General features: G+C 71.4%; 15 protein-coding genes across 15 annotated transcripts in view; 9 read left to right on the top strand and 6 right to left on the bottom strand.

Annotated features, from left to right (window-relative positions):
• AURANDRAFT_71705 (hypothetical protein) overlaps positions 1-2,738 on the top strand; it is a gene marked incomplete at both ends in the record, with an annotated part of 7,557 nt that extends 4,819 nt beyond the window's left edge. Inside the window, 2 exons of the mRNA XM_009039159.1 lie at positions 1-570; positions 782-2,738. The exon at positions 1-570 is cut by the window's left edge and continues 4,657 nt beyond it. Coding sequence (XP_009037407.1) covers positions 1-570; positions 782-2,642 — 2,431 coding nt within the window. The remainder of the gene's footprint in view (positions 571-781) is intronic.
• Positions 2,739-4,040: 1,302 nt separating this feature from the next.
• On the top strand, positions 4,041-4,340 carry AURANDRAFT_26694 (hypothetical protein; the record flags this gene model as incomplete). Its single annotated transcript, XM_009039160.1, has 1 exon — positions 4,041-4,340. A coding segment is annotated over one exon (300 nt), but the record flags the coding sequence as incomplete, so codon positions are not given.
• Positions 4,341-7,072: 2,732 nt separating this feature from the next.
• On the top strand, positions 7,073-8,425 carry AURANDRAFT_64455 (hypothetical protein; the record flags this gene model as incomplete). The annotated part of the gene is made up of 1 exon (XM_009039161.1): positions 7,073-8,425. The coding sequence occupies one exon, from the start codon at positions 7,073-7,075 to the stop codon at positions 8,423-8,425; it is 1,353 nt and encodes a 450-aa protein (XP_009037409.1).
• Positions 8,426-10,883: 2,458 nt separating this feature from the next.
• Positions 10,884-11,540, top strand: AURANDRAFT_11603 (hypothetical protein; the record flags this gene model as incomplete). Its single annotated transcript, XM_009039162.1, has 1 exon — positions 10,884-11,540. A coding segment is annotated over one exon (657 nt), but the record flags the coding sequence as incomplete, so codon positions are not given.
• A 2,045-nt stretch (positions 11,541-13,585) lies between these two features.
• On the bottom strand, positions 13,586-14,533 carry AURANDRAFT_26969 (hypothetical protein; the record flags this gene model as incomplete). Its single annotated transcript, XM_009039012.1, has 1 exon — positions 13,586-14,533. The coding sequence occupies one exon, from the start codon at positions 14,531-14,533 to the stop codon at positions 13,586-13,588; it is 948 nt and encodes a 315-aa protein (XP_009037260.1).
• A 1,972-nt stretch (positions 14,534-16,505) lies between these two features.
• On the top strand, positions 16,506-17,048 carry AURANDRAFT_6668 (hypothetical protein; the record flags this gene model as incomplete). Its single annotated transcript, XM_009038945.1, has 1 exon — positions 16,506-17,048. A coding segment is annotated over one exon (543 nt), but the record flags the coding sequence as incomplete, so codon positions are not given.
• A 1,008-nt stretch (positions 17,049-18,056) lies between these two features.
• AURANDRAFT_26716 (hypothetical protein) lies at positions 18,057-18,689 on the bottom strand (the record flags this gene model as incomplete). The annotated part of the gene is made up of 1 exon (XM_009039011.1): positions 18,057-18,689. A coding segment is annotated over one exon (633 nt), but the record flags the coding sequence as incomplete, so codon positions are not given.
• A 1,313-nt stretch (positions 18,690-20,002) lies between these two features.
• Positions 20,003-20,614, bottom strand: AURANDRAFT_64451 (hypothetical protein; the record flags this gene model as incomplete). Its single annotated transcript, XM_009039010.1, has 1 exon — positions 20,003-20,614. The coding sequence occupies one exon, from the start codon at positions 20,612-20,614 to the stop codon at positions 20,003-20,005; it is 612 nt and encodes a 203-aa protein (XP_009037258.1).
• A 4,352-nt stretch (positions 20,615-24,966) lies between these two features.
• Positions 24,967-25,747, bottom strand: LHC45 (putative plastid light harvesting protein; the record flags this gene model as incomplete). Its single annotated transcript, XM_009039009.1, has 1 exon — positions 24,967-25,747. The coding sequence occupies one exon, from the start codon at positions 25,732-25,734 to the stop codon at positions 24,967-24,969; it is 768 nt and encodes a 255-aa protein (XP_009037257.1).
• Positions 25,748-34,892: 9,145 nt separating this feature from the next.
• On the top strand, positions 34,893-36,579 carry AURANDRAFT_71703 (hypothetical protein; the record flags this gene model as incomplete). Its single annotated transcript, XM_009039163.1, has 2 exons — positions 34,893-35,496; positions 35,804-36,579. 2 exons carry the CDS (start codon positions 34,944-34,946, stop codon positions 36,343-36,345), a joined length of 1,095 nt encoding a protein of 364 aa, XP_009037411.1.
• A 4,607-nt stretch (positions 36,580-41,186) lies between these two features.
• ABC16 (hypothetical protein) lies at positions 41,187-43,277 on the bottom strand (the record flags this gene model as incomplete). The annotated part of the gene is made up of 1 exon (XM_009039008.1): positions 41,187-43,277. One exon carries the CDS (start codon positions 43,275-43,277, stop codon positions 41,187-41,189), a length of 2,091 nt encoding a protein of 696 aa, XP_009037256.1.
• Positions 43,278-44,387: 1,110 nt separating this feature from the next.
• Positions 44,388-47,191, top strand: AURANDRAFT_53761 (hypothetical protein; the record flags this gene model as incomplete). Its single annotated transcript, XM_009039164.1, has 1 exon — positions 44,388-47,191. One exon carries the CDS (start codon positions 44,428-44,430, stop codon positions 47,173-47,175), a length of 2,748 nt encoding a protein of 915 aa, XP_009037412.1.
• A 696-nt stretch (positions 47,192-47,887) lies between these two features.
• Positions 47,888-54,135, bottom strand: ARS19 (putative arylsulfatase; the record flags this gene model as incomplete). The annotated part of the gene is made up of 4 exons (XM_009039007.1): positions 47,888-48,239; positions 48,770-52,522; positions 52,585-53,416; positions 53,616-54,135. 4 exons carry the CDS (start codon positions 54,133-54,135, stop codon positions 47,888-47,890), a joined length of 5,457 nt encoding a protein of 1,818 aa, XP_009037255.1.
• A 2,212-nt stretch (positions 54,136-56,347) lies between these two features.
• Positions 56,348-57,121, top strand: AURANDRAFT_4008 (hypothetical protein; the record flags this gene model as incomplete). Its single annotated transcript, XM_009038931.1, has 1 exon — positions 56,348-57,121. A coding segment is annotated over one exon (774 nt), but the record flags the coding sequence as incomplete, so codon positions are not given.
• Positions 57,122-62,703: 5,582 nt separating this feature from the next.
• On the top strand, positions 62,704-63,681 carry AURANDRAFT_27083 (hypothetical protein; the record flags this gene model as incomplete). The annotated part of the gene is made up of 1 exon (XM_009039165.1): positions 62,704-63,681. One exon carries the CDS (start codon positions 62,704-62,706, stop codon positions 63,679-63,681), a length of 978 nt encoding a protein of 325 aa, XP_009037413.1.
• Between the last annotated feature and the right edge of the window lie 2,023 nt (positions 63,682-65,704).

Here is a 65,704-nt window from a genome sequence, read left to right as displayed (position 1 = left end):
CTCGTGCCAGGTCTACGGCAAGCAGCGGAAGAACGACGACGTCAAGGCCAAGGACATCGAGCTGCTCCTGCGGCGCTTCCCGCTGTTGCGCGTGGCCTACATCGACGAGCAGCGCGTGGGCCGCAGCGGCGCCGTGGCCTTCTACTCCTGCCTCGTCAAGGCCGGCGAAGACGGTAACCCCGCGGAGGTCTACCGGGTGCGGCTCCCGGGGAACCCGGTCATCGGCGAGGGCAAGCCCGAGAACCAGAACCACGCCATCGTCTTCACGCGGGGCGAGTGCCTCCAGACCATCGACATGAACCAGGACGGCTTCTTCGAGGAGGCGTTGAAGATGCGGAACCTGCTCCAGGAGTTCAAGGCGGGCGCGCCGGGCGTGCCCGAGGTCCCGGGCGCGCCGCCGACGACGATCGTCGGCTTCCGCGAGCACATCTTCACGGGCTCCGTCAGCTCGCTGGCGAACTACATGGCGTTGCAGGAGCTCAGCTTCGTCACGCTGGGGCAACGGGTTTTGGCGGACCCGCTGCACATGCGGTTGCACTACGGCCACCCGGACGTCTTCGACAAGCTCTGGTTCGCGACTGTGTGGAAATCAAATCTTCAACCCGACTTCAATGTGCGCGTAATCGAACGATTTGGACCAGAATCTTTCGCTGTGCTTCGAGAACTCGACGAGAGCGATCGATTCGTCCAAAAGTCAGCCGAATCGACTTCGATTTGATTGAGATAGAGAGTTCTGAAGTTTGGTGGGGACCCCCCAAACCAGTGGTTGATTTCCACACAGGTTCGCGACGCGCGGCGGCGTCTCCAAGGCGTCCAAGGGCATCAATTTGTCCGAGGACATCTTCGCGGGCTACACGGCCATGATCCGCGGCGGCGGCGTGACCATGAAGGAGTACGCGCAGGTCGGCAAGGGCCGCGACGTCGGCATGCAGCAGATCTACAAATTCGAGGCCAAGTTGTCCCAGGGCAACGCGGAGCAGTGTTTGAGTCGGGACGTGTCGCGCATCGCGAGCCGCCTGGACTTCCCGCGGCTGCTGTCCTACTACTTTGGCGGCATCGGCCACTACATCAATTCGGCTTTGACGATCATCACGATCCAGGTCGCGACGTATCTCGCGCTGCTGCTGGCGGTCTACGGCGCGGAATCCATCGGCCACCGCTTAGTCGTGCCTCTGGGGTCCGTGCAGATCCTGTTGGCTGGTTTAGGATTACTGAACACGCTGCCGCTGTTGGCGACTTTAGCGGTGGAGCGCGGCCTGTGGGCGGCGGCGAAAGACGTCGCGCAGGTCTTCGCGTCGGGCGGCCCGCTCTACTTCATCTTCCACATCCAGACGCGGGCCCACTACTTCACGCAGACCATCCTCGCCGGTGGCGCGACCTACCGGGCCACGGGCCGCGGCTTCGTCACGCGGCACTCGACCTTCGACGAGCAGTACCGCTTCTTCGCCGCGTCCCACCTCCACCTCGGCGTCGAGCTCTCGGCCGCGCTCGTGCTCATGGGGTTGCACACGGGGGCGGGCCAGTACGCCGGGCGCACCTGGAGCTTGTGGTTGGCCGTGGGGTCCTTCCTGTTGGCGCCCTTCTGGTTCAATCCTTTGGGCTTCTCGTGGCCGCACGTCGCGGACGACTTCAACCGCTGGAGCCGCTGGATCTCCTACGGCACGCGCGGCGGCACGGCGGCCGACTCCTGGGACGTCTGGTACAAGGAGGAGACGGCGCCGGTTAGGCGCCTGAGCGGCCGGTCCAAGGCGCTCTTAGCGTCCAAGGCGCTGCTCTACGTCGCGCTGGCCAAGGGGTTGGCGGACTTCACGGGCCGCGCGGCCTACAAGCGCCTCATGTCCTTCACCTACTGCGCGGGTGCCGTCGTGATCCTCGCCGTGCTGGGCTGGGTCGCCGATCTGCTGGCGCCGTCGCTCCACTACGCGTGCCACCGGCTGCTGAAGATGGCGCTCGGCGTCGCGTCCGTCGCCGTCGTCGCCTTCGAGCTCGCGACGAAGCCGAGCTCCCTGAAGTTCGCCGTGAGCCTCTACTACGTGGGCGCGGCGGCGGCGCTCCTGGGCACGCTCTACGGCGGGCCGGGCCCGGCGTCCTACGGCCGGCGGCGGTCGTCGGGCGTCTTCGACGTCGTCCCCGTCGTCGTCCGCCACCTCGCGCGCGCGCACGACCTCGCCGTGGGCTACTGCTACTTCGCCATCTTCATCCCCTTGAGCGCCATCCGCATCTGCGACGTCGTCCAGACCTGGCTCCTCTTCCACAACGCGCTGTCCGAGGGGGTGGTGGTCGACGACATCCTCAAGCAGGCGCGCCAGTCGCAGGAGGTCGGCGCCAAGGACACGGAGCTCGAGCTCCGCAACCTGCGGCGCCAGGTCGAGACCCAGCAGAAGGCCATCGCGCGGCTCCTCGCGCGCGCGGGCGTCGACGACGACGGCCTCGAGGCCGGCGAGGTCCTCAACCCCGTCCGCGACGTCACGTCCGAGGGCGAGATCGCCGCCGCCGCGCCGCCGCAGCCGGACAAGCCGCCCGTGCGCTCCAAGAGCATCACGTCGCTCCGGCCCGCGGCCTACAACACGGCGCCGCCGCCCTCCGGCGAGCGCTTCACCTTCCAGAGCCCCGACGCGATGCCGCCCCGCGAGCTCTCCTAGGGAGCGCGCGCGCGCGGCCTCCGCGCTCTATCCCCCCCCCCCCGATCCCCGTCCTCCCCCCCACGACCCCCATCATTCTAATTTGCATGCGCCGGTCTTTAGACCGAGTCGCCCCGGAGGCGCAGGTCCGCGCGGTCGATGTCGTCCTCGACGGGGAAGGACGCGGCGCGCGGCGACGGCGCGCCGTCGCTCTCCTCGTAGTCGCCGGCGACGACGACATCGCCGAGGTCGCCGAGGTCCCGGTTGTCGCGGAGCAGCGCGCGCATGCGCGCGTCGACGGCGTCGAGGTCGTCGTCGGGCGCGCCGTCGCCGTCGGCCGACGGGTAGCCGCCGCCGTCGTCGCCGCCGCCGAAGTCGAAGCCGCCGTCGAAGTGGTCGCCGTCGTCGAAGCCCCGGTCGTCGCGCGCGGTCTCGAGCTGGCGCCGCAGGCGCAGGACCTCGGCGTAGTACTCCTCCTTGGCCGCCTCGACCTCGAGGAGCGCCGTGCCGCGCTGCGACCTGTGTGGATTCCAACCACTGGTTTGGGGGGTCCGACGTCCCCACCAAACTTCAGAACTCTCTATCTCGGTCAAAATTTAATCGAAGTCGATTCGGCTGATTTTTGGACGAATCGATTGCTCTCGTGGAGTTCTCGAAGCACGGCAGAAAGCCTCGCGTCGAAACCGTCGAATACGCTCACATTGAAGTCGGGTTGAAGATTTGATTTCCACACAGGCTGCGACCGCGCGAGGCGCGCGACCTCGTCGTCGCGGTCCGCCAAATCCTCGCGCAGCCGGTCGAGCTGCTCGCGCAGGCGCCGCACGATCATGGACCGCTCGTGCTGGGACCGCACGGTGCGCACGGCGACGGTCTCCGGCGCGCGCCGCGCGCCCTCGGGCGAGGCCGCGCCCCGGTCGGCGCGGCCGCGGCTCGCGAGCAACGTTTCGATCTGCTTGGCCTGCGCGACGACCTGGCCGTCGAGGCGCGCGGCCCGCGCCCGGGCGCTCAGGAGCTGGGACGTGAGGTCGTTGACCTTGACCTTGAGCTCGCCGATCTCCTGGCGCTGGCGCTCGGGCGACGCGTGGGGCTCCCGGGGCTGCGGGGCCCGCCGCCGGTGCGCGTGGCTCCGCCGCGGCGCGCGCTCGAGGGGCGCCGCGCTCGGCCGGTTCGCGGGCGCGGACTGGGGCCGCCGCGGCCTCGCCGCCGGGGCCGACGCCGGCCGGGGCGGGTGCCCGGGGTTGACGCCCATCGTGTGCGAGACGGTTTTATGAACGTCGACGGCACGGCAAGGCGCAAGAATCAGGGGCAGCCTCAGGGTGCAAATCTCACCGTAGTTGTGGTTGTGGTGGCTGGAATTCAGCCGTGGTACACGCCCCGCCCCGACGCGTCGAGAAAAGCAGCCCCCCCCCGTTCCGCGCCATGCGCGGGGCTTTGCTCGCCGGGGCCGCGGGCCTCGCGCAGGCCATGCCGTCCTTCCGCGAGCGGCTGCCCAACGCCTACGGCGTCGAGTGCCCCGGGGACCACTGGGAGGGCTGCACGTCCACGGGCCTCTGCATGGGCCTGGGCCACACCCAGTGCGCCGGCGGCGGGGCCCTCGGCGCCTTCGGCGTGTCCTTCCTCCAGCACGGCTACGAGTGGACGACGGCCATGTGCGAGGACGACGCCGACGGCGACGGCCAGTCGAACGGCGTCGAGCTCGGCGACCCGTGCTGCCTCTGGGAGCCGCGCGCGACGCTCCCCGCGGCCTACGAGGCGCTCATGGCCTCCTGGCACAAGACGCACCCCGGCGACCCCGCGCACACGTCGCGGTCCGACGTCGCGGACGCGCTCTGCGACGCCTACGGGCCCGACGACGTCGTCCGCGACTACCCCGGCTTCTTCACGCCGAACGAGACCGCGCGCGCGGTCAACTACAGCTACGAGCTGACCGTCGCGAACTACGAGATCCCCGCCTGGCGCACGATCTACGCGGACTTCATCTGGGACGCCCCGCGGGAGCACGTGGACCGCTGCGCGGGCGAGAACTCGTGCTACTTGGTGGGATTGGAGGCCATCATCGACGAGTCGAGGCACGTGCACCACTACATCCTCAACGGCTGCAAGGAGCCCTGGGCCGCCGCGCGGGACGACTACAGCCCGGGCATGGCGCGCGAGGTCGGCTTCGGCGTCGGCTGCCGCTGGCAGTTCGGCGGCTGGGCGCCGGGCAAGAACCCGTTCTACGAGCCGCCGAAGACGGCGTCGCGGGACATGAGCGGCCTGACGGGCTTCTCCATGCAGGTGCACTACGACAACCCCGACGAGGTCGCGGGCGTCGTCGACGCGTCCGGGTTCCGGGTCCACTACGCGACGGAGCCCCGCGAGCACGTGCTCGGATCGATCCGGGGCTTGCGGTTGAGCGTCGACTTCGGCATGCTCATCCCGCCGAAGCGGAAGCGCTGGTTCCTGACGCGGACGTGCTACGTGTCCGGCGTCGAGGAGGACACGATCATCCAGGGCGTCGGCTTCCACGCGCACCTCCTCGGGCGCGAGATGTACTCGGAGCTCTGGAGGGATGGAACACAGGTCGACCTCCAGAGCGAGGAGTCGTGGTACTTCGACGACCAGTACGATAAAGATATTTCAAGCCGCGGCCTACGATTACAAAACGGCGACATGCTCCAGAGCACGTGCGTCTACGACTCGAGCGAGCGCGACAAGGACACCTACTTTGGCCCGGAGACGTCCGACGAGATGTGCTGGGTGACGCTTGTGTATCTGCCGTATCAAAAGTCCATCGCGTGCGACGGCGCGTCCTGGAACGGCGTTTTACGCGAAAACGACGACCCGCGGCTCATCCCCCTGACGCACCCGCACCCGGACCAGCCGCCGCTCGAGGTCGCCTGCGACACGTCCCACTTCGCCACGCACGGCACGGACGCCGCGGCCGTCGACGCGGTCAACGAGGCCTGCGCGGGGTCGCTGGGCACGGGGCAGGAGTGCGTCGTTTTGCTGACCCACGTGGAGCGGTGCTACGCGGAACGCGACGACCAGAGCCCGCGGCTCGCCGCGCGGCTCGCCGTGCTCCACGGCATTCTAGATGATTTGAAGGCGGGCGTCGGCGTCGCGCCGGGCGGCTGCGAGGACGACGGTAGCTGGCACAAGCGGAACGTTCCAGGAAAGGACTGCGCGTGGGTCGCGCTGGCCGCCGCGTCGCGCTGCGGCCTCGTGAGCGAAAACGACGTCGCGGCGCGCGACGCCTGCCCCTGCGCCTGCGACCCGGAGGGCCCGACGGCGATGCCCGCGCCGCGGCCGACGCGCGCCTACGCGCCTCCGACCGCGCCGGTCGCGGCGCCGACGCCGCGGCCGTCGCGGCCGACGGTCTACAAGCGGCCCTCGACGGACCCGGCCCTGTCCGCGAACGGCGAGACGACGGTGACCTACAACGGCAAGCGGAACCGGTCGAAGAGCGGCGACGACATGCGCGACGGCCTCTTCGTCTTCGCGTTCGTGCTCGTGCTGCTCCTCGTGCTCCTGTCGGTCTGGGCGCTGGGCTGCCAGTCCCAGACGCGCTTCGCGAACAAGGAGTGGACCATGTCGCCGCTCCGGAAGAAGGCCGACGGCGACGAGGAGGAGGACGACGACGAGGAGGCGCACGTCGTCATCCACGACCGGGTCCTCGCGCCGTCGACGTACGCGCTCGTCGAGCCGGCCAAGTCGCCGAGCGAGAAGAACCCGCTCGCGACCTACGAGGTCGGGTCCTACGCGCGGGCCGCGCCGCCGCCGACGCGCCCGTCGGCTTCGCCGCCGCCGCCGGCCGAGGACGCGCCGCTCGCGCCGGAAGCTGCGGACGACGACGCGCCCATCGGCTTCGCCTTCGCGGGCGGGGAGGACGCCGCCCACGGCGGCGTGCTGTCGACGCTGGACGACAGCTTCCACTCGTCGGGGTCGTTCACGGACGCGGAGCCCGCCGACGCCGCGGACGACCTCCCCCGCGCGGACTCCTACGAGGCGCTCGGGCCCGTCGCCGTCGACGACGTCCCCGGCGACCCGCGGCGCCGCGCGGACAGCTACGACGACGCGCCCATCCGGGCCTCGGAGTTCGACGACGACGACGCGCCCGTTGACGGCGAGGAGACCCACCACGCGATCTAGGTCCGCCCGCTTTTCTTTCGTGCTCTCGCCCCCGCTTTTTTCCCGGCCCGGTATATGGCCACTCTGACTGTATGTCTTTCCAAGCGGGATTTTTATGGCGCGTCTGCTGCGGGCGTTCCAAACGGGTTTTAGCCTGGTTTTTGATGGCGCGTCTGCGGATGACATCGCGGATGGCGTCCCAGGCGCCGCGGGCGGTTCGCGAGAGCGCTCCGCCGCGCCGCGGCCACGATGGTTGCTTAAAAACATCGACACGATATAGCGCTCGTCGCGGCTCACGATCGACGCAGTCGCACAGTCGAACACGGACATCGCCGCTCCCGATGGCGCCGCCGGCTCCCGCCGAGAGACCGGCGGCGCCGGCCGCGCCGCCGGCTCCCGTCCCGGCCGTCGCGGCCGCGCCGCCGCCGGCTCAGAAGCCGGCCGCGCCGCCGCCGGCTCCGAAGCCGGCCGCGCCGCTCCGCGGGCCGCCGACGGCCGGAGACTCGTCGGACGAGGAGTCGTCGTCGGACGAGGAGTCGGAGGACGCCGCCGAGGACGAGGACGCGTCGGAGGACGCCGCCGCCGCCGCCGAGGACGAGGACGAGTCGGAGGACGCCGCCGCCGCCGCCGAGGACGAGGAGGAGTCGGAGGACGCCGACGCCGCCGCGCCGCCCGCGGCGACCGCCACCGCCGCGGAGCCCGAGTGGCGGACGGAGGGCCCCCACGTGGGCCAGTGGATCACGCGGTCGATCCTCGACGACGAGTCCCAGGTCGCGTCGTTCTCCGTCGGCCAGGTCGTGGGCTACCTGAGCGCGGCCGAGTCCGACTACGTCGACCCGAGCGGCATGGACGCGGCGCTCTGGCACGTGGCCTACGCGTCCGGCGAGCTCGCGGGCGACGCGGAGGACCTCGAGGAGTGGGAGCTCCTCGAGTCGGCGCCGCGACTCACGCGGCCCGAGGAGCCGCGCGCCGCGCGCGCCGCGGCGCCGGCCGCCGAACCGGCGGCGCGGCCGCGCGCGCGGGACCCGCCGGCCAGCGACGCGCGCATGGAGGCCTGGGTCCGGGACCACGCGCGGGCCGGCGACAGCGACACGGTCAAGGAGGTCTACGACGCCTTCGCCGGCCGCTTCGGCGTCGAGCTGACGAAGGCGCGGCGGAAGTGGGTGAAGCGCGTCGTCACCGACACCCTGCTGGCCATGGACAGCCAGAGCCAGAGCCAGAGCCAGCGCCTCAGCCAGAGCCTGGGCCACAGCGACGACGAGGAGGAGGACGACGAGGAGGAGGACGAGGATGAGGACGAGGAGGACTCGCCGGCGTCGCCGCCGAAGCGCGCGCGCGCGGCGCCGCCGAAGCCGCCGCCGCCGAAGCCGTCGCCGCCGCCGAAGCCGCGCCGCGCGGCCGCGGCCGCCGCGCCGGCCTCGCCGCCGAAGCGCGCGCGGTCGCCGCGCGCGGCCGCGGCGTCGCCGGCGCCGGCGTCGCCGCCGAAGCGCGCGCGCCTGCCGCGCGCGCTCGCGAACATCTCGGACCACCTCGCGTCGGGCGGTCGCGACCCGGCGCCCGCGCCCGTCGCCGTCGCCGGCGCGCGGCCCCACTACGAGTGCGCGCGCTGCACCTTCGTCAACAAGACGACGGCGGCGAGGTGCGCCATGTGCGACGGCGCGCTCCCGAAGCGCCGGCGGCAGGGCCGGGGCTAAGACGCGCGTTAGATGCGCTGGTCCGCGCCGGCGACCTTCTTGTTCCGCATGGGGAGGTCGGCGTTGCGGACGTGGGACTTGAGCGCGCCGGCGACGTTGAGGCCGCCGCCGTCGTCGGGCTCGTCGTCGCCCGGCGGCAGCGCGGTGTCGATGGGCAGCTCGACGCCGTGGAAGGCCTCGATGAAGGGCTCCAGGGCGCGGAGCATGAGCTCCTTCGCCGGCTCGACCTTCTTCCGCCCGGCCTTGAGCGCGTTGTGGCCTACCAAGCATGACGGTAACGATGTATTTCATCGTTTTCCCCAGCCGACATCTCTCGAAAATCGCCACGGCCACGGGACGCTGGTTGTGGCCCGTGTTCTCGACGCCGACGACGGTGATGCCTTCCGCGCAGGGCAGGTCCGCGGCGACGGCCCGCAGCGCCGCGACGCCCCGGGGCATGTGCTCCTTGCGCCAGGCCGTGCCGCCGGACGTCCGATCGAGGAACTCGTCCTTCTCGCCGCTCACGAAGAGGCACTTGGCGGTCGCTCGTATCTTGTTCAACACGTGCGCGCGGTCGCCCTTGGCGTCGCGCGGCGCCGACGGCCCGTAGAGCGGGTACGAAACAAAGACCGCGCCGTCCAGGATCACGTTCGGGTGCAGCGGCTTCTTCGCGTTCCGCGCGGCGAGCGCCGGGTCGCCGCGCCGCGCGAGCAACTCGGCGACGACGCGGCACCCGAAGCTGTTGCCGACGAGCAGCACGGACGCGTCCTCGGAGACCTTGGCGGCGTCGTTCGCGCAGTCCTCGAGGAGCTGCACGTTCGCGTTGAGGTGGGCCTCGTAGTGGCCCTTCCACTTGGCGACCTCGGTCGCGTGGCCGAGGCGGCCCAGCGCCTCCTTGAGCTCGAAGCAGAACCCCGCGCCGGACGAGCCGCCGGCGATGACGAAGGTCGTCGGGTGGTCGAGGCGGTGCTTCTTGATGGGGCCCGCGGGGCCCGCGGGCACGTCCTCGGGCCGCACGCGCTTGTGCTCGCGCCGCTCCGGGTAGAAGGATTGCTGCTGCTGCGCGTAGCCGTACTGCGGCGCGAAGTTCGACTGCTGGCTGTTGTAGTAGCGCTGCTGCTCGTAGCTCGTCGCGGGCACGGGGTAGTAGCCCGGGGCGTAGTAGGCGTTGCTCGGCGGCGGGCCGGGCGGCGGCGGGGGCAAAGCGCAGGTCGCGGGCCGCTCGCAGCCGGGCGGCAGCGGCTCGTCGGGCGGCTCGACGCCGGGCGGCAGCGGCTCCATGTGTTCAGACCTTTCCGGTGCCCGTGCGGCGCGGCGGAATGGGCTGCGCCGGCGCTGGCGCTGGCGTTCGGGGCGGCGCAGACGGTGCCGTGGAGGAGCACAACACAAGCTCCTTGTGGTAAAAATAGCTAGTTAGGCGAGGCCGGGACTGCGCGCGCGCCTTATTTGTGCCGATGGTGGTTGCGCATAGACGGTGGGGACGGAGTCGATGTCGATCGGCTTCGCCCGGAGGCATGATTGGCGCGCCGATGCCGACGCGGTGCGATCATCCGTCGGCGATCTCGCCACCGTCGATGCCAACGTCCGTGGACGCGCCGCGAGGCCTCGGCGTGCGCGGACGACGTAGCGAGGGCCCAGGCGTTGCAGAATCCTGGCCAGGACCAGCGATGTCGCTGCGCTAGAGCGGTCGGCGCCCGACGGGCCCCTGCACGACGGTCCGGCCCCGGGACGGGGGCCGGGGACGGCGGGCACGGGGGTTCCGGCACGGTAAATGCGCTCCGGGCACGCGGCCCGGCACGGGCCCGGCACGCGGCACGGCACTCGGCACGGGCCCCCGGGCACGGGCCGGGCACGGGCCACGCGGCCCGGCACGGGCCCGGCACTCGGCACGGGCCCCGGGCACGGGCCGGGCACGGGCCGGGGAGGCCCGGCACGGGCCCGGCACGGGGCCCCGGGCACGGGCCGGGGACGTGGCCGGGGACCGCGGCACGCATCGTCGCGCAAAGGCCCCTCGCCCGCAAAGCAGCCGCGCTCTGGCCGGGGAGGCCTCCGGGGTGGCGCCGCCGCTCCGAGGTGGTCGATTGAGCTTTGCGCAGTGCGACCTGCGGTGGCCGACTGTCGTTCTCGCACTCGCGCCGCACCGACGCTCGTCCCCATGGCGCGCCTCGCACTCGCCCTGGTCGCCGCGAGCCATGCCTTCACGGCGCCGGCGCGCCGCGTCGTCGCGCCCGCGCGGCGGCGGTCGCCGGCGGCTCTCCGCGCGGCGCCGGCGATGGTCGCCGAGCCCCTGGTGTCGCAGCTCGCGTCGAGCTCCGTGCTCCTTTCCGAGCTCGTCGAGTCGACGCCCGTGGACAAGAGCGGCTGGTTCGGCGCCATCGTTCAGGCCCTGGAGTCGCGCGTCGGCCGGCGCCCTTTTTTTTCGAGCGCGGACCGCGGGCCCCGAGCGACGAACTCCCGTAGGTGCATCACGCTGATCCACGGCGTCGTCGGGAGCTACGGCGTCGCCATCGTGCTCTTCACGCTGCTCCTCAAGGCCGTGACCTTCCCCCTCAACTACCAGCAGATCGAGTCGACGACGAAGATGCAAGCTTTGCAGCCGGCGATCAAGCGCATCCAGGCCAAGTACGCGGCGGACCCGCAGCAGATGAACATCATGATGGCCGAGCTCTACCAGGAGAACGAGCTCAACCCGCTGGCCGGGTGCCTGCCCGCCTTGGTGCAGATTCCCATCTTCATCGCGCTCTACCGGTCGTTGCTGTCCCTGGCCAAGGAGGACCTCCTCGAGGAGTCCTTCCTCTGGATCCCGAACCTCGAGGGCCCCGTCTACGGCGCCCAGAACGCGGACTGGCTCTTCAAGTTCGACCAGTGGAACGGCGCGATTCCGCCGCTGGGCTGGCACGACACGGTCGCGTACCTCGCGCTCCCCTGCCTGCTCGTCGTCGCCCAGAGCGCGTCGACGACGCTCCTCCAGCCGCCGGCGGACCCGAACAACGAGGCGGCGCAGACGTCGAACCAGGTGCTCAAGTACCTGCCGCTCATGGTCGGCTTCTTCAGCCTCAACGTGCCCGCGGGCCTGACCATCTACTGGTTCTGCAACAACATCATCACGACGGCGTCGACGCTCTACATCCGCCAGACGGTCATGGCCGAGCAGCCCGTGACCATGGGCGGCGCGTCGGTCGCCGCCGCGACGGCGGCGGCGCCGAAGAAGCCAAAGAAGAAGAAGAAGGAGGCCGCGTCCTTCGACGACATGGTCGCCGCCGTGCCCAAGCCCAAGGCGGCGCCCGACGTCATGCAGGCCGCGCCCGTCGTCGACGCGGAGATCGTCGACGTCGTCGCCGAGCCCGTCGCCGTCGCCGACGCATCGCCGGAGGGCGAGTCCAAGGCCGCGTCGAAAAAGAAGGCCAAGGCCGCCAAGTCGCGACGGACGAAGAAGTCGCGCAAGTAGGCGCCGGGCCCACGCCGGCGCGCGCCGCGACGCCCGCCCCGCAGGGGCCGGCCGCGCGGCGCCCGCCGAACAAACACACCCCTAAAACACACGGAAACGAGCATGGTCGTGGGAAGGGCGTGATCGGGCTGGGTTTGTGCGTCGAGGCGCGACGTCTCGGCGCGGTCGGGCTCGGGCGCGTCGGGACGCGTACGGAGCCGTGCGCGCGCCAACTTTGTGCTTCGGAGAGCCTGTTCAAGCTCTGCGACGTCGCCTCCGTGCGCGCCGCTGAGCCATGCCTTTAACGGACCTGCCGCGCGGCAGCGACGCGCAAACGGCGCGCAAGACGCCGGCGAACCTGCGCACGCCCGGCGCGCGGTCGTCCGCCGCGGCGCTGCGCGACGGCCAGTCGCTGCTGGCGACCTACCGCGCGTCGCGGCGGCGCGCGCGCGCGGCGGCGACGCCCGTGGGCGACGCGCAGGCGTCGACGCGCCTCTTCGCGGACCCGCGCACGCCGCCGGGCGCCGCGGAGACGCGCGAGCTCGAACGGCTCTGCGCGCTGGCGCAGTCCATCTCTCGCCGGTTGCGCGTCGTCATCGGCCAGACGCCCCAGTCCTCGGCGACGCCCCGGCCGCGGGCGCGCGTCATCTCGCCGCGGTCCGCCGGGAGCGCCGCGCCGTCGGCGGCGCGCGCGGCGGCCGACGCGGACCCCGCGGCGGCCGACGCGGACCCCGCGGCGCCGCCGCCGACGCCGTCGCCGCGCGCGGGCCCGCCGCCGACGCCGTCGCCGGCCGCCGTGCCGCCGACGCCGTCGCCGAGCAACTCCGCCGGCGGCGCCGCCGAGGACGCCTTCGCCGACGCTGCGCGGCCCGCGCCGGCGCGGCCGGCCCGATCGGAGCCCGAGCTCGCGGCCGCGCTGCGAGACATGTCCGCGGGCCTCGTGCGCGCGGCGACGGTGCGCGACGCGACGGTGGCGTCCCTCGAGGCGGAGAACGAGCGCCTGCGGCGCCAGTGCGGCGACCTCGAGCGGCGGCTCCGCGAGCTGTCGATCTCGTTCGACGGGCTCCTGCTCTGCGTCGACCGCGACCCCATATTCCACGCGCGCGAGGTCGACGGCGACGACGGCGCGCCGGCGTCGCCGCGGTCCTCGGCGGGCCCCGCGTTCGTGCCGGCGGCGGCGCCGTTCCAGGCGCGCGAGGTCGAGGACGAGGTCGAGGACGAGGTCGCGTCGCCGCTCTCCGAGGACAGCCGGCGCGTCGCGGCGCGCCTGGCCGAGGAGCGCGCGCTCCGCGCGCGCGAGGTCGAGGACGAGGCCGCCGCGCCGATCTTCCGCGCGCGCGAGGTCGAGGACGAGGTCGCCGCGTCGTCCGACGACGACGCGACGGTCTCGCCGAAGGACGTCGACCGCCTCCTCGGGCGCGAGCGGCCCGAGGAGACGACGCGGTGGGCCGCCGTGCCGGAGACGTACCTGCGGCCGGGCATCTCCATCTCGCCCCTGCCCGTGTGACTAAGGGCCTTATTCGCCGCGCGGCTTCCCGCGTGACTCGGGTTCGACGTGGGCGATCACGCGGCGCCGCGGTCTCCGAGTAAGGTTCGACGTATTATTCACAGACGGCGAGTGGTGGTGCGGCGGGGACGGCGCGCGGTCCTGGGGTTCTTGGGCGGACCGGCGGCGCGCCCCGCGCGGTTTCTGGGCGGGCGAGCGCGCGGAGGCGGCGCGGGATCGTGGGCAAACGGGCCGGGAGAGCCGGCCTTTAGTCGATGGAGATGTCGTTCTCCGCGAGCCAGTCCTCGTTGAAGATCTTCGAGAGGTACTTGACGCCCGAGTCGCAGAGCATCGTCACGATCGTCAGGGGCTCGTCGGACTGCTCCGCGAGGCGCGCGCAGGCCTCGACGTTGAGGCCCGACGACCCGCCGACGCAGAGGCCCGTCGACCGGGCGATCTTCGCGCACATCTTGAGCGCGTCCTTGTCGCCGACCTCGACGAGCGCGTCGACGACGGCGAAGTCCATGGCCCCGGGGATGTTGTTCTTGCCGACGCCCTCCACGAGAAAAGGCTTGGGCGCGCAGAGCGTGCCCGTCTTGAAGTAGTTCTTGAAGACGGAGCCCGTTGGGTCCGCGAGGACGATGGTGACGTCGTCGCCCTTCTTCTCCTTGAGGTACGTGCCGATGCCGCTGATCGTGCCGCCCGTGGACCCCGCGGCCACGAAATGGGTCACCTCGCCGTCGGTCTGCTCGTAGATCTCGGGCCCCGTGGACCGGTAGTGGCCGTTGGGGTTGTCGAGGTTGTTGTACTGGTCCACGGAGAACCAGTCGGGGTTCTCGTCCGCGAGGTCCGTCTCCATCTGCATGTAGCACGCGCCCGGCGGCGAGATGAGCAGGTCGGCGCCGTAGGCGCGGATGGCCGCCTTCTTCTCCTCGGAGCACTTGTCGTTGGTGATGACCACGGCCTTGTAGCCGCGGATCGCGCACATCATCGCCACGGAGCAGCCCGTGTTGCCGGAGGAAGCGGCGACGACGGTCATGCCCGGCCGGAGCTTGCCCTCCTCCTCGGCCTTGTTGAAGATGTTCGCCATGATGCGGTCCTTCATGGAGTAGCCCGGGTTGAAGAACTCGACCTTGCCGAGCACGACCGTGTCCGGGTGCTTGGGCTTGCACACGGACGTGATGTCGACGAGGGGCGTGTTGCCGATGAGGTCCATGGACTGGGCGTACTTGCGCGTGCCGCCGGCGTACTCGCGGCTGACGTGCGCCTGGTGGATGGACCCGGGCTCGTAGGACCGGAGCGGCCGCTTGAGCGTCGAGAACTTTCGCCGGTCGAGGACCGGCGCCGCGTCCTGCTGGAAGCCGAAGGTGGCCCTAGGGGGAACGTGGCCGTGAGTCTTTTGGGGGGGGCGGGGGGGGGGTTCGGGCGCGCGCGGGGCGGGGGCTCGTCGGCGAACGCGCGCGGAAGCGCGAGACGCGTTCGAACGGATCCGGCGCCCGGACGCGGGCGCGCGCCACTTCTTCTCGGCCGCGTCCTTGAAGGGCGCCTCGACGGCCGGGGCGGCGGCCTCGGCGGAGGCCGCGACCTTCCGTCGCACCTCGTCCTCCTCGGCCTCGCTGACCTCCGCGATGGCCTTCTTCGGCGGAAGCGGGCTCTCCGCGGGTGACCTCTGCGTCGACGGCGCCTGGGACACGTCGGCGACGACCTTCCCGGCGCCGAGCGGCTTCCCGGCGGGGCCCGCCGTGCTCGGCACGAGGGCGAGGGCCGCCGTGGCCAGACAACAGGCTAGAATGCGCGGCATCGCTGTCCCGAGGCGCTCACCAGCTCGAGCTGCTCGTGGCCATTGGCCGCAGGTCTCTCTCTCTCCCCATGGCCGGGGGTCCCCTGTCCGCGGAAGGCGCGCGCCGCGATCAGTCCCGGCTCCGCGGCGCGACCGCCGGCGCCACCCACCTCCAAAACAACACGTACGCACCGTCCTTCGCCGTCCGCGTCCGCCGCCGCGACCGCCCCGGGACGTTTGCGGCGTGCTGCCCCGCGAGAACGATCTTTCGTCGCGGAAACTTCGGTGACTGCGCTTCGGCTAACGCCGGCATTGTCCTGGAACGAAGAAGGCAATGCCCAATGCTCGATGGGCTAACTAAGCATAGGCGAACGGAGAAAGTGAGCCGAAGCTGAAAAACAAAGGTCCAGCGGGGCAGCCGACCGAGACTCGGCCTGGACGCGCGTCGCGGGCAGCGCGCGGGGCGCGACACTGTCATGCGCCGCCTCCTGGCCCTCGCCGCCCTCGCCCGCGTCGTCTCCAAGGAGACGCCGCCGAACGGCGCCCCCTGGCGCCACAGCGAGGTCAACGGGCAGAGGACGTTGGAGGTCTACCGGGACGGCTGGGGCGTCGCCCACTACGCCGCCTGGGACAACGACGTCGCGACGCTGGAAGCCGTCGACGGCGCGACGCTCGCCGCGCGCGACGCCCACGGCCAGGCCGCCGTCCACGTCGCGGCCATGGCCGGCCACGTGGCCGCGCTCGAGATGCTCGCGGCCAGGGGCGCCGCGGGCGAGGTCAACGGCCGGGGCGAGACGGCGGTCGCCGTCGCGGCGCAGCTCGGCCGCGCGACGTGGCTGAAACGGGCGGGCGAGCTCGGCGGTACAGAGCTGCTCGACGCGGGCAGCCCGCCGCCCGCGTACCTCGCCGCGCGCCACGGCCACGGAAGAGCCGTCGACGCGCTGGGCCGCGGCGGCGCGGATTTAGGGGCCGTCTTCCGGGGCTGGACGCCCGCCTGCGCGGCGGCGGCCGAGGGCCACGCCGCGGCCATCGCGGCGCTCGCGAGCCACGGGGGGGAACGCGTCGTCGCGACGGCGTTCGAGGCGGGGCGGCACAAGAGAGCGACATGCCCAACTTCAAAGGCTCCGATCTCGGCCGTTTTCCACGCGTTTTGGCTGATTTTTGGACGAGCGATCATCTCTCGGAACGGCCTCGAAGCGTGGATGCTGTTTCCGGAACGCGCGCGCGCGGAACGCTCACGTTGAAGCGACGTTGAATCACTCTTGTGCCGCCCAGGTTCGAGGGCGAGCGGGGCTTCGCGTCGCCCGCGTGGCTCGCGGCGCTGGGAAACCACGCGGCCGTCGTCGAGGAGCTCGCCAAGTTCGTCGATTTGAAGGACGTGGCCCACCCCCAGAACGGCTGGAGCCCGCTCCACGTCGCCGTCGAGAAGGGCCACCTGGAGGTCTTGGAAGCGCTCGCGTCCGCGGGCCAGGACCTGAACCGCCGCACGCACGACTCCTACGCGCCCATCCACCGGGCGGCGTACCTGGGGCGGGCCGACGTCGCGGGCGTCCTCGCCGACTACGGCGCGGACCTGGACGCGTCGACGCGCGACGGCGCGTCCGCGGTCTTCGTCGCCGCGCAGTACGGCCACGCGGGCGTCATCGAGGTGCTGGCCTCCTACGGCGCCGACGTCGACGCGGCGAAGAGGGACGCGGCGACGCCCGCGTCCGTCGCGGCGCAGAACGGCCACGCGGCGTGCGTCGACGTCTTGGCGGACGCGGCCGCGGATCTGGACCGCCCCAAGGACGACTCCTACGCGCCGCTCCACCTCGCGGCCTACTACGGCCACGCCGACGTCGTCGAGGTGCTCGCGAGGCGCGGCGCGGACGTCGACGCGCGGAACCCGGAGGGCTACGCGGCCGCGCACGTCGCCGCGCAGCGGGGCCACGGCGCCGTGCTCCGGGCGTTGAAGGCCGCGGGCGCGGACCTGGGGCGGCGCAACGCCAAGGGTCTGACCCCGGCCTTCATGGCGGCCCAGTACGGCATGGCCGACGCGCTCGTGGAGCTCGCGCGCGCGGGCGCGGACTTGGACGCCGCGGACGATAGCGGGTGGACGCCCGAGATGGTGTCCATCCACCAGGGCCACGTCGACACGCTGGCCATCTTCACGGAGGCGCGGACGAAGAAGCTCGAGAACCGGACGTCGGCGCCCGACGACGTCGGCGAGGAGGACGAGGCCGGGTGCGGCGGGTGGACGTGGAAGACGCGGCTCGGCTGGGTCGCGCTGTCCGTCGCCGCGTCCCTCTCCACGGTGCTCGTCGCCGACGCCGCCGAGGGCAAGCGGCGGCGCGCGCCGCCGGACGACGGCCGAAGCGCCGAGCTCCAGCGGGCGCTCGACGCCGCGAACTCGGAGCTCCGGGAGTTGGGGGTGGAGATCGACGCGGAGCGCATCGCGCGCGACGCCGCGGAGGCGCGCGCCAAGGACGCCGAGGCGTCGCGCGCCGCCGCGGCGGCCGTCGCGAGGACGCGGGAGGCCAAGGCCAAGGAGCGCGAGGCGAAGCTCGCCGGCGATTTGCGGGATTTGAGGAAAAGGCGGGATCGGGACGCGCGCGCGAAGGACGTGGACCAGCTCCTCGGCCTCGACGTGTCGCGGCTCCACGTGTCCGTGCTGACGAAGCTCACGCAGAAAATCCCGGCCCTGCTCCACAAGGTCACGCGCGAGCACCTGCGGCGCGAGATGGCCGCCGCGAACCCCGCGGCGACGTCGCCGCGCGCGCACGCGGAGCCGGACCAGGCGTCGGAGTGCATCGTCTGCCTCGAGGCGTCGCGCGAGGTCGCCTTCGGCTGCGGCCACCTCTGCGTCTGCGACGGCTGCTCCACCGTCGTCGGCGAGTGCCCCATCTGCCGCGCGCCCATCACGGAGCGCCGCCGCATCTTTAGCAGCTAACGGCCCGTTTTTTTTGGCACCCTCGCGTCTTTACGCCGTCGCCTGGACGATGTACATGGGGTCCCGCGCGCCGCGGCCCTTGGCGGAGATGTCGTAGGCCTTCGGCGGCGTGGAGAAGCCCGCGTACTTGAGGTACTGGCCGATGAGCTCGAGGTGCGCCTCGTCGCCCATGGACACCCACATGCCGACGGCCTTGGTCATGAACATGCGGTTCGACTGGGAGAAGATGACCTTGCCGCCCGGCCGGAGCACGCGGCGCACCTCCGCTAAAACGGCCAGGGGCTGCGTCAGGTAGTCCACGGAGACGACGCACGTGACGACGTCGAAGGACCTGTCGGCGAAGGGCAGCGTCGGCTCCTTGTTGAGGTCGCGCTGCACGTAGTCCGTCAGCTGCGTGTTCGCCGCGAGCTCCTTCGCGTTCATGCCCGTGCCGACGACCTTGCCGTACTTGGTGTTGATGGGGTAGTGCGAGACCCAGGAGCTGCAGATGTCCAAGACGTCCGCGCCGGCGGGGATCTCGGCCTTGTAGTAGTTCGTGAGCGCCGCCACGGCGCCCTCGTCGATGTGGTACACGAAGCGCGGCTCGCTCGCGGCGTAGAACGCGGCGTCGTCGCTCTCGTCGAGGCGGCGGAAGTCGCGGGGCTTCCACGGCGGCGCATCGGGCCTACCAAGCACGACGGTGACGATGTTTCATTGGTTTCCCACCCCAAATCTCTCGAGAATCGTCGCGGCCGCAGGACGCCGCCGCGGGCCAGTCGGCGCGGATCGCGTCGCCGAAGACGCGCTCCGTGATGTCCCGGCGGTTGCTGAGGTCGAGGCCCGTGAGCTCGCCCGTGAGCCGCGTCGCCGTCGTCGTCGACGTCGTGCCGTCGACGTTGACCACGGCGATCTTCTGCTCGACGCTGCGCGCCAGGGCCTGGGCCGACGCCGCGGGCGCGCGCGCGAGCGCCAGCGCCGCGGTGCTCAGGAGCGCGGTGCGCCGCGTCGGCGCCGCGACGGAGCGGGTCGCCAGCTTCATCGCCGACGCGCACGCTGCGAGTGCGAGTGCGATTGCTGCGCTGGCCCTCATAGCCTCTTCTTGAGAGAGCTGTGCAACTACACTTCACCTTAGGCGCTCGGGTCGTACACCGCGCTGGTCATTGCCCTCGGCGACCGCCCTCACACCTTCTTCGAGAGTCGAACGTTCGTGCAAGTTACGCAGCACGCTGCTATATTATTGAACGGCAACGGTGCCAACGTTATTTTCGCGACCCTCGACACCCATCCTCACTCTCTTGCTTACTTCGATCAAGATGGCCATGCGTCGATGAGCGACGTCCACTTGAACCCGGGCGCGTACCACAACGGATCTTCTGCGGGTGCCGCCTTTGCAGCGGCCTTGATGGGGAATGGTGGCCTGCTCCCGACCTCCGTTCCCATCATCATCGTTCCACTCGGCCTCCAAGCGAACCATGCGGCTCCGAACGTCGCAAACCAACTTCACTCCGCGCTTGGGAATGACGTTATCATTGCGCCGAGCATCGGCCATACCACCTCCATGAGCTACGTTGCTGGATCGACGATTGCGATCATGGCTGGTTCCTTCGCTCACTCCATTGCTGTCGGACACGGCGTCCCCGGGCCCATCGCTGCTGCGGCCTCGGCCGCCGCCGAGGCGGGCCTCCATGGCACCACCCCCATCACCCTCAGGGCCGCCGGCGGCGGAACCTCGCGACGCTTCGCCAGGACGACCTGCTGGCCATCTGCTGCCGCATCCCCTACGCGAGCCACGACGCCCTGCGCTGCGTCTGCCGGCGGCTCCGGGACATCGGCGGCGGCGCCGTCTACCGGCGCGAGCGCGCGGACAGCGGCTGCGAGGGGCTGGCGGGACAGAGCCGCCCTAGGATTTCCTTCCCTTCCTTGACTTACGGAGGAGCTCCCCTACCCATGGGCACCAACGGCCCGCCTTCGTCGAACCTGGCCGCACCGCCGCTCCCTCATCGTCGCGTCGGGCCCGGCGGCTGCTTGACCCTCGCGGGGCTGCACTTGAGCGCGCTCTTCTTCGCCGCGGACGACGCGGACAGCGCCTCGTCGAAGCAGGCGCCCGCCGCGGGCCCGCGGCGCGGCGGCGACGCGTTGATGGGCTCGGGGAACGCCGGCGCCGCCCGCGGCGCCGCGCGCGGCGCCGCCGCGGCGGGCTTGGGCCGCGGCGGCCACGGCTCGGACCGCTGCGGGCTGCCGTAGTAGGTCGTCTTCACGGGCGGGAACATCTTCGTCGACGTCGTCAGCGAGAGCTGCGCGTTGAGCATGGACTGGTTGACGGGATCCACGAAGACCACGGCCTCGTCGTCGCCGCCGCCGGGCGTCGCGGGCATCTTGAGGCCCGGGTTTTGGGCCGAGATCCAGTCGCAGACGAGCCGGTCGTCGTAGCCGTCGTCGCGCGCCGCGGCCGGGGCCCTCCGCCGCCGCTCCTTGCGCCGCGCCGCCGCCGCCGGCGCGTGCTGCGGGGCCGCCGCCGTGACGGCGTGGCGGTGCTCGGCGAACTCGTCGAGGTCCGGGTCCTCGACGAAGGACACGTTGTCCCAGTCCGCGGGGCGCTGGGAATACATCTCGGCGCTCGTTCTCTTGTCGCTGCTCGGCGTGCCCTCGGTGGCAGGCTTCTCTGTCTCGGGCAGCCTCTAATGCCTCATAATAGCGTTGTGGAGGGGCAACGAACGGTCCTTGACGTTCTCGTTGACGTTTGAGCATGGGCTGCCCATAAAACCACCATGGGCGCCGCGTCCTCGCTCGCGAACGCTGCCGTCGAGCAGCTCTCGGGCGAGGAGCTCGTCGCGGCGCGGGCGCAGGTCCAGGACCACGTCGGCCGCCTGGAAGCGGACAATGCGGCCCTCAAGGCGCGCGTCGCCCTGCTCGAGGGCGACGCGGCCGCCGCGCGCGCCCGGCAGGCGTGCGCCGCGACGGACGCCGCCCCGCGGGCCGTGACGCCGGAGGACCGCGAGCAGCTGCCGCCCGGGCTCGAGGGCCTCGCGCCGTGGTCCGCGGCCGTCGAGGAGCCCGACGCGCTCGAGGCCCTCGCCGCGGCGCTCGCGGCGCACCCGGAGGACGAGCGCTGCGCCGCGGCGCTCGAGGCCCGCGCCCTGGCCGCGGCGCGCGCCGTGACCGGCGAGTTCGAGCGGCGCGCGGCGGCGGACGGCGTCGTCGCGCGCTGCGACGCGGCCGTCGAATCGGGCGACGGCGACTTCCGCGACGTCTACGGCGTCATGTGGGACCGCGTCGCGCGGCGCTCCGACGACCTCGCGGCCTACGTCGCCGCGGCGGCGCCCTGCGCGGCCCTGGACGGCGCCGGCGCGGCCCAGCGCGCGGCGGGCGTCGCGGAGCTCGTGAGCGGCGCCGCGCGGACGAAGGAGCGCTTCGACGCCCACTTCCGCGCGCTCGGCGACGTCGCGGGCGTGGCCTGCGACCCGCCGGCGGCCCTGAAGAAGGTCGCGCGCATCGTCGAGAAGGTCGTCGCCCTCGGGTCGCCCGCGCGCGTCTTCGACGTGCTCCGCTGTGCCGAAATCAACCACCGTCTAGCTCGGTCAAACCGAAGTCGATTCGGCTGATTTTTGGACGGATCGATTGCTCTCTGTCGAGTTCTCGAAGCAAAGCAGGAAAAACTGCATCAAAACCGTCGCATACGCTCACATTGGAGTCGGGTTGAAGATTTGATTTCCACACAGGTGCTCCGCTGCCTCGTCGTCGTCGACGACATGGCGCTCGCGGCGGCCGCGCTCGGCCGCGTCGTCGGCGACGCCGCGCTCGACGTCGTGCGCGTCAAGGAGCGCTTCGTCGCGCGCCCGGCGGCCGGCGGCTGGCGCGACGCGCTCGTCAACGCGCGCTTCGCGGACGACGACGTCGTCTTCGAGGTCCAGATCGTGCACCGCGAGCTGCTCGTCGCGCGGCGCGGGTTGCCGGGCCACGCGATCTACAACAAGGTGCGCACGGCGCGCGAGACCCTCGAGAAGATGGGCCTCTCCCGCGACGACCGGCCGCGGCGCGTCCGCGAGCTCCGGACCGGGGCCGGCGCCACGGCGGCGCGGCTGCGCGCGCTCGGCGTGTCGCTCGACGACCTCGTCGCGGCGCGGTGCTTCGACGCGTCCGAGCTCCGAGCGGGCGGCGCGTCGGCGCAGGAGCTGCGGGACCGCGGCGTGCCCCTCGCGGACATCCTGCGAGCGGGCTACGCCCCCGAGGAGCTCAGGGTCGCGGACGCGGCGGACCCCGGCGCGCTCCTCGACGCGGGCTACGCCTGGGACGACGTCGCGGAGGCCTTCGACCTCAAGCGGCCGGACAAGCTCGCGCTGTTGCACCTCATGCACGCGCTGAAAACGGTCGCGTTCCTGAAGGAGAAGCGCTGGGGGTCCCAGCGGCCGCTCGGCGAGTGGTACGGCGTCGAGACGGACGACCGGGGCCGCGTCGACGGGTTGGGCCTGTCGAACTTCAACTTTCCCGAGGGCGCGACGCTCCCGGCGTCCATCGGCAAGCTCGACGGCCTCGCGAGTTTGGCGTTGAGCGGGGGCGAGTCGCTCGCCGGCCCGCTGCCCCGGGAGCTCGCGGACCTCGACAAGTTGGAGCACTTAAACGTGTCCGGGACGAACCTCGTTCTACCGACGCCGCCGGGCTGCCCGCCGCGGCCGACGGTGCGGCGGGCGGGCTTCGACGCGAAGCGCGAGGGCCGCAAGAAGGTCGAGCAGCTCCTCGACGCGCTCCACCACGTCGCCCTCGGCGCCGCGACGTTCGAGCAGCCCAAGGGCGACCTGGGCCTGCGCTGGTGCGGCACCATGGTCATGTCCGCCGCGGGCCACGCGAAGAAGCTCGGCGTCCGCGCGGGCTTCCACGCGGTCGCCGTCGACGGCGCGGCGCTCGCGGACGCGGACGCGAAGGCGGCCGTCGCCCGGGCCGTCGCCGCCGGCGGGCCCGTGGTCGTCGACTTCGTCGGGCGGCCGCCCTGGGCCTGGGACGCGGGCGCGCGCGGCGCGACGCGGGAGCCCGAGTGGCGGCTGTTGGACCCGAAGACGGGCTACGCGCTCGAGATGGCGAAGCGCGACGGCCGCGCGTCCGTGCGGCTCCGCGTCGCGGGCCCGTCGAAGACCCTGGCCCGCCGCTCCTACGACATCGAGTTCGACCTCGAGCGCATGATCCAGCGCAACCACACGGCGACCTACGCCTCGTCGAAGGGCCCGCCGGAGCGGCGGATCGCGCGCTTCGGCCTCGGGGAGGCGCCGAAGAACCTCCGCGGCCTAATTTGAGAAGTGAAACATCAGCCGCAACTTGTGAGCAGAAGACTCTTCAGGAAGGCAGCCCAATGGGCATGCGGCTCGTCGCACTGTGGTGCGTCGCGTCGGCGTCGGCCAAGAGACTGAAGTGGACATTCCGCCCGAACGCTACCTTGCCGTGCGAGAGCTCGGTCGCCGTCCGGGGCCGCGACGTCTTCGTCGCCGACGCCGCGAGCGTCTACCGGCTCGACGGGGCCAGCGGCGGCCTCGTGTGGCGCGCGGCGGCGCCCAACGACGCGGACGGCAGCTTCTCGCCGAGCGTGGCCGCGCGCCGCGGCGGTGCGGTCGTCGTCGTGCCTTTTTTAAGCCGACGGTGTCGTCGCTCCGCGCGTTCGACGCCGACAGCGGCGCGGAGCTCTGGAGCGTCCCGGCGCCCGAGGGCCTCCCCTTGGACGGGTGTGTGTCCTTCCTCTCCGACGGCTCCGTGGCCTTCGCGACGGGCTCCTGGGGCGACGACGCGAACGGCGGCGTCGTGGCCGTCGACGCGGGGACCGGCGCGGCGCGCTGGCGCTTCGACGTGCCGCGGTCGGAGCCGACGCGGAGCACGCGCGGCATCTGGGCGAAGCCGCTCGTCTTCAACGACACGACGGTCGTCGTCGGCGACTTCGGCGGCCGCCTCTGGGCCCTGGACGCGGCCACGGGCCGCGCGCGCTGGACGTTCCAGGAGAAACGCGACGCCACGGGGCTCTACGGCGACGAGATCTGGGCGCCGGTCGCCGTGACGCCGCGGAACGAGTTTGTGTTCACGTCGAACCTCGGCTGGATCCGCAAGCTCGACCCGGCGTCCGGCGCCGAGCTCGTCGCGGACGCGTGGCCCGTCGCGCCGTCGCGCCGCGCGAACGACTCCGCGTCGCCGCTCGCGGGCGACCCGATCGTCTTCTCCGCGCCGCTCGTCGACGCGGCGGGCACGGTCTACGTCGCCGCGGAGAACTGGTGCGTCTACGCCTTCGCCGCGGACGGGACCGCGGCGTGGCGGAACTGCGACTTTTGCAGCTGGGGCTCCGCGCAGGGCAGGACAAGGGTGATTCAACGTCGCTTCAACGTGAGTGTTCCGCGCGCGCGCGTTCTGGAAAAAGCATCCACGCTTCGAGACCGTTCCGATAGATGATCGCTCGTCCAAAAATCAGCCGAAACGAGTGGAAAACGGCCGAGCTAGGAGCCTTTGAAGTTGGGAATTTCGCTCTCTTGTCCTGCCCAGGCTCCGCGGGCATGGTCCTTTTAGCGGACGGCACGCTGCTGCTGGGGGCGGACCTCCCCTCGCCGGGCCGGACGACGTGCCCCGACTGGCGCGCGGGCTGCCAGCCGCCGGGCGGCCTCGCCGGCAAGGAGGGCCACGTCGTGTCGCTCAATCGGTCGACGGGCGCGCGGCTCTGGGCCGCGGACATCCCGGGGATGAACACGTTCGTCTGCGACGAGCAGATGCTCAACGTGCTCGACGACGGCACGATCCTCATCTCCGGCGGCACCCACGGCGGCGGCGTCTTCGCCTTCGCGGGCGCGAGCGGCGTCGACGCGGCCGCGCCCGCGGCCAAGTACGGCGTCGACGCCATGCTCACGGGCGCTAGGCTCGCGAGGTAGAGGGGTCGCGCGGAACGGCGCGGCGCGTCGAGGCTAAGGGACACGCGTTACTCGACCGACCTCGCCGCGCCCTAGGAGAGGATGTGGAAGTTGGACTCGAAGGGCGCCATGACGTCGCCGGAGTAGGCGGGGATGCCGATCTTCGTGAGGGCGGGCACGGAGCCGGGCACCTTGGCCTCGGCGAGGAAGCCGAAGAGGCCGATCATCGCGAGGCGGCCGTTGTTGATCTCGACGAGGCGGCCGCGCGCCTTCTTCTCCTCGCTCGCGTTGCGGAGGCCGCCCGTGGGGTCGTAGAGGTCCGGGATGCCGAGCTTCAGCGACTTGAAGGAGCGCATGCCGCCGACCTTGCCGCCGCGCATGTAGTGGGGCTCGCCGTCGCCGACGCCCTGGATCTCGGACCAGAACTCGAGCGCGCCGACGAAGAGGATGATCTGCCACTTGCTGATCTCCGGCAGGGCGTCCCAGAGCGCGGGCACGCCGCCCTCGCCGAGCTTCGGCCAGGGGTCGCCGGACAGGGTCATGGGAAACGGCCACGTCTTGCCCGTCGCGTGGACCAAATAGCCGACGAAGCCGAACATCGCGACGCGGCCGTGCTTGATCTCCGCGTGGCGGAACCAGGCGATGGTCGCCTCGTTGCCCTGCGACCAGTAGCTGAGGTCCGTGTCCTCGGCGAAGCAGCCCAGGGGGTCCCAGTAGCCGACGACGGGGTTCAGGGACGTCGCGAGCTCCTTGAGGTCCGCCTTGCTCTCGGCGACGGCCGTCGCCGGCGCGGGCTTCGCGAGCGGGGCGACGAAGGCCGACGCGGAGCCGGCGACGAGCGCGAGGAGGAGCTTCTGCATGGCTGCGATTAGCGTCGAGCAAAAGGCAGGGGTCGGAGAGACTGGTTGAGCAAGCACGTGGATTCGGATTGCGATCTCTCGGCGGCACACATGCCGGCAGCTTTAGCCAAACTGGCACGCCGCCGGGAAGCGCGCAACGATGGGCAGCCTCGGCGCCTCCCCCTCGTCGTCATCCCTCGCGGACCTGCGGGACGCGCGGAAGCTCACGGCGGAGCTCCAGCAGGACCAGCACGCCGAGCGCATGGAGCAGATCCGCCTCGAGGCGAAGCGCGGCATCGCCGTGCTCAAGCAGCGCCGCGAGCGCGAGATGGACGCGCTCCGCGCCGAGCGGCAGAAGAAGCGCGAGGCCTTCGAGCGCGAGGAGCTCGCGCTCCAGACGGCCTTCGCGGCGCGCCACATGGCGAGCCAGGAGGCGCTCAAGGAGCTCCAGCGGGAGCGCGAGCGCTGCTACGCCGAGGCCGAGCGGGCCGAGCGCCGCGTGCGGTCGACGGCCTTCACGGCGCCCCTCGTCGTCGAGGAGCTCGACTAGCCGTTTTTCGTACATGTCTTCGTTCGTTACCCGTTTAGCTCGCGACGAAGGCGCCGTCCGTCGCCGTGAGCGCGTCGTGGAGCTTCCGGCTCGCCGCGGGGCCGACGCGCGCGCGCTGGGCCGTGTTCGTCTCGAGGTCCGCGACGGCGCCGGGCCCGCGGTCGCGGAAGGCGCGGGCGAGGGCGTCGTAGGACGGGTAGGCCGCGGCGACGGCCTCTGCGGCGTTCGGCGGCGCGAAGACCTTGAGCGCCGCGGGCCAGGCCTTGGCGGCGTGCGTCGGCTTGGCGCCGTCCCACTTCTTGACGTCGTCGACGCCCAACCCGTGGAGGAAGCCGAGGGTCGGCGCCGCGGCCGAGCCGCCGGCCAGCACGCCGGCGATCGCCTCGCGCTGCCCGTTCACCAAGTTGAGGAGCTCCGCGACGGCCTTGGTCTCCTTGCCCGCGCCCGACCGGGGCACGCGGACGATGCGCGCCAGCAGCCGCCGCGGGAGCCGCCGCTCGAGGTCGACGACCCAGCGCTGCTCCGGCGGCCGGTCCGACGCGACCAGGACCGCCACCACACAAACCGTCCGCGCCCGCGGCGCGCCGAAGAAGTCGAAGGGCGCCTCGTCCTCGAGGCGGCGCGCCAACGCCTCGCAGGCCGCCGCGGCGCCCTCCAGGGACCCCTTGATGAGGTCCGCGACGACGAGGCAGTGCCGCGCGGGCGCCCACGGCCGCTCGCCGAGCTTGTCGCGCGCGTACCACTCGAGGCAGGCGCAGCTGTCCCGGAGGAAGCGCCGGCAGGGCCCCGCCGGCGGCGCGTCGACGGCCGCGTAGCCCGCCTCCTCGAGGAGCGCCGCGGCCAAGGCGGGCTGCCGCTCGCGGAACCGCGGCGACAGCCGGAGCCCGAGGTCGCTCGCGCCGCCGCGGCCCGCGGCGCAGCGCGCCGCGGCCTCGCGCGCCGTCTTCCGCGCCTTCTCCGCCGCCCGCTCCTCGGCCTTCTTCTGCTTTTTTTGTCGCTTGGCCTCCTCGGGGTCGTCCGCCACGTCGTCGAAGAAGTCCGGCGGCGGCGGCGGCGGCCGCTTCAGGCGCTCCTTGGCGGCGCCGCCGTTGTTGACGGGCGCGCGCGCGGGGCTCGCGCCCGTGAGGTCCACGACGTCCGAGTCCGCCTCGCTCCGCCGCGCGGCGCGCGCCTTCCAGGCTAATCCCGACGAGAAGCCCAGGAGGCTGTCGTCGCTGTCCGAGTCGTGCGCCGCCTGTTGCGGCGCGGGTTGTGGCGGTGGCGGTGGCGGTGGCGCCGCGGACGGCGGCGCGGCGGGCGACGGCCGACAATCCTCGTCGCTATCGGAGCACAGATCGACGATGTCCATCGTGTTTGAGCCGCGGGCGCCAAAAGCCAATCTTTCAGGTGGCTTGCAGGGCATGTTGCTTCTAGCTGTTAACCTCTCCTAGCCTAGCTTCTCGAACTTTTGGGCTGCCCATTGCGAGGTGGAACAGCCACCAACCCATGCGAGCCGTCGCGCTGGCCCTCGCGGGCGTCGCGTCCGCCTCGGGCGGCAGCGTCGTGTTCCTGGGTGCCTATCCGGGCTACGCCGGCAACCTGAGCGTCACGGGCACGCTCAAGGTCTCGTCGACGGCCGGCGGCATCGCCCTGGCGGGCATCGTCGCGGGCCTCGAGCCGTCGGCGACGGGCGGCATGCACGTCCACGCCGGCTTCACCTGCGACGACGCGGAGAGCGTCGGCGGCCACTACTACGACGGCCTCGCGGCGGACCCCTGGGGCGCCAACACCACGTACGCGTCGGACGGCGCCGGCGTCGCTTTCCCGTCGATGGCCGTCGCGGCCTTCTCGCTCTCCGGGCCGACGCGGCCCGTCGACGGCCGCGCCATCGTCGTCCACGCCGCCGACGGCACGCGCGTCGCCTGCGGGCTGCTGACGCCGACGAGTGGCGAGTTCGCGGAGTTCGGGGCCTACCCCGGCTATAGCAACGGCACCGCGTCGGGCCTCGTGCTCGTCGAGGACTCGCCGACGGGCGTCGCGCTGCGGGGCACCCTGGCGGGCCTCGCGCCGGGCACGGGCGGCTTCCACGTCCACGGCGGCTACACCTGCGACGACGCGGCCGGCGTCTTCGGCCACTACTACGAGGGCGACGACGACCCCTGGGCGGCGACGACGGCCACGGCGGACGCGAGCGGCGCCGCGACGGTGGCGCTGGACGTCGCCGGGTATTCCCTGCGCGGCGTCATGCCCGTGGCCTACCGGGCCCTCGTCGCGCACGATTCCGAAGGGACCCGGGTCGGCTGCGGCGTCCTCGGGACCGCGCCGCTCGCCGTCGCGACGCTGGGGGCCTACCCGGGCTACGCGGGGCGCTTCGCGATCGCGGGCACCATCTTGGCGACGGACGGGCTCGCGCTCGCGGGCGCGCTCGCGGGCCTGGAAACGTCCGTGACGGCGGGCGTCCACGTCCACTCGGGCTACTCGTGCGACGACGCGGACGCCGTCGGCGGCCACTACTACGGCGACAACGCCGACGACCCCTTCCTGGACACGACCTACGATTCGGACGCCAACGGCGCGGCGGCCGTGGACCTCGAGGTCGCGGCGGTGAGCCTCCAATCGACGAACCCCGTCGCGGGCCGCGCGGTCGTCGTCCACCTGGCCAACGGCACGCGCGCGGGTTGCGGCCTGCTGGAGCCGTCCGTCGGCGCGGCCCTGGAGCTCGGCGCCTACCCGGACTACGCCGGCGCGGCGCCCTACGGCGCGCTCGTCGTCACCGATACGTCGAGCGGCCTGAACGTCAAGGGCACGGTCGCGTCCCTGGAAACGAACGCGACGGGCGGCTTCCACGTCCACGCCGGCTCGACGTGCAAGGTCGCCGACGGCGTCGGCGGCCACTACGACGAGGGCCTCGCGGCCGACCCGTGGACGACGACGTACGCGAGCGACGCCGCGGGAATCGCGTCCGTCGACCTGACGATGGCCGGCTTCTCCCTCGCCGACGCCATGCCCGTGCTCGGGAGATCGACGGTCACCCACCGCGCCGACGGCGCGCGCGCGGGCTGCGGCCTCGTCGGGTCTCCCGGCGCGGGCGTCGTCGAGCTCGGCGCGTACCCCGGCTCGAACGACACGGCCATCTCGGGCACGCTGCGCGTCGCCGAGACGGATTCCGGCGGCCTCGCCATCGTCGGCACCGTCGCGGGCCTCGAGCCCTGCGCCGACGGCGGCGTCCACGTCCACGAGGGCGCGACGTGCGACGACGCGGATGCCGTCGGCGGCCACTACTACGCGGGCCTGACCCACGACCCCTGGGGTGCGGCCGCGATCTGGGTCTCGGACCAGCGCGGCGACGCCTTCGTGAACGTCGAGCTCTCCCAGGCGTTCACCGTCGCGTCCATGCCGCGGCCCGTGGGGTCTCGCGCCGTCGTTTTGCACGCGCCCGACGGGACGCGCGTCGCCTGCGGCACGGTGGCGCCGACGGCGGGGGCCTTTTCGTTCCTCGCGGCCTACCCCGGCGTCGAGTCGAACGTCACGGGCACGCTGCTGCTCACCGAGAGCAACGGGACGGTCTCGCTGACGGGAACGCTCGCGGGCGTCGAAGCGAGCGTGTCCGGCGCGGGCGTCCACGTCCACTCGGGCTACTCCTGCGACGACGCGTCCGCCGTCGGCGGCCACTACTACGGCGACAACGCCGACGACCCCTGGCTGGAGACGACCTACGACAGCGACGCGGACGGCGCCGCCGCGGTGTCCGTGGCCGCGCGGGGCCTCTCGGTCGCCGGCGCGAACCCCTGCGCGGGCCGCGCCGTCGTCGTCCACGACGCCGCCGGCGCCCGCGTCGCCTGCGGCGTCCTCGCGGCGTCCGAGGCGCCGGCCGCGGGCGCCGCGTGCCCGACGGAGATGCCGACGCCGAGGCCGACGTCGTCGCCGACGCGCAAGTCGAAGATGCACGTGAGCTCGTCGAAGCGCGCGGGCCTGAACTTCGCCGGCATCCTGCTCATCGCGGCCTTCGCGCTCGGGCCCATCACGTTCGGCGTCCTGTGCTACCCGGCGAAGCCGCGCGGCGGGCCGGGCTCCCTCTTCCAGAAGGGCTTCACGTGGGACGGCGACAAGGCCAAGGACCCGGACCGATGGAGCGAGCGGCTCTAGCCCGTATGTTGCGCTAAGACCCCTGGTAGACTCGCCCGTGTGTTGCGCTAAGACTAGCCCGTGTGTTACGCTAAGACCCCTGGTAGATGAGGTAGCCGAAGAGCGCGGCGATGATCGCGCACGCCTTGATCGTGTTCTCCCGCTCGAACTTGGTGATCCGCTCCTCGACCTCGGCGCCGCCCTCGTCGATGTAGGCCTGCAGCAGGGGGCTCCGCCGCTGGCCCATCTCCGCGGGCTTGACGTTCTTCGGCGCGGCCTGTTGTTTGCTCTTCGACGAGAACTTCGAGTCGGCCATGGACTCCAGGACGAAGCCGTCGGGGTCGATCAAGTATCTCGCGTACTCGAGCTCCGCCTCCCGGATCGACAGGCGCTTCTGCTTCGCGTAGGCTTCGACCGTCTCCTCGAACTTCGCCTTGTTGCTGAACTTTTGGATGGACACCATGGCCTCCGGCGAAATGATCATCGCCGGGGCGGCGGCGCGCGCGCGGCGGCGCACGGTCGGCAGCGCATTGCGCGAGATCGTGAACGAAGCGGCGATGCTCAGGCAGGCCGCGACGAGGCAAATGGATCTGGCCATAACTCGCTGCACACTCGCTGCTCGACAAGGGCACGACTGGCTTTTGCCACAAGGCCTGTCAGGGTTGGCGTGCGCGCGCACAGCCGGCCCACGACCGTCGACGCGCGCGCAGCAGCCGGGCCCACGACGATGGTCGCCTCCTTCGTCAAGATCATGGGCCTCGTCGGCTCCACCAATGACGCCTGCGACGTCGCGCGCTGGCCCGGCGTCCAACCGAGCTGGCATCACGGCGGCGCGAGCGAGCAGTGCTTCTGCGCCTACGCCATGACCGCGCCGGGCGCCACGCCCGACGACGACCTCTGCCCGAGCTGGAAGACGTACGTCTCCACGGACAACAACACGGCGAACAAACTGAGCCGAAGCGGCGCCGCGCTCGTCCAGGGCAACTACTCCCTGGAGAGCGCCGAGAAGTACGGCAGCATGACGGACTGGGCCGTCGACCTCGGCTCGGGCTACGGCGCGGACTGCGACGTGGCGAAATCCCCCGGCTGCGACTCCGTCGGCGCCCACGCGCTGTCGATCCCGAAGGACGCGTACTACGACCGGTGCTGCGACGCGGCCGCTCCGTATTCGCTGGCCTTCGCGCTGGAGAGCGACGACCCGGCGGCGGCGTGCGGCGTGCTACGAGATCTCGTGCGCGGCGGCCTCGACGCCGTGGCGCCGCTGTCCGGGAAACACTGCGACGAGGCGAGCGAGGAGCCGACGAAGGCGAACGGGTGCGTGGCGCAGTGCTTCCACTACACGCCGGACGTTTATTGGTTGCATCTGCACACGACGGTGGGCGCGCTCGACGTGCGCGAATCGCCCGTCGACAGCGGCCTCGGCCCGGCGTTCAACGGGACGGAGGCCGAGTCCTCGGCGACGCACGGCTACTACAACGTCTGCGTCTGCGAGCCCGCGGCGGCCAGGGCCTTCGGCCGCGGCCACTGCCCGGACGAGGCGCCGGCCGCGACGGACGCCTATGCGCGACTCGCGGCCCTGGCCCTCTGCCGCAACGTCGCCGGCGCCGCGGGCATCCCGGCGAGCCGCTGCGATGCGTGTGGGTAACTTTAGATTCAATCAACGATGGTTCTGCGCAAAAATAATATGGGCTGCCGCAGATGAGGCTCTCTTTCGTCTTGGCGGTAGCGGCGGCAGCCAACAACAACGGCACGATCGAGGCCGCGCGGCGCGCCGCCATCGTCGGCGAGTCGGCGGCGACCATCGCGACGCTCCGCGCCATGCTCTGCGGCAAGGTGAGCAACGCGTCGGCGCCGCTGCTCGTCGCCGCCGTCGGCCGCGACGCTTCGCAACTGACGCAGCGCGTCGAGGCGAAGCTCGCGCAGAGCATGCGCGTCGCCGGCGCCGCCGCGGCGCGGAAGGCGCTGCGGCGCGCGGCCGAGACCACAAACTTCGACTTCCGACGCTTCGACGACTACGACGCGGTCGTCGGCCCCGCAGTTCTAGCCCACTGGCAGGAACTGTTGGCGACCTACCCGCGGGCGCGCCTCGCCGTCGTGCTGGGCGCGGCGCACGTGCCGCCGTCCAAGGTCGCGTCGCGGGCTCGGCTGTCGAGGTGCGCGCGCGCCGACGCCGCGGAAGCCGGCGAGCTCCTCGCGGCCTACGGGTCCGCCTGCCCGTCGACGTGGCAGCGCGCCAAGGTCGAGGACGCCGCCGTCGCGGAGATGCTCGAGAACGGCCGCGCGGAGCCCTGGGCGCCGCGCGGTCTGGAGAAGATCGAGGCCAGGTCGTGGCGCGCGTTCGACGCCGCGGACTTCTTTGCGCGGACCTCGAAGCATCCCCTGCTCGTCTGCCCCGGCCAGGGCGGCACGGCGACGAAGACGCTCGCCGGCGCGCTCGTGGCCGCGAAGCTGGCGCGCGACCACGACGCAATCGCGCACTACAATGGAAGAGTGCTCCAGGAGACGGCCGCCGCCGCCGAGGACGACCGCTTCGACTGGATCGGCGCGCACCACCGCGGGAGCCCAGCGTCCTGTGCGAGAGATGTCGGCTGAAAACCGATCGGTAGGCTACGCGGCGCTGCTCGACACGCCGACGCCGGCCTTCTGGCGCGAGCTGCTCCTGGCGTGCGCCGCCGGCGTCCCGACGGGCTTTTGGGCGGTTTCGATCGACGCGCGCGGAGAGGTTGCGGTAGGTTCCCGCAGTCGAAGGTCGTCCTGACGGTTCGCGGCGTCTACGACCGCCACTACCCGAGCCGCTTCTCCGCCGGCGGCGAGCTGTTTCCGAGCGACCGGAGGCTCGCGACCTCGACGTGCGCCGCGCTCGACGCGTGCGCCGCGCGCTGCGGCGGGCGCCAGAGCCCGAAGCTCGTCGCCGCCGCGGGCGCGGCGTCCTGCGGCGCGTCGGACCTGGCGGCCGTGGAGCCCCAGCTCTACGCGCGGCGCGCGGCGGACGCGCTCCTCGGCGGCCGCGCGCCGAAGCCCATGGAGCACAAGGATCGGCTGCCCGTGTACCACACGCCGTGCCCGAGCCGCCTGACGGCGCTCAAGGTCGCGCGGAACACGAACCGGCACGTGCTCCGCCGCGCGCCGAGCGACCGGCTGCTCGTGCTCGACATCGTCGACGCCGGCGACGGCTACGACCGGCTCTGCCCCTTCGTCGGCGCGACGTCGGGCGTCTGCCGCCACGCGTCGGGCGCGTTCCCCCGGTCCAAGGGCGACCGCCGGCGGCTCGGGACGACGTGCCCGTGTGGTTAAGCTTTATCGCTAGGCGGCCCGCCTCGACCGATCCAAGAGTATCCTCGTTGGCAAGCCGCGCAATGGCGCCCTTGTGCCCCTTGGCGGCCGCGCGGCCGTACCAGCGTTTGGCTTCTTCGACTCCAGATTGGATTCCCCTGCTGATTTCGTATTCGGCATTAGCTCCCATGGCAACCTCCGCTACGGTAAGCCCTTGATTCGCGGCGAGTCTGTAGTAGTGCATATGCTCCTGGAAGTTGAGGGGATCTCTGCGACGCATCTCTACCGCAAGGGTATATTGCCCACTTGCGTTACCTTTGTCCGCGGCCATGCGATAATAATGCATCGCTTTGTTCGGGTCCTTCTTGGTCCCGCCGTCTCCGGTTAGCGTAGCAGGGTCCCGAGACACACGATCGCGTTCACGTTCCCGAGCTCCGCGGCGCGTTTGTAAATTTTCGCAGCCTTCTTCATATTTTGGGGGACGTCTTGGCCTACGCGGTACATGTGACCCAACTGAAGAATCGCACTTGGCACATCGTTCTCCACGTGGCGACGAAGCGCTGCCAGCCTCGCCTCACGGTCCTTCATGAACGGCGTCCGACAGAGAGGACACGTGGGAGCTTGGAGCTTTTTCTGACACGAGTAGCAGATCTCCCCGCAGCAACAGGTCATGAACACAAATGGCTCATTCACGTCGACGCTCAGACAAATCGGGCACCGCGGCCCGTGGCGCGCCGGCTCCGGGTTCGCCTCGCGCCGCGCGCGGGCGGCCTCGTGCTCCGCGGCGATGCGCGCGCGGACCTCGTCGGCGTGCGAGCGAGGCGCGGGCCCGTAGACGATCTCCTCTGGCGGCGACGGCGGGGGCGTCGGCGCCTCGGCCCGCGCCGCCTCCGCCGCCCGCTCCGCCCGGATCTTTTTGCACGCCTTCCGGTGGCCGCGATCGCGCCAGTCGATTCTTTGGCATTCCGTCGAACAATACTGCGTGGTCTCGCAGGGACAACAGAGTAATGTTCTCGGGGTCGCGCCGCAAATCGTACATGTCAGGCGGAGTTTTAAAGCCTTCGCACGGGCCTTCTTCTCTTCGTATTCGCGCTGCTTCTTCTGCCACTCGAGGAGCGGGGGGGTCATCGCGATGTGGCTTCGGGGCGGCGTCAAAGTGCACGGGGGTAGTCACGGGGGCTCGCGGGCGCGTGTCGCGGGAGGGCGTCGCGTCCACTGACCAGAACAAGGCCTTTGCTCGCTGTTTTTGCAGATTTTGCGGCGAAATCTCGCACGTAGGCCCGGCCCTGGCGCGACACCGACGATGCGAACCGCCCTCTTACTAGCGCTCGGCGTCGTAGTCCTCGGCGACGAGTGCCCAGTTTCGATCCCCAACGCCAAGGTCGCTCCCGGCTTCTGCGCCGAGGAGCTCGTCGACGGCCTGAGCAAGCCCCGGGGCCTCGCCTACGACCCCCGGGACGGCGGCATCCTCGTCGTCGAGCGGAACAAGGAACAAATCACGCTCCTGACCTTCGACGAGGAAGGAAACGTCGCGAGCGCGGCCGCGGTCGCGTCCGCGCCGGATCTCAACCACGGCGTCGCGCTCCGGGACGATTTGCTCTACGCGTCGTCGGACACGACGGTGTACCGCTGGCGCTACGCCCCGGGCGCCGAGGCGACGGACCGCACGGCGGTGGTCACGGGCATCTCCGCGGACGGCCGGGGCGGCGCGCCGGGCGGCCACACGACGCGGACGCTCGTCCTCGACGGCGCGGGACACATGTACGTCTCCGTGGGGTCCGCGGGCAACGTGGACGCCGACTCGTACCGCGCGCGCGTGCGCGCCTGCGGCGACCTCTCCGCCGTCGTCGGACGCGGTAGACTTTGATGCCTGCGCCGTCTTCGCGGACGGCCTGCGGAACGAGGTCGGCCTCGCGTTCGACGCCGCGGGCCGTCTGTGGGGCGTCGAGAACAGCGCCGACAACCTGCGACGGAGCGACCTCGGCGGCGACATCCACAACGAGAACCCGGCGGAGGAGCTCAACCTCCTCGTCGACGGCGGCTTTTATGGGTATCCCTGGTGCTGGACGGGCGGGCCGAACACGGCGTTCGCGGGTTCGCAGTGGGCCTGGCCGTCGACGATGGAAACAAAAGACGACGGCTGGTGCGCGGACAACGCCGTAGCGCCGGCCCTCGCCATGCAGGCCCACAGCGCGCCCCTCGGCCTCGCGTTCTACGAAACCGTTGGCGGCGATGGCGCGTTCCCGGCGGACGCGGACGGCGACTGCTTCGTCGCTTTTCACGGCAGCTGGAACAGGGATATTCCCACGGGCTACAAGGTCGTGCGCGTGCGCTTCGCGGACGGCGCGCCGGCGAGCATCGAGGACCTGCTCGCGCACGACGGCGACGCCGCGAAGTGGCCCAACGGCCTGCGCCCCGTCGACGCGGTCTTCGACGGCCGCGGCCGTCTCGTGGTCTCCGACGACGGCGCGAACACGGTGTTCCGCATCTCGGCGGCGCCCGCGACGGCCCGAGAAACGCCGGCGCCGACGACGACGACCGCGGCGACGGCGCGGGAGACGCCGGCGCCGACGACGACGATACCCGACGACTGCGACATCTGCGCCCCTCTGCCTCCGCCGCCCGGTGAGTCGGATGCGACGCGTCGCGGCGCCGCGTGGGAATCGGCCGCGAGTTTCGTCGCGGCGACGCTCCTTCTCGCGTAGGCTGCGCCAAGGTCGGCAAGAGGAAGAGCCGCAAGGAGAAGAAGCGGGCCTGCAAGGCCGCCACGTTTTGCAAGTGGGCGAAGAAAAAGTGCGTCCCGAGGCCGGGCGCGAAGGACTACTGCTCGCACGTCGCCAAGAAGAAGAAGAACGAGAAGCGCGCGTGCAAACGCAAGCCCGCCCACTGCCGCTGGAAGAGGAAGTCCAAACGCTGCGTAAATCGCTAGCCCACGTTGGATGGCATGTCGTCGTCGAAGATGGGGGAAGTCGCCGATGGGGACGCGTGCGACCGCCGCGGGTCGGGGGGGGGAGAAGCCGACGGTGCCGATGATGCCTGTTAGGAATGTGTGAGAGGACCAGTAGAGCCGGTAGAGGCTCGGTAAGGGCGGCTGCCCACGATGGCCGCTGGGCCAGCCCCCAAATTTGAGCACTGGGTTGCTCGCGGCTGAGCGCTAGGTCGCACACCGATGCGCGCGCGCCTGCGCTGGGTCGTCGCCGCCGCCGCCGCGCGGGGGCTCGAGGTCCACATGGGCGACGGCGGTATCGTCTACTACGGCGGCGGCGACGACGACGCCGCGGCGCGCGACTTCTGCGCGGCCCACCGCGTCGTCGAGGCGTCCTGCGCCGCGGAGCTCCGGCGCATGAGCCGCGAGGCCGACGCGCCGTTCGAGGCCTACGAGAACGCGACGGGCGATCCCCGCGCCGACTACGCGGCGTCGGCGTGCGACGATAGCGACATATACGTGAGCGTGACGAACCGCGCCATCGTCGAGTCGTTGAGCGACGTCGACGACTGGTTCGAGGCGGAGCCCTGGCGGCCCCGGGGCGCCGCCCTCGCGGACGCCGTCGAGAAGCGCATCGTCGACGAGCGGCGCAGCTACGTCGTCTTCCCGCGCTTCTACGACGCCGCGGCGACGCAGGAGCTCCGGGACGAGCTCGACCGCATGTTCCACGGCGACGCCTGCGCGCGCAACCGCGCCTACGACGCGGGCGTGGGCAACGTCTGGTCCGCGGACGCGTTCAGCGCCGTCGTACGCGACCACCTCCGCGTCGCAGGCCTGCAGGACGCCGCGGAGCGCGTCATCCGGAGCACGGCCCAGGGGCGCCGGGGGCTCGAGGCGGGCTACGTCGAGCCGTCGAGCCACGCGCTCCACCAGGACATGTCCGTCTGCGCCGCGGGCGACCCGCGCCGGAGCCCGCTCTGCGGCGCGGTGTCCGTGAGCCCGGCCGCGGGCTACCACTGCGACCACCTGCAGACGGCGGTGAAGGCGCTGCTCTACCTCGACGACGTCCGCGCGGACAACGGGCCCTTCTCCGTGCTCGAAAATTATCCCGTCGTGACGAACGCGCACGGCTTCGAGCAGCCCGACCCACGGGTCTTGCCGGTCTGCGACGGCGACCTGGAGGCGACGGGGAAGCGCGTGCTCCGCTTCTCCGAGGGCCACGTCGTCGAGTTGCTGGAGCGGGGCCTCGCGCGGAGCGTCGAGATCCACGCGCCCGCGGGCACGCTCATCGTCTTCGACGTCTCCGCGGTCCACACGGGCAAGGTCGTCCTCAACGGCTCCCGCGTGTCGCTGACGAACATCTACGGGCTCCAGTCGCGCGACGGGTTACGCGACTTCCCCGCGGACACGGTCAAGGACCACCTCCACCGCGTCTACCACGGCTTCACGGCCGGCGACTCGCCCGCGGTCTCCGCGGAGCGCGCGGCGCTCGCGGGCGGCTACACGCCGCGCTGCGACCAGATGTCCGCCTGGTGGGGGCCCCAGCTCCGCGTCTAAAGAATGTGTGTTGTTAGCGACCGAGGTCACAGCGCGGCAACGACCTGGATCTCGACGAGGATCGACGGCCGCGCCATCTCCGACTCGACGCACGCGCGGACGCCCTTGCAGTCGGGGATCTCGGCGACGTAGGCGTTCCAGACCTCGTTCATGGGCGCGAAGTGCTCGCCCATGGTCTTGACCCAGATCTGCGTGCTCAGGAGCTTCGCCTTGGACGTGCCGCACTGCGCCAGGAGCTTGTCGATCTTCGCGAGCGTCTCGCGCGTCTGCTGCTTGACGTCGCCCTTGAGCGTGCCGTCCTTGTCGACGATGCCCACCTGGCCGGACAGGTAGACCGTGCCGTTGTGGACGACGGCGGCGGCGGCGCGCGGGTTCGGCATGCCGAAGCGCGCGATCGTCGACTCCCTGCGCAGCAGCTTCTGCGCCGCGAGCGCGACGAGGCCGCCGGCGACGCCGGCGCCCAGAGCGAGCAAGCCGTCGCGCGAAGACATGGCTGCTGGAGAGGCTGACGGCGACCGCAGAGAGCCTCACTGCGATGAGCGGAGAGGCTGACGGCGACCGGAGCCTCGACTGCGATGAGCGCTCGGCGCTGGTAAACATTGGCTAGATTGCCGTAGCAGTGCAGCCATCGTGCACTTTTATTCTGCGGGCAGCCCGTCTGCCATCCCCCGCGCGCCGCAGCCCGGCAGCGACGCAAGACGTTCCTGGCTAGTGCCATCGAAGCGATGCGTTCTCTGATGACGCCGGCGCTTCTCCTGACCGCAATTAGCGCCCTCGCGCCGCACAACGACCGGAGCATCGCCGCGCCGCGCGCCTCGGCCATGCCGGCGCGCTGGGCCAGGGTGCACGACTGCGAGCGCCCGACGCGCTGGCGCGAGGCCCTCGACGACCACGACTGCCAGCTCCTGAAAGAGGAAGAAACGGCGACGAGGACCGGGCGGCCCGCCCCGGCCGCCACGAACTACACGGAGCTCATCCCGCCCCTGAGCTCCCTCGACGGCTTCCTCGCCGCCGCCGCAGCGAGCGAGCGCCGCGACCGCCTCGTCGTCGTGAAATTCTACAGCCGCCAGTGCCGCGCGTGCCGCCGCATCGCCGCGCGGTACCGGCGGCTCGCGTTGGACCTCGCGGAGGACATCGACTGCTACGAGGTCGAGTCGCTCGCGTCGCGGCCCCTCGTGGAGGCGCTCGGCGTCACGACCGTGCCCTGCGTGCAGATCTACGACCCGCGCGACGTCACGCGCCTCGCGAACGCGCGGTGCCTGCCGACGGACTTCGCCAAGGTCGAGCAGCACGTGCGCACGGCCATGGCGTCCATGGCGAGGCGCCGCACCCTGCACGCCGTCGTCGGCACGCCCTGCCTCGCGGCGCTCCGCGACGCGCCGACGACGGCCGGCGGGAAGGCACACTAATGTACACAAATTAGGGCTGCTGGTCCTCGGACCGGGCGCGCCACGACCGCGTCCGCGGGCGGTCGTCGCGCAGGAGCGGCAGCGTCGGCGCCATGTAGAGGATCTCGTCGAGGTTGACCGTGCCGTAGCGGAAGCCGCCGTCGGGCTTGATCGTCCGCGCCAGCTTCTGCAGCGACAGCAGCAGCGCGTCCTCCTCGAAGAGCCACAGGCTCCGGATCATCTTCGCTAAACGCACGTCCCACCAGGACCAGGTCTGGTCGTCGTGCTTGGCGCCGAGGGGCTCCGCGGCCTTGGCGTCCCAGCCCCAGGCCCGGCACACGAGCTCGACGCCCTCGACGTAGCCCGCGCGCCACGCGAGGTCCGCGCCGAGCTCCGCGGCGTCGGCCTCGAGCACGTTGAAGCCCGCCCGGCGGCCGTCCTCGATGGGGAACATCCACCAGTCGAAGTGGAGCGCGTGGATCTCGCGCCACGCGTCCCTCGAAGCGCGCTCCCGCAGGGCTTCCAGCGTCCGCCGCTGCTCCCGCTTGAAGTCGTCTAACGGCGACCGCTTCGGGTTCCTTTGCTCGCCGCGCGTCGCGGGGAACCACTTGGGCCGCACGTGCGCCTCGACGAGGAGCGCGGGCGACGAGTTCGTGCGGAGGATCGGCGACGCGAGCGTGCCGCGCGCCGAGAGGCGCCGCTTGCCGAACTCGGAGCTCGACGTCGACACGCTCTTCCGATCGCCCGCGGCGCGCTGGCGCGTGGGTTGCAGCCGCGGCAAATCGCGCTCGCCGTCGGCGGCCTCCGGCGGCGGCCGCGAGCAAAAACACGACTGCTGGGCGCCCATCGGCGCGCGCCCGACGCCGCCGCCGCCCGCGACGCGCCTGACCTGCGCAACCTCGAGGATGACGAGTGGCCCCGGGATCGTCCGCGACTGCCGTCGCCGCCGCAGCCGTCGCCGGCGGCGGCGCCACTCGCAGGACGTCGCCGGCACCCTTCCCTACGAGACTCACCGACCACACGTACCGACGTTTCCCTTACACGATCCCGGCGCGCCTGGGGCGCGCGGGGCGATGATTCACACGAGCTTGACCCTGGAGCTCAGGTACGCGTAGGCCGTCGCCGTCCACGCGGCGCCGACGGCGACGACCACGAGCCACTCCGACAGCCCGTACTGGTTGTGCGCGCCGTCCTTGCGCTCGAGCACCTGCTCCGTCTGCACGCCGCAGCCTCGGAGCGCCGCGACGCAGTCGCTCACGGCGAGCTCGTAGCTCGCGCACGCGCCCAAATCGATGACGGCCGTCGCCGTGCGCAGCGCCGCGTCGACGTCGGCGCTGACGACGAAGCGCAGGTTCTCGAGGGCCTGCTTCGCGTTGGCCTCGTTTACGCCGGACTCCACCAGCGCCAGCGACACCGGCCGAAGCCCGGGCAAGGGCATGAGATCGATCAAATTCTCGCAACTCTTCGACGCCATGGGCATGATTGCTGGAACGCGTTGCGAGAGCACGCAGCGCAGACTAGACGAGGCTCACGCAGCGCAGACGAAACGAGGCTCAAGCACCGATGCTCTGCGCAAAACGAGGCTCAACCACCGATGCTCTGCGCTTGGCTCCGACTTGTCAGCGTTAAGAATCAAGATCGCGTCAAATTCGGGTCAACGTCGGCCCGTCCCTCTTTATTTCGACGGCGCGTCGATGAACGACGGCGAGGCCCGGTCCGCCGAGGAGAAGTTGCAGAGGAGGACGTCGGAGTAGGACGCGTCCTCGGCCTCGCCGACGTGGACGAAGCCGCCGGGCGTCGCGGCCCAGGACGACGCGCGCGCGTCCCGCGGCGGCTCCGCCGGCTCCTCGAGGTCCTCGGGCCCGTCCTCGGGCGCCGGCGCCGCCGGCTCCGGCGCCGGCTCCGGCGGCAGGTCGTCGGGGATGGGCTTCGGCGCGAACAAGGGATGGTCCTGGAAGAAGTACTTGAAGGCGAGGAAGCCGAGGAAGCGCATGACGACGCAGATGAGCGCGAGCGCCGCGAGCGCCTCCCGGACGGTCTGGTGGTAGCCGTAGTAGTCCGCGGCGTCGTCGCCCCGCTGGAAGACGCACTTCTGCGACGCCGGGTCCCGGCAGCCGTGCATCTCGCCCAGCCCCTTGAGCTCGGACCGCGCCGCGGCCGAGATGCCCCAGTTGAAGAAATTCAGCTGCTTGATCCAGCGCGCGCCCTCGGGGATGGACTTGTTGTTGATGTAGTGGCCGTCGAACATCATGAAGAGGCAGTAGGCGACCGTCGCGATGTTGTTCGCGCCCTCGAAGTCCTTCGCGAGGCACCCGCACGCGATGAGGAGCGACGTGCCGCTCAGCACCAAGGCTTCGCAGAGCGCCACGTAGGACAGGAACTTGCCGAGATCCTGCTGGAAGCCCATCATCCAGTAGGTCACCGTCGCGTAGCAGCCGCCGGCGACGAGGTGGCCCGGCAGCTCCGCGACGCAGCGCGCGTGGAAGAACGCCGACGGGCAGTACAGCCCCGCGGCGTGCTCGCGCTTGTAGAGGTCCCGCTCCTTCGGGAAGAGCAAGACGACGTCGAAGGCGATGAAGGACATGAGCAGCATGGAGAAGGACACGGCGCCGACGCGGTTCTGCACCGACTCCTGGCCTAGACCCAAATCGTAGTAGATCGCCCCGAGGAGCACGGCCATGATGAGCGCCATGGACACCTGCGTCACCACGACCATCTCGTCGCGGAACTTGTAGGTGAACGCGCGCCGCGCCAGCACGTCGAACTGGTAGAGCCACGACGACGGCGCGGGCTCGCGCCGCTCCCGCGCTTCTCCCGCGGCGGCCGCCGCGGCCGCGCCGTAGCGCCGCGCCGCGTCCGCGGCGCCGCGCGACGCGCCGTAGGCGTCCAAAACGCGCGTCCGGTCCCGCTTCCGCAGGTCGAGCGCCGCGACGGACTCGGCGTCCGTCTCGAAGATCTCGTCGGGCACGGCGACGAGGTCCATCACGAAGTCCGCCGGGTTGTCGTGCGCGGGCGGCTCCAGCCCCAACGTCGAGAAGTGCCGCAGCAGCTCGTCGCCCGGGTGGCCGCTGTAGGCCGGCCGGCCCTCGCTCAGCACGAGGGCCATGTCGAAGAGGAGCATGAGGGCGGCCCGCGGCTGGTGGACGACGGCGACGACGGCCTTGGCGCCGTCGTTGGCGATGCGCGACACCGATCTTACAGTTAACAGCGCCGTCGCCGCGTCGAGGCCGCTCGTCGGCTCGTCGAGCACCAGCATGTTCGGGTCCGACACGAGCTCCGCGGCGATCTGCAGCCGCTTCTTCTCGCCGCCGGAGATGCCCTTGAGGCGCTCGTCTCCGACGTACGTGTCGCCGCAGCGTCCCAGGTCGAGATCGTTGAGCACGCGCTCCACCGTCGCCCGGACGCCCTTGGCGCCGACCGTCGGGAGCCGCAGCCGGCCCGTGTAGGTCAGCGACTCGCGCACCGTGAGCGTGCTGAAGAAGAGGGGCTGCTGGTCGACGAAGCCCGTGGACCGCCGCGGGCCCCGGCCCGCGGGCGCGCCCTCGGCGAGGAGCGCGCCGCTCCAGGAGCCCGTGGCGTTGCGGCCCGCGAGGATCGTCACGAGCGACGTCTTGCCCGAGCCCGAGGGGCCCAAAATGAGGAAGAGCTCGCCGCCGTAGACCGCGTGGCTCGTGGCGTGGAGCACGCGCTTGCGCTCCTTTTTCGGCGTCAGGACGTCGTAGCGCTTGATGTCCCAGGCGAGGCGGGCGTACGACTTGGACTCCATGGTCTCTGTGTCGGGCGCGCGCGGCGGGCAGCTCTTGTCTCTGGATCGCAGAAATTTGCTGTGGCAAAATGAAGTCAAACTTTGCCCTCAAGCACTATGTGACGAGCTGAAAGCGATGCGGGAAGACGACCTGGAGCTCGTCGAAACGTGCAAGTTTAGCGTGTTGTGTCTGCGCAAACATCGCGCTAGATGGTTTGGCCGCACCGTCGCGAGGTTTACGCGTTTCCGCGATGCAATCGACCTCGACGACGCCGCGCTGCGCGCGCTGATGGCGCCGCACCTGCGCAAGATGCGGCAGCAGCGCGGGGTGCTCGTGCACCCGGCGCGGCCGCTCCGGCAGTTTACGTTCGACGTGCGACGGTACCCGCTCGCGGACGCGCTGAGAGAGCTCCTCGGAGTGCCCGACCTCGCGCGCGTCCACGACCGCCGGAGCGACGAGGGCTGGAAGCGGCGCCTCCTCGCGCCGCTCCTCGACGCGGCGCGGCGACGACCGTTCCTGGATCTCTACGACGACTTCGTCCGGCGCGTCGCGCTGCCGGCCGTCGCGCCCGCCGAGCGCTCGGAGGTCCGCTACCAGGCGTGCCCCTGCGTCCGCGTGCACTGCCCCGGCGAGGTCACCATCGGCCCGCACTGCGACGCCATGTACGGCCACGACGCGCGCACGGTCAACGTGCACGTGCCTCTGACCGCGGCGCGCGGCACGTCCGCGCTCGTCGTGGAACGGACCGTCGGGGCGGAGGACTTCGCCGCGCTCGAGGTCGGCGGCTGCGGCGCCGCGTTCGCCTTCGTCGGCGGCGTCGCGGCCCACTTCGGGGCCGAGAACCACACGACAGCGACGCGGTGCTCCCTCGACCTGCGGCTCCGCTTCTTCGCGGCGGCCGGCGACGCGTACGAGGCGCCGGGCTACTTCGCCGCCGCGACGCGGCGCGCCGACGGCGCCTGGGTGCGGCGGACGGGGGCCCTCGAGCCCGACGCGCGCGTGGGGCTGCCGTTCACCTAAGCGTGGTTTTGGAGGCGTCGCGACGACGCGGTGCGCGCTGTTGATGTCTCTGTTTTGAAATTCCAAATTGAAGTCAGTTCGAGAGCGACTCGAGGTGCGGCCTCTTCCACGCGCTCGCGCCGCCGCCGTCGAGCTCCGCCGCGCCCGCGGATGCGGCCGCACCTGCTCGCCATAGTCGCGATGCTGCGCTTCACGCGCGCCCTCGTCTCGCCGGGCCTGCGCGCCCCGCGGCGCGCCGCGCCCGCCGCCGCCCTGCGCCCCTTCGCGGCGCGGCGCGCGGTCCGGCGCGGCGCCCGCGCGACGACGCAGCTCCGTTCCACGACGGAGGAGCACACGGCGCCCATCCCCATCGAGCTCGAGGCCGAGCTCAGCGAGTCGTTCATGAAGTACGCCATGTCGACGATCCTCGGCCGCGCCTTGCCCGACGCGCGCGACGGTTTGAAGCCCGTGCACCGGCGCATCCTCTTCGCCATGCGCGAGCTCAACCTGACGCCGGGCACGCCCTACCGCAAGTGCGCGCGCGTCGTCGGCGAGGTCCTCGGCAAGTTCCACCCGCACGGCGACAACTCGGTCTACGACGCGCTCGTGCGCATGGCGCAGGACTTCGTCATGTCCGCGCGTTTGGTGGACGGCCACGGCAACTTCGGGTCCGTGGACGCGGACCCGCCGGCGGCCATGCGCTACACGGAGTGCAAGCTCACGAAGTTCGCGTACGAGGCGCTGCTCAACGGCGACGACCTGGGCAAGGCGAACCGCGGCGAGCCGCTCGCGGGCGGCGTCTCCGTGAATTTCAGCGACAACTTCGACGCGTCGGAGATGGAGCCCGACGTGCTGCCGGCGCGCGTGCCCGTGCTCCTCGTCAACGGGGCCGCGGGCATCGCCGTGGGCATGGCGACGTCGATCCCGCCGCACAATTTGGGCGAAGTCTGCGACGCGGCGCTCGTCGTCGCCCGCGCGGCCAAGAGGGGCGCCAAGGCGTCCGACGACGAGCTGTCCGTGGCCCTGCCCGCGCCGGACTTCCCCACGGGCGGGCTCATCATGGGCACGACGGGCGTCGCGCGCGCGTACGCGACGGGCCAGGGCTCGATCGTGATCCGCGCGAAGACGCACTTCGAGAAGGTGCGCAGCGGCCGCAACGCCATCGTCGCCACGGAGCTGCCTTATCAGGTGATTAAGTCGGAGCTGCTCGCGAAGACGGCGGACGCCATCAACGCGCGGCGGATCGAGGGCATCGCGGATCTGCGCGACGAGTCGGGCCGCGAGGGCACGCGCGTCGTCTTCGAGCTGAAGCGCGACGCCCAGGCGGAGATCGTGCTGAGCAACTTGTTCAAGTCGACGCGGCTGCAGACGTCGTTCCCGGCGAATATTGTGGCCGTGGACCACGCGCTGAACGACGACGGCGACGACGTCCGCTCTCCGGTCCGCATGACGCTGCGCTACGCGCTGGAGCGCTGGCTCAGCTTCCGCTTCGACTGCGTGCGCCTGCGCGCGGCCCACAGCGAGCGGCGCGCGGCGGCGCGGCTCCACATCGTCGAGGGGCTGTGCCTCGCGACGGCGAACGTCGACGCGGTCGTGGCTTTGATCCGCGCGTCGGACGCGCCCGCGGACGCCAAGGCGAAGCTCGTCGAGGGCGGCGCGATCCCGGCCATGGGCGCCCTGTCGGAGGACCAGGCGTCGGCGGTGCTCGCGCTGACGCTGTCGCGGCTGACGACCCTGGAGGCGGACAAGCTCGACTCCGAGCGGAAGGACCTGGAGGTGAAGCTCGAGGGGCTGCGGAAATTGATGTCCGAGGACGCGGCGGTCTACGACGCCGTCGTCGACGAGGTCGCGGCCATCAAGAAGGCCTACCCGACGCCGCGGCGGTCCGAGATCGTCTTCGACGGCGACGCGGAGCTGCGCGACGAGGACGTCATCGAGAACGCGCGGAGCGCGGTGCTCGTCGCGCGCGATGGCTACGTGAAGCGGACGTCCCTCGAGGAGTTCGGCGCCCAGAGCCGGGGCGGCCGGGGCCGCAACGCGCTCCAGGGCGGCACGCTGCGCCACCTCGTGACCTGCCACGACCACGACACGCTGCTCTGCATCGCCGACACGGGCGTCGCCTACGGCGTCCGCGCGTTCAACGTGCCCCAGGCGTCGCGCGCCGCGCGCGGCGTGCCCGTGCCGTCCGTGCTGCCCGTGGACCGGTCGACGCGCATCAAGGGGTTATTAGCTGTAGCCCACGACACGCTGCAGAATCCTAAACCGGGCGACGACGACGAATTGTTCCTCGTCGTCCTCACGCGGAACGGCCTCGTGAAGAAGACGCCCCTCGCGGCGTTCAAGGGCCTCACGTCGCGGGGCCTGATCGCCATCAAGCTCGGCGAGGGCGACGCCGTCACGCACGCGCGGCTCTGCCGCGCGTCGGACTCGCTGATCCTCGCGACGGCGGCGGGCATGGTCACGCGGTTCGCCGCGGACGACTCCGAGCTCCGGTCCATGTCGCGGACGACGCGCGGCGTCCGCGCGATGAACCTGCGGGACGGCGACGCCATCGTCAAGATGGACGTCGCCGGCGGCGACCACTCGCACGTCCTCGTGCTCACGGCCGAGGGCTACGGGAAGCGCGTCGCGCTCGCGGACCTGCGGTCGCAGAAGCGCGGCGGCATGGGCGTGTCCGCGATCAAGTTCAAGAAGAAGGGCGACGACCTCGTGTCCATCTGCCCCGTCGCGCCAAACGACGAGGTCATGGTCGTCACGGAGAGCGGCGTCATCGTCCGCATGGACGCGGCGTCCGTGACCGCGCAGAGCCGCACGGCGACGGGCGTCCTCGTCCAGAAGGCCGCGAAGGACGACGCGCTCGTCGACCTCACCGTCGTCCCCGCGGACCTCCTCTCGAGCGACGCCCCCGGGGAGGCGTAGAGGAGGCTTAGGCCGACGGCGGCGCGTCGTCGTCGTCGCTGCCGTCCGACGAGAGGGCCTGCCGCGCGAGGATCGCGCGGACGTCGTCGTCGCTGCCGTCCGACGACTCGCCCTCGGAGCGGGGGTTGTCGCCGTAGTACGCGTCGATGCGCGCGACCTCCGCCGCGGCGCCCTCCTCGCCGTGGGCGGCGGCGCGCGCGTACCACTTCCGCGCCTCCCGCAGGTCGACGGACACGCCGCGGCCGTTCGCGTAGCACCGCGCGAGGTCGTACTCGCCGTAGCCCTGGGCCGCGGCGAGCTTCAGGTACGCGACGGCCTCGCAGTAGTGGAGCCGCGACGTCGCGCGCCGGAGGAGCTCGCGGCCCAGGTTGCCCTGCGCGCGCGCGTGGCCGCGGTCCGCGGCGGCGAGCCAGAGCTCCATGGCCAGGTCCTTATCCGCCTCGCCGAGGACCCCTGCGAGTGCATGAAGCCCAGGTTGTTCATCGCGTCGAGGTTGCCGAGCTCGATGGCGCGCGTGTAGAGCTTCGCCGCCTGTGTGCAAATCAAATCTTCAACCCGACTTCAATGTGCGCGTATTCGAACAATTTGACACGATCACTTCCGCCGTGCTTCGAGAACTCGCTGAGAGCAATCGATTCGTCCAAAAATCAGCCGAATCCACTTCGATTTGACCGAGCTAGAGAATTCTGAAGTTTGGCCCCGACGTCCCAGCTCACTGGTTGATTTCCACACAGTTCGCCGCCTTGTTCGGGTTCTTCCTGCCCGACGCGTCGACCCTGCCGAAGCGGTAGAAGTCGCCGAGCTGGTTCATGGCCTCGGGCACGCCGCTGTCGACGTTTTTCCGGAGGTACGCGAGCATCATCGCGTGCGTCTTCGGCCAGGGCTTCCGGCAGAGCGGGCACGGCTTGCCCCGGATCTTCAGGCTGCACCTGTGACACGTCGCGCGGCAGCAGCAGCTCTGCAGCACGGTCCGCGGGACCCCCGGCGGGGGGTCGATGTCGACCCAGTTGTCGAAGCAGATCGGGCACTGATCGCCGTAGCGGTGTTTCTCGAGGTCCTCGTACCTGTTCGGTGGGGATCGGGCGAATGGAACGCTTCACGAACGCCGAAGACGTACTTGTCCTCGGGCGTCTGGATGTAGTGGCCGAACACGGGCGCCGACGCGGCCGCGTCGGCCGCCTCCTTCTTGTGGCCCTCGCGCCGAGCCTTACAGACCTTCTTGTGGCCCTCGCGCCAGTCGCTCTTCTGACATGACTTCGAGCAATAGGCGACCGTGCCGCAGGGACAATTCAGTTTCGTCTGTTCGCCGCAGACGGCGCACGTGAGGTCCACTTCGCGGGAGGCTCCGGGGCGTCAAATTCTTTGTACGGGTCCTCACCGAGGAGCTCCGAGGGTGCGTGCTCGTCGTGCGAAGGTATCAGGCCCATCGTCGAGACCTAGGAACATGTGAGGCCGGTCGTCGATCGTCTTCGATGGTCTGTTGACATCACACGACGGTCACGACCAAAATCTGAGCGACTGATGCGACCCGAGCTCGCGAGGCTGCCCGGCACACGTCCGACACCCGACGATGAAAATAGAGCCTTAGGCGCACCCCTGGAACGCCGTGCACGCCGGCGACGGCGCCGCGAGGTTCGTCAGCGCCACGTCCGTCGTCTGCCCCCACTCGTCCGAGACGCGGAGCGTCGCCGCGGCCGCGTCGCTCGTGGGCGCGCGGACCGCGACCCTCGTCGCCATCTGCTGCGTCGCGAAGGTGAAGGACCCGGTCTTCATGGCGACGCCGTCGCCGTCGAGGAGCGCCCAGGCGCCGTCCCCGGGGTGGGCCCGCTTCAGCGCCGCGTGCGCCGTGAACTCGACGGCGGACCCGTCGATCGTCGCGTCCTTGACCAGCGGCGCCGCGTAGAAGCGCTCGAGGGAGTAGGCCTTCCAGCCGACGTGCTTGTTGCGCTCGCAGCCCGGGTTGCTGTCGTCCTCGCAGGGGCCCGCCGTCGTCGCGCCCGTGTCGTAAAAGTCCGCGCGCCACGCGATCGAACCGGCCGGCGTGACCTCAAGGAACGTCGCGTCCGCGTCCGCCCCCAGCGACGGCGCGAGGCGCATGGGCCAGTAGCACGTGAGCACGTTGCCGCTCGGCAATAAATCGGCGTCCCCGAAGATCTCGGCGTAGCCGTAGGGGTAGTCGAAGGGGATCTCGTAGGCCCAGTCGACGACGGCCGTTTTTGCTATTTCGTCGATCGCGACGCGGAGCACGCGCGACGGCCGCAGCATGTCGTAGCCGTTGTCGAACATGTAGACGGCGTCCCCGAAGAGCTCGGCGTTGTGCTGGCCGAACCAGGGCACGTCGACGGCCTTGCGCGCGGTGAGTTTGACGCCGTCGGCCACCGAAACCTCGAGCGTCGAGTATTCGCCGCCCGCGATCCAGACGGGCCGCCGCGCGGCGAGGTCGTAGAGCAGGATCGCCCCGCAGCGGCAGGAGATGAAGGCGAACTGTTCGTCGTCGATGAGCTGCAGGTGGTTCATGGACCCGCCCGGCATCACGGAGTCGTCCTCCGCGGGCAAGACGCAGATGTCGCCGATGTCGTACCGCTCGAGGATCGCGCCGTCGGAGATGCGCCGCTTCGTGAACACGGTGTCGTCGGGCTGCCAGTAGTAGGCGCTGGGGTAGACCGCGGAATCGACCGGCGGGCCGAGCTGCACGTCGTGGCTGCTCGACGTCCAGTGGTCGTTGACGCGCCGCGGCGCGTCGTCCGAGTTCCAGGCCCAGGTGTAGAGATACCCGCTCTCCGTGCGGTCCACGTTCGTGTAGGCGACGACCGTCTCGGGGTCGTGCATCTTCACGGCGTCGACGCGCGTGGACCCGTAGCCGTCGTCGAAATCCGTGACGACGGCGGCTTTCAAAATCGCGCCGTCGAAGGCAGCGACGACGAGGAAAGTCATGTACGTGCCGTCGCCCGTGACGGCGTCGTAGACCTGGTCGTCGGCGTCCATGATCTCCGGGCCGCAGGAGTCGCACTCTGGGAGGTAGAGGCCGAACGCGAGCGCGCCCTCGTCCGCGGCGCCGACGTCGTACTCCACCGCGTACTTTTCCGGGAGGTACGTATGCAACGCGCCCGCGCGGTCCACGCCGACGGACTCAAAGTAGGCCGCGACGTTCGGAAGCTCCAGGAAGACCTCGCCGGGGTACTCGCAGCGCACGCGCGTGTCCGTCGCGTAGGCGCATCGATCGTTCGCGAGCGGTTTCCGCGTCGGCTCGGCCGACGGCGCTTCCGTGACGACGGGCCGGGGGGTGGCCCAGGGGCTGATGGTGCAGCCGTTGTCGACCCAGTCCATGCATAAATTCTCCCGGACCTGCTGCTCGCAGTCGACGGGCGTGTACGACGGCTCCGGCAGCGCGTCGACGGCCGCTTGGAACTTGGCCATCAGCCGCTCGAGCTCCCGGGGCCGCGACGCCTTGAGATCGAAGCGCTCCGTCGGATCGCCCGTCACGTTGAAGAGCGCCGTGTGGCGGAAGTAGTCGGCGTAGGAGCCCCAGCCCGCGGCGACCTCCGCCTCGTAGAAGGCCTGCGCGGTCCAGAGATGGTCCTCGGTCCGGTAATCCGTGCTGTCCGGGTCCGCCCAGAGCGCGTCCGTCGCGTTCACGATCAACTTCATGTCGCCCTCGACGTAGGCGCCCGTCGCGAGGCCCATGGGCTCGAGCTGCCTCCCGTAGACGTCGACGTGGACGAGGAGCTCCGTCCGCGGATGCTCCGCCGGGTGCTCGCCGAAGATTGCTTCGTATTGATCGACGCCGTCGACGTTCCGCGGCGGCGCGCCGCCCGCCAGACGGACGAGCGTCGGCAGCCAGTCCGTGACGTGGAAGAGGCCCCCGTAGGCGCCGCCGCGCCGCGCCGCCGGGAGCAGCGGCGAGTGGACGAACGCGGGCACGCGCACGCCGCCCTCGAAGGGCGAGAACTTCTGCCCCCGGAGCGGCCAGTTCGAGCCGCCGGCGATCTGGCCCGGAAGGCCGCCGTTGTCCGACGCGAACATGATCACGGAATTCTCGTAGGCGCCGTCGACGGCCTTGAGCTCGTCGACGACGGCTTCCATGGCCCGGTCCATGCCGAGCGCGACGGCCGCGAACGACGCGCGCGCGTCGCGCGCCTCCTCGAGGAACGAACTCGCGAAGCTCTCGATGACGTCCTCGTCCGCCTCGAGGGGCGCGTGGACGGCGTTGAAGGCGACGTAGAGGAAGAGCGGATGCTTCGGCGCCTCCTTGCGGATCAGGTCCCTCGCCCGCGCCGCGAAGACGTCCGTGCTGTACGTCCCGTCGGCGAGCGGCAGCGGGTCGCCGTCGAAGTTGAAGTCCTTGATGCTGCTGGAGCACTCGCTCGCGAGCCGCGCCTCGCACTCGGTGAGCTCCATCTCCTCGAGGCACTGGAGCGTGTCGAAGGTCTCGTGCGTGTAGTAGTCGATGATGGGGCTGTAGAAGCCCAGGAAGGACCGGAAGCCGCGGAATTGGGGCACGTGGGACCACGTGTAGTGGCCCACATCCCACTTGCCGACGGCGTGGCTCCGGTAGGCCGCGGGCAGCCTCTGCGGGATGAGCTCGAGGTCGAGGTCGAGGCCCCAGTTCGACTGCGCGGTGATCATCTTGTGGTACATGCCCGACGACGCGGGGTACATGCCGCTCAGGAGCGCCGCGCGGCTCGGCGTGCAGTCGGGCTGCGTGTAGTAGCGGGCGAGTTTGACGCCGCCGGCGGCCAGCGAGTCGAGGAAGGGCGTCTGCACCTGGTTCGTCTTCGAGGGGTCCGAGTTGTAGCCGACGTCGTCGAAGCCCGCGTCGTCGGCGAGGAAGAGGAGGAGGTGCGGCGGGTTCGAGGCGGCGTCGTCGCCTTTCCGCGGCGCGGCGCCCGTCGGCGGAACGGCGCCGCCGCGGCCGCGCGGCGGTGTCATCGGGACGGCGCCGTCGTCGGTCGTGGGAGGCGCGTCGTCGTCGTCGCCGCGCGGCGGCGCTTCTCCGTGGAAGGGCCGCGGCCTGATGGCGTCGTCGTCGCCGTCGTCGCCGCGCCATCGCGGCGGGCCGCCCGGCGGCGGGCCGGCCGCGTCCTCCCAGGGGCACACCGTGCAGTCGTTCTTCGCCCAGCGCAGGTAGGCGTCGTCGATCGACGCAGGAGCAGGGAGCGCGTACTCCGGCGCCGGCAGGCCGCGGACCGCGCGCCGGAACTTGGCGTAGAGGCGGTCGAAGTCGTCGGGCCGCTCCGCCGAGAAATCCGTCGTCTCGCCCGGATCCGCGACGACGTCGAAGAGCCCCGTGGCCGTGAAGTAGTCGGCGTAGTCGCCGTCGCCGTCGAGCACCCAGTCGTAGACATTGCTCAGCGACGGGCGCACTGGACCTCCTCGCGGTAGACGGCGCTGTCCGGGGAGCAGATGGACGCGGCGACGGCGTCGACGACGAGCTTGAGGTCGCCCTCGAGGTACGCGCCCGTGGAGAACCCCAGCGGCTCGAGCTCGACGCCGTAGACGTCGACGTGGACTAAAAGTTCCGACCGCGGCGCGGGCCCGTCGGCGAAGAGGGCCCGGTAGTGGCTCACGCCGTCGCCGGAGTCCACGGCGGCGCCCGCCGCGGCCGCGATCGTCGGCAGCCAGTCCGCGACGTGGAACAACCCGTCGTAGACGGCGCCGCGCATGTGCGCCGGGAGCAACGGCGAGTGGACGAAGGCGGGCACGCGGACGCCGCCCTCCCAGGCGGAGAACTTGCCGCCCCGGAGCGGCCAGTTCGAGCCGCCGCCCATCTGGCCCGGGATCGCGCCGTTGTCCGACGCGAAGACGACCAAAGCGTTCTCGTAGGCGCCCGTCGCCTGCAACGCGTCGACGACGCGGCCGATGGCGCGGTCCATGGCCAGCGCGACGGCCGCGAACGTCGCGCGCTTCGAGTCCGACTCCGGGAGGAACGTCGCCTCGAACGCGGCGACGTCGGCCTCGTCGGCCTCCAGGGGCCCGTGGACGGCGTTGAAGGCGACGTAGAGGAAGAGCGGGTGGTCCGCGGCCTCGGCCTCGATCAAATCCACGGCGCGATCCGCGAAGACGTCCGTCGTGTACATTCCGTCGTAGTCGCGTCTTTGGCCGCCGAGGCCGGAGAAGTCCGCGACGGTCGACCCGCGAACCTGGCACTTGGCCAGGGCCGCCGCGCAGGCGTCGCCGGCGCAGGCGAGGTCGTGGTCGTGGATCTCGTGGGTCGAGTAGTCGATCATGGGGCCGTAGAAGCCTGTGTGGATTCCAACCACTGGTTTGGGGGGTCCCCACCAAACTTCAGAACTCTCTAGCTCGGTCAAATCGACGTCGATTCGGCTGATTTTTGGACGAATCGATTGCTCTCGTGGAGTTCTCGAAGCACGGCAGAAAGCCTCGCGTCGAAACCGTCGCGTGTGCTCACATTGAAGTCGGGTTGAAGATTTGATTTCCACACAGGTAGAAGCCCAGGAAGCTGTCGAAGCCGCGCGCCTCGGGCAGGCGCTTCGCGGACGAGTGGCCGACGTCCCACTTGCCGACGGCGTGGCTCCGGTAGGCGCCGGGGAGCGCCTCGGGGAGGAGCGCGTGCTCCAGGGGCAACCCCCAGGTGCTCTGGGGGTTCAGAACGCCGTGGTACGTGCCCGTCGTCGCCGGGTACTTGCCGCTCAGCAGCGCCGCGCGGCTCGGCGTGCAGTCGGGCTGCGTGTAGTATCGAGAAAGCTTGACGCCCGCGTCGGCGAGGGCGTCGATCACGGGCGTCGACACCCGGTTCGTGAGGGTCGGGTCGCCGTTGTAGCCGACGTCGCCGAAGCCGACGTCGTCGGCGAGGAAGAAGACGACGTGCGGCGGTTTCGCGCGCGGCTCGCCGTCCCGGGGCGGCGCGGCGGAGGCGTCGGGGGCGCGGGGGGCGGCCGGGGGCGGCCGCGCGTCGGCCGGGGGGTCGTCGTGGTCGTCGAGCGGTCGCAGGCGCGACATCGTCTGGGCATTGAGGAACGTGTCGTCGCGTGTGGCGCCCCCCGCGCCGTGGAACGCGACGAAGGCGAAGGCCGCGAGGGCGAGGGCGCCGAGGGCGGCGGTCCGGCGCGTGCGCGACGCGGGGTCGGGCTCGGGGCGGCCGTCGAGAAGCGCCATTTTTGGCTGACCTCGCTCGCCGAGCGCTTGCGTCAAAAAAGGCCGGGAGGGGATCGCGACGGCGACGGTCACTTGTGAACTCGTCATCTTCATATTAATCATCGTGCTCTTCTTCCTCCTCGGCGCGTGCTACTATTGAACATGTCGCGAGTCCTCCTCCTCCTCGCGGCCGCCTACGCCAGGGACGACGACGACGACGCGGCGTGGATCGAGCGGTGGCGCAGGGGCGGCGCGTCGCGGTGCACGCGCACGCACTGCGGTTGGCTCGCGGACGCGGGCCCCATCGACGTCGGCTGCGAGTTCGAGATATCGCAGACGGGCCTCGCGAAGCGCGGCGCGTCGTCGAAGGCGCCCGAGCTCGCGGTGCGCCCCGGCGGCGGGCCCGCGCGATCGTTCGCGCCGCACGCGCTCGACGAGGCGCTCGACGTGCCGTCGCTCTGCGCCTACCGCGAGCCCGGCACGATCCGCGGCGAGGACCGGACGCGGCAGCGGGGCGTCGTGGCGCTCGTCGCGGCCTGTGTGGAAATCAACCACTGGTTTGGGGGGGTCCCCACCAAACTTCAGAACTCTCTATCTCAATCAAATCGACGTCGATTCGGCTTTTTTTTGGACGAATCGATTGCTCTCAGCGAGTTCTCGAAGCACGGCGGAAGTTCTCGTGTCAAAACATTCGAATACGCGCACATTGAAGTCGGGTTGAAGATTTGATTTGCACACAGGTCGCGGCGAGCTCGCTGCCGTACCTCTTCACGCAGTGGGCGCCGCTCGTCAACAAGATGGCGTACTTCCGCGTCATGGGCCTGGACTGGAGCCTCTGGCTCGGCGACCTCGACCCGCGCATCGCCGAGACGACGTCCGACGCCTGCGCGGCGCGCCTCGCGGGCCCCGCGCGCGCGTCCGCACCGATGACGGACCTCGACAGCCTCTACGTCGGCAACGCGAGCCGGCCGACGGGCAACCACCTCGTCAAGGTGCTGGCGGCCTACGCCCAGGCCGAGCGGCCGGGCGTGACGGGCGTCTGCTACGTGGACATCGACGCCATGGTCACGCGGCGGCAGCTCGACTGGCGGCTCGGGTGGACGAAGCGCGACTGGGTCGCGCGGCGCGCGAACGTCTTCCGCCCGAAAGAGACGAACGCGACGGCCCTGTCGTGGTGGAGCCTGGACCGCGACTCCTTCTGGCGCACGAAGAGCATGAAGTTCTACGTGCGGGCCGGCGACGCCGTCGCGTTCGAGATCCTCGGGCGCTGGGTCGAGAGCCGCTGCGGCTTCAAGGACCAGCTCCCGCTCTGGCACGCGCTGCTCGGCGTCGCCGACGCGCGGCGTTGCCTGCGCGTGCCCTACGACGGCGCGCTCTACGCGTCCTTCGACTACCGCGAGGCGCTCACGTACCCGGCGAGGACGCGGGCGGCCGACCGGCCCGCGCCGGCGGAAGACGCGTACCTGACGACGTGCGCGGACATCGCCGCCAAGTGCCCGGACCTGCGCATCTGCGACTCGACCGCGCGGCTCCTCCACGGCTTCTACCACCAGTCCGTCGAGTCGACGAACACGCGGAGTTTCGCCTACGCGACGCGCAAGGGCAAGGCGAAGGTGCTCGAGGTCGCGAACTCGCTCCGCGACTTCCGCGACCTCAAGGGCTGCCGCTCCGTCTACGAGTGCCCGGACTACGTCCGCGGCATCGAGCACAACGCCGACTTCGTCGACTACTTCGCCCTCGACATGGTGCCCGACTCCGCGCGGCCGCCCGAATCCGACTAGCGGCCTTCTCTCGTCGCCTTCCGGGTTGGGGATTTGAAGCGACGGCGGGGGACCCCTGCCCGCCGCGCGGCGCATACGGCACGATGGCGTCAACCAGGCTTCACCAGCGGCTCGCCGAGTCGTCTCCCTGGCCGCGTCGCGAGCTCGTCGTCGCGCGCGCGCTCTTCCGCGCCAGCGCCCGTCCGCCGCGCCGCACGCCGCCGCGCCGCCCGCCGCGAGCGCCGCCGCCGCCGCGACCGCGCAAAGCCGCCATGACGACCATGGCCACGGACGAGAAGGACGCCCCGAAGGCCAAGTCGAGCGAGACGTGGTACTCCATGGACGAGGCGAAGATCGAGGAGGTGCGCAAGGCCAAGGCCTGGATGCAGGACGCCAACTACTTCACGCGCGTCATGGTGTCGCCCGCCGCGTCCATGAAGATGCTCATGCATGCGCACAGCGGCTGCGAGGCGGGCCTCTCGGCCGGCGGCAAGCCGCTCGAGGTCATGGGCATGATGCTCGGCTACCCGAGCGACGAGCACAAGCACACGCTCGTCGTCACGGACGTCTTCCCGTTGCCCGTGACGGGCTTCGAGACGCAGGTCGTCGCCGACGACGAGAACGTCATCAACTACATGATCAAGCTCTCCGACATGGTCGAGGTCACGCGGAAGGAGCGGCTCATGGGCTGGTACCACAGCCACCCCTTCGACGTCGACGAGGCCCACAACCACTGCTTCCTGAGCTCCACGGATTTAAGTACGCAGCTCTCGTGGCAGAACGCGGAGGACCCGAACGGGAACCCGTTCCTCGCGATCGTCATCGACCCGCTCCGGTCCTTCGCGAAGAACTCGTCGGAGCTCGCGGCCTTCCGGGCCTACCCGCCGACGGCGTCGCCGCCGCCGAACCAGTGCCCCGACGGGTCCATCGTGACCGAGGACGCGAAGCGCGTCGAGGTCTGGGGCTCGTGCTGGAACCGCTACTACGAGCTCAAGGTCGAGTACTTCATGTCGGACCAGGCCAAGTCCATCATCGACATCCTCAACCACAGCCACCTCTGGGCTAGAACCCTCTCGGCGACGCCGGCCCTCGAGAAGGAGCACCGCGAGCGCGTCGGCGAGCGCGTGTCCGCGGTCGTCGAGAAGCTCGAGCACGCGCACGCCGCGCACGCGAGCCAGGCGAGCCGCATGGGCGGCGGCTTCGGCTTCCCCGCCGAGTCCCTCGGCGGCGGGCAATCGAACAAGGAGTCGAGCCTCAAGAAGGCGTCGGACGCGGCGTCGGGCATCGCGAACGAGGGCCTCCTCGGCCAGACGACGCAGCTCGCGAAGCGCCACCTCTTCTCGAGCGAGTGCCTCTGCAACGGCAACTGCGCCGCCTTCGCGAACATCGCCGCCGAGTACCTCAAGCGCAAGCAGGCCCGGTCCTGCCCCGTCGCGCCCTGAGCGGGCGGCGTAAGCCTGGGTGAAGCGCGTCGTGAAGGTGCAGGTGGCGGGGCAGCCCGCGACATGGGGAAGGCTTCCCTGCTGCTCCTCGGCCTCCTGGCGGCGGCGGCGGTGGACGAGGGCTTCGTGGCCGGCGCCTGGAAGCGGGCGCAGACCGTCTTCAGCGACGTCAAGTCCGACGACCGCGTCCAGCGCGCGGCGGCGTCGGCGTCCCGGGCCTACGAGGCCGTCCGGGGCAGCGACGGGGTCCAGCGGGCCACGCTGTCGGCGTCCGAGGCCTACGAGGCGTCGCAGCGCGCCGCGGCGTCGGCGCAGCGGGCCCTCGACGCCGCCAAGGCCGACGAGCGCGTCCGTTCGGCCGCGGCGGCCGCGCGCGCGGCGGCCGCGAGCGACGAGGCCGAGCGGGCCCGGTCGCTCGTCGGCGGCCTCGTGGAGACGGCGCGGAGCCAGACCCTCGGGTCCCTCGGCGGGCACCTGAACCGCCTCTACGCCGCGGCCGTCGACGGCGTCGGCGACGTCCTGGGGTCCGTCGAGGTGGCGAAGGACCACGCGGGCGAGGTGGCCGAGCTACTGGCGAGCGCCGCGGACGACATCCGCCACGAGGGCGCGCGGGAGTACCTCGAGTCGTTCTCCGGGCCGTTGATCCGGCAGATCAAGGCCGGCGGCTTCTTCAGCGACCCCAGGTGCGAGGTCCCGCGGCGCTCCGCGGTCCTCGACGCGGTGCCCGACGAGCTGCGCAAGGCCGCGGGCCCCGGCGCGGCGATCGAGTGCGGCGCGCGCGTCGACTTCGAGGCCGAGGACCACTTCCCGGGCCTGCACGTGGACGTGCGCGCCGAGGTCGCGCTCGCGCCGTGCGAGCGGTCCGTCCACGTCACCTTCACCGCGGGCGGCGCGCACCTGCCGATCGTCGTGCCCGCGCCGCGGCGCCTCCGCGTCGCGCCCATCGACGTCTGCGCGCCCGCGGGCGTCGGCGCGGGCGTGGGCACGCTGACGCCCTGCGTGCGCTTCGAGAACGCGACGGCCGCGGCCTCGGGCTTCGCCGCGGTCGTCAACTTCGTGCTCAAGTTCGAGCTCCTGGGCCGGAGCCACGCGTTCCCGCTGCCCCACGCGGGCCACGCCGTGGCCCTCGGCGACCTCGACGCCTGCGAGCTCTACGACGACTGCGACGCCTGCGCGGCCGACGGCGCCTGCGGCTGGGACACGGAGGCCGGGGCCTGCCTCGCGGGCGACGCGCGCGGCGACGCCTGCCGCACGGCCGCGCCCTGCGCCTGGTTCTTCGACGGCTGCCCGACGCCCCCGACCTGCGCCGCGAAGCCCCACGAGTGCGGCTGGTGCTCGAAGACGTCCAAGTGCCACCACGGCGACGCGGCCGGCCCTTCCAGGGGTTCTGCTCGGGCCGCGCCTGGCTCGGGCCCCGCAAGGGGACGCACTGGTAAGGTGTTAGTAGGCCCTAGCCGAACTCGACGCTGATCTCCTCGACGGCGCCGTCGGGGAACGTCGCGACGACCGCCGCGCCCGTCGTCTGGTAGTCGACCTCGACGCTCGCGCCCCGCTTGACCATCGCGAGGAGGTCGTTGGGGAGCGGGTCCGGCAGGGCGAGCACGCACTGGAGCCAGTCGTCGTCGGACACGGGCACCTTCCCCTGGTAGGCGCGCTTGCCCGGCGTCGGGTGCGGGCGGAACGTCGCCGCGAGCGTCAGGGCGGCCACCGTGCCGTCGCCGGCGCCGGCCGTCGCCGCGGAGGCGCCGCCGCCGCGCGAGAGCCGCGCGTCCGCGACGTGGCGCCGCGTGCGCCGCGTCGCGTCGCCGTCGGCGAGCAGCAGCTGGAGCAGCGCCTCGTCGGCGTAGAGCACGCGCCGCGCGACGACGTCGAGCACCGCGCCCTCGACGAGGCCGCGCGCCGCCGCGCGCGCCGCGGGGCTCAGGTCGCCGACCTTGTTCGCCAGCGTCGCGTGCGACGCGCTGCCCGTCGACCGCCCGGCCGCGTCCCCGGCCGCGGCGGCGTCGACGAGCTCCCGGGCCGCGTCGGCGAGGCCCGGCGCGAGCTTGATCGCGGGCGCCGGCGTCGCGGTCTTGAGCCAGCCGAGGAGCTCGTCGAGCGCCGCGACGCCCTCGATCGTCGCGCGCGGGACCGCGGCGCCGCCGCGCGGCGCGTGGAAGTCGAGGCCGTCGTAGAAGGGCCGGAAGCGCGCGACGGTCGCCGCGTAGGCCCGGGGGTTCGCGCGGAACGCGTTGAGCTCGTCGAGCAGGCCGTCGAGGCCCGCGGCGTCCGGCAGCGGCGCGGGCTTCTCGTACGCGCCCGGCGCGGCGGCGGCGGCCTTCGCGGGAGACGCCGGTCCGACGTAGGCCGGCGCCGCCGCCATGCGCGCGCCGTAGGCCGTCCTCGGCGCCGCGTCGACGGCGGCCGCCGCGGCGCCGCGCGGAGCCGCCGACACGTGCGTGCCCGCGCGGAAGCCGCCGACGCCCGACGTCGCGGTCCTTTCGCTCGCCGGCGCCGCGGCCTCGGACGTCTTCCAGGTGCCCGCGCCCTTCTGGCCCCGCAGCGCGTCGAGGGCGCCCTTGTGTTCCGGCTCGTGGGCCGCGCCCTGCGCCGCGCGGCCCTTGCCGACGCCGCCGAAGCGCGCGGCCATCTTCTTCTTCAGGTCGCCGCCGTCGTCGTCGTCCGACGAGCTGTCCTCGCCGCCGGCGAGCTTCAGGGCCGCGAAATCCTTGCGGAAGCCGGCCATACTTTGCTGGTTTTGTGGCAACCAAAAACCGCTGCAAGTTGAGTGCAAGTTGATGGCAACACCACCACGCGAAAAAGTCGTTACTCGCCCTCCGCGGCGAAGCAGACGGCGTCGGCGAGGCAGCCGCGGAGGCGCATGGCGCGCTTGACGAAGAGGGCGCCCGTGCAGGTCTTGGCCCCCGCGAAGAGCGCGCGGGCGATGGCCTGCCGGTCGCCGTCGTCGAGGCCGCCGCAGAGCGCGGCGTCGAGCGTCTGCCGGTGGAGCAGGCTCGTGTTCGCCGCCGACGGCGCCGCGCCGTCGCGGCGCTCGCGGTCCACGAGCGCCGCGTAGCGGGAGCGCCACCGGTCCTCGAGGATCGTCGCCTTCGCGTCCTGCGCGGCGAGCTTGTAGAGCTCGTGGTACCTGGGCAGGAAACAAACATATGCAACACGACTTCGATGTGCATTATTTACACGGTTTCGACACACGTTCGTCACTGTCCAGAAAAGAACTCGCCGAGAGAAAACGATCCGTCCAAAAATCAGCCGAAACGACTGCGATTCGACCGAGATAGAGAGGTTTCAAGTTTTGCCGGACGCGTCCATTCCGCTGGTTGTTTCCGGCGCAGCGTGGTACGTGACCGCGGCGTAGCACGTGACCGCGGCGTCGTCGGCGGTCATGGACGCCTGCACGAGCGTCGTCCCGAAGTGCACGAGCTCCGCGGCGTCGTCGCCGAAGAGGTGCACGCCCAGAATCGTGTGCGGCGCGTCGCGCGCGACGACGAGCTTGAGGCAGCTCCGCGTCGACGCGTCCGACTCGCGCACGTGGCCGCGGACCGTGTCCGCGTAGTGGGCGACGCCGACGACGACGTCGAGCCCCCGGTCCGCCGCGGCCTCGGCCGTCAATCCGCAGAACGCGAGCTCGGGCACGGTCCAGATGCCCACGGGGTAGCGCGCCGTCGACGCGAGGAGCCCCGCGGGCGACACGTCGCCCAGAGCGCAGCCGTCCCCGTAGACGCAGTCGACGGCGGCCTCGGCCTGGGCGATGCCCGTCGACGCGAGCTGCGGCGCGCCGACGACGTCGCCGGCGCCCGACACCGCGCGGTGGACGGTCTTCAATTCGCCGTCGACCAGCAGGTCGCCGTTGGGCGCGAGCAAGCCGTCGACCAGCGCCGCGTCGTCGAAGACGCCGCGCGTGACGGCCGCGCGGCCCGTGGCCGTGAGCAGCACGTCCGCCTCGAGCGTCCGGCCGTCGCGCAGCGCCACGGCGACCGCCGCGCCCGCGAGGGCCGCGCCGGCGATCTCCGTCTCGAACAGGATGTCGACGCCCGCGTCCCGCAGGTCCGCCTGCAGCGCGCCGGCCAACCCCGCGTCGATGCCGACGCGCCGCAGGCTCTTCGGGAGGTCCGCGCTCCGCACGACGAGCGTCACGTCCGCGGCGAGCGCCGCGAAGATGCGCGCGTATTCCACCGCGATGATCCCGCCGCCGACGATGACGACGCGCCGCGGCAGGAAGCTCAGGCCCTTGACGGAGTCGGAGTCGTAGACGCGCCGCCGCCCGGCGGCGTCCGCGCCGTCGTAGTCGAGGCCGTCGAAGCGCACGGCGCGCGACCCCGTCGCGACGACGCAGTGCTTGCCGCGCACCGTCGTGCCCGCGCTGCCGCCCTTGGTCGTCCGCCGGAACTTGACGTCCACCTCGACGGCGCCGCCGACGGGCTTGACGACGCCGAAGCCGCGGAGGTGGGGCACGCGCGACACCGCGAGGCCCCGCGCGTTGTCGTCGCCGCACTTGCGCACGATGCGGTCGACCATCTCGCTGACCTGGGCCCAGATCGCCGCGTCGCCGAGGCCTGTGTGGAAATCAACCAGTGGAATGGACGCGTCCAGCAAAACTTCAAACCTCTCTATCTCGGTCAAATCGAAGTCGATTCGGCTGATTTTTGGACGAATCGATTGCTCTCGTCGAGTTCTCGAAGCACAGCCGAAGAGCTTGCGTCGAAACTGTCGCATACGCTCACATTGAAGTCGGGTTGACGATTTGATTTCCACACAGGCCGAGGCCCATGCGGCGAAGCACGGGGACGTCGATGCGGAGCGCCGCGTCGCGCAGCGCCTTGCTGTAGAGGCCCGTCGGCCCCGTGAACTGGAACTGGCGCGGCGGCGTCGCGTCCACGAGGATCGCGGACAAACCCAGCGACGCGGCGCGGTTCGCCGCGCTGATGCCCACGGGCCCGCCGCCGATGACGACGAGGTCGAACTCGCGCTCCTGGTGGATGGCCCGGAGGGGCGGCGGACCGCGGCGCCGCCGCGCCGGCACGTAGGCGCCCGCGGCGAGCAGCGACGACGCGACGCAGAGCCAGACCAAAGGCAGCCCGTGAGGGCGCGTATTCTTGCTGACGCGCGCCATGCTTGCTTTCCTGCCTCCAGCAACAACTGCCAAGATGCCGTCTGGTTGAACCTCGCTCTAAATCGCCACAGCATCTCACAAGCATCGACTCGCAACACACGCCGTGGAGGTCGCTGCTCCCATGGCGGAGGTCGTCCCGAAATTCACGCCCGGCCAGCCGCGCTACAGCCCCGAGACCTTCGGTGGCCGCCTGCGCAACATCGCGAGCCAGCTGAACCCCTTCATGCTCCTCAAGAGCGACGGCGACGTCGACGCGGCCAAGGCCCTGCTCCGGCGGCACGACGCCGGCGCCTCGAACGCCTCCGACGCCGAGCTCTGGGCCGCGCAGGAGCTCTGCGCCGCGCGCGTCCACCCCGACACGGGCGAGAACATCCTCCTGCCGCTGTGCTTCGCGGCGTACGCGCCGATGCAGCCGCCCATCGTCCTGGGCATGCTCTGGCCCGGCGGCGGCGCGCTGAACCAGGCCTTCTGGCAGTGCTACAACCAGTCCTACAACAGCGCCGTCTTCTTCGCGAACAAGAACAAGTCGTCGCCGGTGTCGGACGCGGACGCGGCGCTGTCGTTCGCCGGCTCCGTGGCCGCGTCCGTCGCGCTCGGCGTGGGCTGCACCAAGCTCGGCGCGTCCATGACGCACCCCGTCTGGGGGCCGCGGGTCGCCGGCTGGGCGGGCTTCGCGGGCTGCGTGGGCGCGGGCTGGGCGTCGCTGCTCCTCATGCGGCGCGACGAGCTCGCGAACGGCGTCAACGTCGTCGACGGCGACGGCGCGGTCCGCGGCCAGTCCCGGGTCGCGGCCCGCGAGGGCATCGGCAAGTGCTGCGCGGCGCGCGTCGTCTGGAACATCCCCGCCACCGGGATCACGCCCGTCGCGCTCGCGGCCTGGCACGCGACGCCGCTCTGCGCGGCGCTGCCCTTCGCGCCGAAGATGGCCGTGGACACGGCCATCATCACGTCCGGCATCATCGTCGGCGTCTACGGGGGCCAGGCGTTGTACGTGCAGCGCGCGTCCATCGACGCGGCCGCGCTCGAGCCCGAGTTCCAAGGCCTGGCGGCGAAGGACGGGTCGCCCGTGACGTCCTTCACCTATAACAAGGGCCTATAGGCGTCGAAGATGTAGACTGCGACTGGGTGGACTACGACGCCGACGCGGACTGCTCCGTGTCCATCACCGACGCGACGACGACTTGGTCCGAGTCGATCGGGTTACGCCGGCGCTCCTAGCGGAAGAGCGCGTCGAGCCCCGTGGGCGGGTTCGTCGCGAGCTTCTTGAGGAAGATGCGCTGGCCGTAGCGCTGCTTGAGGGCCTCGGTGAACGTCTCGTCGACGACCTTGTCCACGAGGCCGAGCTCGAGCGCGGTCTTGGCGCCGTGGACGGAGCCGTCGAAGAGGCCGTCGCCGCGCGCCGCGCGCGCGCCGTTGAGGAGCCAGCGCAGGGGCCAGAGCGAGGCCAGCGCCCGCGGCGTCAGGTTCGACCAGTCCGCCGCGTCCGCGGCGGACCCGATCGCCGCGGCCCGGCGCGCGTCGAGGCGGTCGCCGCGCGACCGCTTCACCTGTGTGCGAAACAACCGGTGGAACGCCCCGTCCAGCAAAAACCTCTCGAGCTCGGTCACATCGAAGTCGATTCGGCTGATTTTTGGACGAATCGATTGCTCTCGGCGGGTTCTTTGCAGACAGTGAAGAACTACGTCGAAACCGTGCGAATACATGCACAGTGAAGTCGCGTTGAAGATTTGAGTTCCGCGCGGCGCTTCACGGTGGCGACGAACTCGTCGTGGAGCTCCTCGAGCACGCGCTTCTCCCGGGCGATGCCCGGCCGGCTCTGGGGCAGGTAGGGGTCGAGGCCCGCCTTGGCCGCGCCCGCCGCGAGCACGCGCCGCTCGACGCCGATCTTCCGGAGCTGGCGCTGGTAGCCGAAGGACCGCGAGATGACGCCGATGGAGCCGAGGAGCGCGCAGGGCGTCGCGACGATGTCGTCGGCGGCGCAGGCGGCGAAGTAGCCGCCGGACGTGCAGATCTCGTCGACGAAGGCCAGGACCTCCGGCGGCGCCTCGGCCGCGCGGCGCGTCACGAAGCGGAAGACGCGCGGCAGGAGCCGCGCCTGGCGCGCCTCGAGCTTCGCGCGCGCGCGCGCCTTGAGCGAGGCCACGCGCGCGTAGAGCAGCGCCGACTCGGACGCCGTGCCGCCGGGCGAGTTGACCTTGAGCACGACGGCGCGCGCGCGCCGGTACGAGAACGCGCGCTCGAGCGCGCGCTCGCAGCGGCTCACGGAGATGACGCCCTCGCCGGCGGCGCACTCGGGCACGGGCCCGCCGCCCCAGCACCAGTAGCGCGCGTCGCGCAGGGAGTGGCGCGCGCTCCGGTCGTCGGCGATGACGCCCCTCATCTCGACGACGACGACGGTGCGGTACAAGGCGCGGCCGCAGAGCTCCCGCAGGAGCCGCCAGGCGAAGCGGAAGCCGCCGGCGGCGAGCACGACGGCCCACTTGAGCACGCGCACCGCGACCTCGGCGTCGCCGAGGAAGCGCGCGACCTTCTTCGCCACGACGTCCTCGCCGCCGGGGATCGGCGCCGGCGACCGGCCGCCGTCGCTCACCGGCGCGAGCAAGCGCGCGCCGTCGCGCCGCCACGACGGCAGCGTCGCCACGGACCGCGGGCCGCGGACGGCGCGCGCGCCCGCGGCGGCGAGCAGCGCGAGCACGGCGGCTCGTGCGCACGAGCGGTGCGCCATGCCGTCGACCGCTTTGTGAGAACACGGCACCCGCCGAGGCAACATGACTCGTTGCACCGCGCGCCCGCGGCGAGATCGCCGACCCATGTCTCGTGGCTTCGCGCGGTCGCGGCCGGTGGTATCACGCGTAGGCGGCCTGGTACATGCAGGCGCACTCCTGGACCGTGGCGGCGCCGAGCTGGGCGCAGCGCCACGCGTCCTCGACCTCCGCGTCGCCCGCGGCGAGCTTCTCGGACACCTCGGCGAGGTCGTGGCGCGGGTAGCCCGCGACCTCGAGGCGCAGGCCCGGGCAGAAGTTGCGGTTGTAGGCCGACGTGGGGAACTTGGAGCTGAAGTGGACGAGGACGTCCGCGTCGCCGAGGAGGACGAGGTCCGCGAGGCTGTTGACGTCCGCGTC

This window comes from Aureococcus anophagefferens (genome assembly GCF_000186865.1).
Source record: "Aureococcus anophagefferens unplaced genomic scaffold AURANscaffold_10, whole genome shotgun sequence".
Taxonomy (NCBI): domain Eukaryota; class Pelagophyceae; order Pelagomonadales; family Pelagomonadaceae; genus Aureococcus; species Aureococcus anophagefferens.
This window is presented reverse-complemented; position numbering and strand designations above follow the sequence as displayed.